Genomic DNA, 72,089 nt, shown 5'->3' with positions numbered 1-72,089 from the left:
AATAGTTACTTGATGTTCATTTGTTGTAGCTTTCCTTCATGCTGAATGAATTATTGTCTATACTAGTTAGATTTGCTAAGAGTGATTCCTTTTACTTGCATTCCAATTCAGTCCTCTGCATAATAGATTAAAGTAGATTTGAAAATGCTTTAAAGATTTCTTTCAGAATTGTTTTGGATTGAACTTCAAGAATTAGATGTTAATCATTGCAACGATTCTAAATCATTTCATTATGAATTAGCCTCTGAATTCACTTGCATAGACAATGTTGAACACTCTTGAAATAAACAAACTTGCCCTGGTTTGATAACTAATGTAGGTATTAAGGTTGCTTTTAATAATCATCTTAATGCACCAACACCTTTTAATCCCATGATGAACACATCTTGTCTTAATACTTGCCAAATATGTTGAGCTTGCCTCAAGATTATTTATATATTACTCATCATGATGGCCTTCTCATCAACGCATTAACATCCTTATGATCAATACCACACGAATCTTCTTTCATGCATTAGAGTGCCTAATGATCGAGCTTGATTATTAAGTTGTAATATCTTCCTTGGATTTGTCAAGGTTAACTTCTTTTCTTCTGAAGACTATACTTGATGTTGATCAACATTGTTATATTCATGCAATCAAGCACAATCATAATCAATTCTTCCTTCGTGATACAATTCACTCCTTCCATTATGCTCATCATTTTCAAGCAATCAACAAGTACGAGTGTGCTTTGAATTGATCTTTCATCCTTCTCATCTTGCTTCCTTTATTATGTACCTGCAATATTCACCAACAAGTACAACCAAGAAAAATATACAAAGACAAGAGCATGATGTTGATTTTATCAATCTAGGGTTATCATTACTTCAAAAAGTGTGCATCTATGGTTTTGGTTGCAAACCCTAGATATCCCATGACCTAACCCTTATTAGGGTTTTTATTTTGAGCGAAAACTTCTACACCTAGGGTTTTGACATTCAAGCCCTAGGTTTCACTTTTACATCAACCCTCGCTAGGGTTTTATTACATATCCTTGATTCTATCTGCAATCCCTAGAAATCAAAAGCTAGGGCTTCATAACAAATAATAAGGATTTAGGGTTTTCACTATTCTAGGGTTTTTCTAATTCAAGTCTCATCTAGGTTTTACGAACCCTAGATACCAAAAACCTTAAAAAATGTAAAGTCTACAAACCCTAGATTCTAATTATGCAAAATATGTCATCTTCAAACCCTAACACTTTCATTTTCTTTTCGACCTACCATAAAGAACTGAAAAACCCTAACATACCTCACATGCAAAGACTATGCATTATTAACTAAATGATTGTACCTTTTTTTATTATTACTTTAAGATTGAACTACTCCCTCTGAATCAAAGCTTCTTTTGAATTTAAAGTTCTTCCGAGATTTAAGTCTCCCTTCGAGGCTCCCTTGAATCTAGCCACGAAATTTTGACTTTTTCTTTCACAAACAATCATTAGAATGTACTTGCAATCCTTTTCAGGGAGATCATAAAAAGAAAAGATAAATTCAAACAATGTATATAAAAACAAAGGACTAAGTTAAATAAAACAATAGTATAACAAGAGAGATAAAGCAATTATCTTTCAATGATTCCCTTTGTAGTCAACAATATTTCAAGAGACTATATCAGATGTTGATCACTATCTTTAGGTTCAACTATCATGCCTTCCATACATAAGAGTTCCAAAATTTATACACACAATGTTCATGTTCAAGTTATCAAGCATATTCTTCTTCTTTCAAATGACCATCTAGTCTACTTCTTTTGAATGAACTGCCTCTTTTTATTTATGCTACAACTGATCCATAAACTACCATGGATATTCCACTGGACAGTTCATCACAACATATTTGATAATATTATATTAAAAATTTGAGATTCTACACTATTACAGTTTTCTTTAATTTCTAGATCTGTAAAATTAACTATAATTAGTGCATGCATGTAAAAGTAAATCAAGTAGAAAAGTAGAGAACGACAAAATAAGCTCACACACACATAAGATAGAAGATATGCTCTCTGGGAAACCCTTTTGAGAGAAAACCTAGCAGGAAGGTGAGGCCACTTCACTCTCTTTCTCTGTCTAGAAATATGGTTGTAGATACAAAGAAGTAATGTCTGTGGCTCGTGGGCTGTTATAGTGCACTTATCTTCTATGTGTGATCTACCTCCTATCTTTATTGGCTATCTTTGCTCAACTATGGAACAAATGATCTCGAAAGAATGGAATGCACCTTCCTCCTAGTGGCCCAGTTATAACACAACCCGGTAGCCTACTAGTGGTTTATTTTGATTACATCAACTATTAACTAGAGTTACAAAATAGACTCTTCTAGAGTATTTTACATCACAATCATGTGGCTAGCCCCCTTTCCATGAATAATGGGGGCTGACGCAGCATAATGATTCTTCCATATATTGAAAAGTATTTTTATGATTTTATTCTTGTAGAGTATCCTTTTGTTCCTTATCATGCCAATACAACTATCTTGTAACACCCTCCTCCCACACTTACCAAAGCTTATTGGCCCATCGGGGTAAATATGTGATGAAGAGTTACTATGATGTGATTCAATTGCCTAGGTTCAGTTAAGGAAGTGGAACCGATGAACAAAACTTTACATACCTCCCTCAAGTGGTACAAGACCCCCCTGAGTTAACTTATATTTTCACTGATCTAGTCTCTCAGTCGCTCCCTTAACAAGGCAAGCCAACGATTAAGACCCTCCAGTCGCTCTCATAACCCTACATCCCAACTATTGTAGCCTTTTTCACTTAGTTTTGTGCTAGTGACCTCAAAATATGATCCACATTGTAATGTCCCCATCTAAATGGGAGGTCTACCTCCATCTGGTGGAATTTGTGTATAATAATGGGTACCAGACATCATTAAAAATGAGCCCATTTGAAGCTATATATGGCAGAAAATGTAATACTCCGATACCAATTTGTAATGTCCCCAACCTTGGCTAGGAAACACAACCCAAAAATATCGTGCAATAATAAATAAATTAAGTGCAAATAATGTAGACATCTAGATTTGTTTGGCCATAAATTAGTTTGTGCCATACAATTACAATTACAACAGAAACATTCTTGTAATGATGCCAAACCCTAGCCATGGCAAATCAATCCAATAATACACAAATTTTAAGGCACAACACAAACATAAAATATGTAATACGATAATTACCAAAATTAGGGTTTATAGTTGAATTGCATAAATGCACATAAAAATACACAAAAAGGCATCAAGAACATATTACTTATATGTATTAATGAGTTGAATAGTTGTGGGATCTCCACGTTCCTCCCAACCATAGACTTGGTGGTTCATAAGCTCAAACACTGAGTCATCCCGAGTTGGGAAGACAACTCCAAAGGAAATGGTAACCGAAAAATATCCATGCCTCTAAGAACAAGGTGCCAACCCAACAGTGACAGTGCTCCAAGGCTCCAGACACCCTCCAGGCTAATTTCCAAGGTGCCAACCCAACAGTCATGTCGCTCTAGGGCTCCAAGAATCCTCCATCCCATAAACTGTCAAAATTTGGGGTTCATGTTATAAAACTAGATGCATCCATAAGGCATAGTTAACTTAATAACTGCACCCTGACCAGTCCAAAGTCGAATCCCAGGACCCATTGGCCATCAATCAATCTCAAATTCCTTTCCCTATGACTCACTAACCAATTCCCCCCCCCCCCCGCCTAAATATCCAACCTATACTTCTTTATATATGCATGACTTAACTTGCCATGTGGCACCCTCTAGAACCCTAACGGGCCCCAAGTGCACTTTTCACCAAAAATATCCAACTATTTCCCTTTTCCTTAGAGTTGCGTCCCCCGTACTCTTTTCGTGGAGTGGGCTCTGCAGCTAACCTTATTTTATTATCTTTATAATATTTTATTACATTAATTATATTTTAGGCTCTAAGGTCTCACAACCTTTATAGGATTATAAGTATCTGGTCACGCTAGCCCCACACTATATTAACTTTGCTACATGGGCACTTCGACCTCATAATATAATCTGACTCACTAGCCTAAATTAATAATAATAAATTACATTATGAATGACGGGGGTATTACACACACTTTTTCAGGGCTAAGGCCCAAACCTTTGCCCAAAACTTAATGAAACTCACAGAGATGATAAATAATAAGGAGACAATGCCTCTAAAGCGGAACTTGAACAAGGACCTCGCCTAACTCATTCTAACCATGACAAGGATTTCGTCAAACACATCATGCACATGTCATCTACAGGTCATAAATACACATCTGAACATAGGGACCTCATACTTATCTGATATTCGTCAAGAAGGTTTGATGCCCTCTCACAATAGCTGCATTATCATTTATTAGGTCATACATTCATTAACCATTCATTTACTAATCAAAACATGATGAGAGCCATAACTCAAGTTTGTCATTAACCATGCTTATAACCACCATATAACCAAAATAATAACAATGATAGAACAACCATCAAAGCCACATAATAACAAGTATATTTACTCATGAAATACAAGAAGAAATGAGCTCTTATTAACATAATAAAATCCAACCAAATCAGGGACTTCCACGTAACACCCAACCATAGATTGGGTTGAACCAAATCTTTCTTTCAGCCAATCACCCTCGTGCCATATTCCAAGCATGAATGTGGGACTCACTATTGGGTGTGGATCCTGATTATCTTCTGTATTCAAAGGTATCGCCACATTAGACCCCAGTTCGAAATGGGGCAACAATGCTGCCCGTAAAATATTCGCTGTAGGGGGGTCCAGGGGGGGTGGCGATGACCTTTGGGGAGCCCCCCCCTAGCGGGGGGTTTCGGGGGCAGTGCCCCCGAAGCTAAAAACAGATGTAAAATTGCCTTGTAAAATTATAGTAATTTCTAGTCAATCTGGGCCGTTCATTAGGCAAATGATTTGACGGTAGAACTTATGTTTAGTTTAGGGTTTTTTTCCCTAGAAGGCAACCCCTCTCTTTGTATGAGAGCATTGTATTGAGTCTGTGTAATATATGTGTATTCTCCGAGCGAGAAGCAGTGAGGTGAGACTGTGAGAGAAAGTAGAGGATATTACAGCGGATCTGCTGTAGGTTGTGTCTCTTCATTTTGTTGGATAATAGAAAGGAAGGATTGGCTGTTCGGGTGGACATAGCCCAAACTGGGTGAACCACATATATCTGTGTCTCTCTTGTTTTATTCATTTTCTGTGTTTATATCTCTGCAACATTTTATGTGTTTCATTGCTCCATAATATATAATTTTCTAACACTCACAACAAAACCAACCAGGGCTTCTCAAGCTTTACCGTGTATCCCACCATTACTGGTCAAGGAATTCCTAGGCCCAAAAACCTCATATATACAACCAGGCTTTACCGTGTATCCTGCCATTACCGGTCAAGGGATTCCTAGACCCAAACAATAAACATACACTACCAAGCTTTACTGCAATCCTGCCATACACCGGTTAAGTGATCACTAGGCCCTAAACAAGCATGGATGCCTTCGAATCTCTCCACCTAAACCATGAGGAGTTTTCCTGCCTCCACCCTTATTCTTTACCGTATATCCTACCATCTACCATTCAAGGGACTCCAATGCCTTTGGGAATTTTCCTGAGACTACCCCACTCAATTTTGAAACCATTCGATAATCCAGCTCAACAAAGTAAAAGAACCCCATCACACCATGACTATTCTGAAATGGAAAGGGAAGGCTGAAACCATTATCACACCTGGTAAAACCCATGCCAATGACAACAAGAGAACCAAATACACACATGCATTTACCATACATTCCAAAACTAGCAATGAAATCATACATGCAACTTGATACCTGCAAGTAATCTCGTTGTAGCCATTTGATCCAACTCTTCCTTGCTTGATATTTACTTCCCTTTTCCTCCTTGTCCTTCCTTTCTCCAATGCTAAAGTGCTCCAATAATGCTCTAAGTGTGCAATAATATGAGAGAGAGAGAATAGAGATTGAGCTCCAACCCGAAACTATCAAAAGGCATGGTTCAACCCTTGGAATGGATGGGCAAAATGTAGTTGTCATGCATGCATGTAGGTTGTATGTGTGCTTGATGTGTATGCATGGTGATGGACATTGTTACAGTCGTGTTTTCATGTAGAAGTTGATGATGTTAATGTTGGGATGTGTTTGTCATGAATGTATATCGGTTGTATTTGCATTTGTTATGCATGTCAGTGTTTATATGTTGTTATGCATGCATTGTGTCCAATCGGTGTTACAGTTGTGACATCATGAATGGTAACTGGGACGATGATTGAGATGATGTATATATATTGTTATGCTTATCATTCTACATGTATTGTTCTAATATAGATTGATCTTTTAGAGGGGATATCCTCCCCTGAACTATACTGAGGTATGTTGGTTATTTTTATATTTTGGTTTAGCTGACATGATATACTTGCAGGAAGAAGAAGATAAAAGATGACTAGAAAAATGGTGGATTATAGTTCACGAGATTCTCCCTATAAATCAAATGAGAAACATGGTGATGAGTACTCCCCTCACATAGCAGATAATTTGAGAAGTTTGAAGGCAAGAATAAGAAGTTTCAAAGTAGATAAAGATATAATCATTTAGTCACGAGAGAGACTTTCTAGGGCAAAGGAGAAACAAGCAGAGGCCAATGCAGTGATTCTTCAGATTTTGTCAGACTTGCAGAGACTAGGACCACTTAGGATCAATCATAGACATGAGGACAAGACTAATGGAGCATATGGTAGCAGATGTCATGATGGGCATAGGTCGAACAGGGATGATACTGCCAGGGATGGAAAATTCTTGGACACACTTGATAGGAGAGGCAGTGGACATGGGATTTATTCTAGTTCTGGTTCAGACAGATATCATGGTCATCATCACTATCATACTTATAAGAGGAGTGACAAGGAATGTTTTCCAGATGAGTTCAAGAAATCCAAGCCACCAACATTTGATGGAGAAATGAAGAAGTCACATGATGCAAAAACTTGGTTGCTTGGGATGAGTAAGTTCTTCAAATTGCATGACTATTCAGAGAACATGAAAGTCAGGATAGTTATCTCTAGTATTAAAGGTAAAGCAGACATTTCGTGGGAAGACGTGAATAATGTCAAAGGCATTCGAGAAGAGGAGTTGACTTGGAGCGAGTTTGAAAGAATTTTCAAGAAGAAGTATCTATCTGAGAGATACTATGATGACAGGGCGAGGGAGTTCTATGAGTTGAAGATGGGATCTATGACTGATGAGGAGTACACTAGTAGATTCTTGGATTTGTTGAGGTATGTGCCTTATCTCAAGGAGGAAAAATCAAAGATTTGAAGATTCATCAGTGGGTTTCCAGTAGCGTTCAAAACAAGATCGAGTTTGATGAGCCTAGATCATTGGAGGAAGCCATCAGAAAGTCGAAACACAGTTATGAGCAATCAAAGCGTAAGACAAAGTCTCAACAAGATTGGTAAGGGAAAGTCAAAGCTAAAGTAAATGACCACCAAAGCGAGCAATACCTCAGGTTTGTAGGTTTGGTTGTTTACAAGTTTGTAGGTTGCAGGTTATAGATACATTGCAGGTTACAAGTTATCAGTTAGTGTAGTTGGCTACAAATATCAGGAAGATAGTTCATCACTGGTTAAGAGCTTATGCATTTAAGTTGAATGGTATGCCTACATCAATGCATCTAAATGTACTTCCATTGGGATCATATAGTATGCTTTTGGGTATGGATTGGTTGTACCTTCACAGGACCAAAGTAGATTGTTATGACAAGGCTACTTAGTGCTTGGATGACAATGGAGAACATAGAATCTTGTAGGGTAAGAAGAAGGATACATCAGTTAGAATGGTGACAATTATGCAGGCAAAGGGTAGTCATAGGAAAGGGTGTGTGTAATTTGCAGTACATATTTCCAGTGATAAATGTAAGGGTGTTGATGATGCAAAAGTCTTGAAGAGGTACTCGATTTTGCAGCAGTTTCGGGATGTATTCCCAACAAATATTTTAGAGTTACCGCCTCACAGGGAAGTCGACTTTTCTATTGAGTTGGTACCAGGGGTAGCACTAACATAAAAGGAACCATACATGATTAGCACCCCAAATTTAGTGGAATTGAAGTTGCAGTTGAAGGAAATGATTGACAATGGATACATTAGGCAAATTGTGTCACCTTGGGGTGCACCGATATTGTTTATGAAGAAGAAGGATGGTACTCATAGGTTGTGCATTAATTACAAGTATTTGAACAAGGTAACCATCGAGAACAAGTATCCGTTGTCAAGGATCGAGGACTTGTTTGGCCAATTGAAGGGAGAAACGGTGTTCTCAAAGATTGACTTGAGATCTGAATATCATCAGGTGTGCATTAAAGAAGAGGACATCTACAAGACTTCTTTCTAAACCATGTATGGGCATTATGAGTTTGTTGTAGTTCCTTTTGATTTGACTAATATTCCAACTACTTCTATGTGCTTGATGAATAATGTATTGCATCCTTATCTGTACAAGTTTGTTATTGTATTCATTGATGATATATTGATATATTATAAGAATGAGGAAGAACATGTTGAACACTTAGAAACAATATTGAGATTTATAAGAGAGCATCATTTGTATGTCAAGCTTAGTACATGTAGTTTCTTTCAAACAGAGGTATGTTTCTTAGGACATGTGGTTTCCAAGGAAGGCATAACAGTGGATCGGGAAAAGATAAGAGCTATCATGGAATGGGCAACTCCTAGGAATGTGGATGAGGTTATATCATTCATGGGATTAGCAGGTTATTATAGGAGGTTCATTAGGAACCTCTCACGGATTGTCTATCCTATCATATAATTGTAGAGTAAAGGAAAGAAATTTAATGGATAGAGGAATGTGCATCAAGTTTTGAGTAGTTGAAGCAGTTCTTGACAAATGCTCCACTTCTCAAGATTGTAGATCTGGATAAAGAGTTTTTGGTGTGAACAGATGCCTGCAAGAGAGGACTTGGTGGAGTCTTGATGCATGAGGGACATGTGGTATGTTATGATTAAGCAAGGAAATTGAATGAGCATGAGCAGAATTATGTTACACATGATCTTGGGTTGGCAACGATCGTTCATGCATTGAAGATGTGGCGACACTATCTTATTGGCAAGAGGTTTGTACTGATGAGCGACCATAGTGGATTGAGATACCTATTTGACCCACCAAATCTGAAAGCCATGCAAGCTATATGGTTGGCCACGATCAGTGAGTTTGACTTCGAGATCAGGTAAATTAAAGGAAAGGAGATCAGGGCTGCAGATGCTCTTAGCATAAGAGTACAGGTAAATCATACAAAAGTTATGAGTTCATGTAGGGCAAATTTACATGATCAAATCTTACACGCAAGATAATAGGATGAAATGTATAGGGAGCTCAGGCACTGGTTACAGTAGTAGGGTACAAGTGATCAGGATGTGGACTATAATCTCATAGTGGATGGTTTGGTTAGATTTAGGGACATGATCTATGTGCCGACAAATAGTGAGCTCAAGAATCTTATCTTGAGGGAATTTCATGCTAAGTCGTATTAAGGTCACCCAGGATACCAAAAGACATTAACAATAATGAAGAAGTTCTACCATTGGCCGAATCTGAAGAAGGAAGTGGCAGAGTTTGTGGCTAGATGTGTGGATTGTCAACAGGTAAAAGCATAGTGTAAGCATTCAGGTGCATTACTACAGTAAATTTTGATTCCAAAGTGGAAATGGGAGGTCATTTCCATGGATTTCATTACAAGTTTACCAAGGACATCTAGACAACATGATTCTATTATGCTTGTGGTTGACAGGTTGACAAAGGTAGCACATTTCATTCCAGTGAAGTCTACTTATTTGGCTAGTGATGTAACACATGTTTTCTTCAAGGAGATAGTGAGGTTGTATCGTGTACCGAAGAATATTGTATCAGACAGAGATGCTAAGTTCACTTCCATGTTTTGGAAGGAGTTATTTGTAGGTTTGGGTACATAGTTGGCCTTCAATACAACTTATCATCCATAGACAGATGGAAAAACAGAGAGGATCAACAAGATACTTGAGGACATGCTGAGGATGTATGTTATGTAAAAAAAATGAAAATGGAATAGTATCTTCCACTAGTTGAGTTTGCTTACAACAATGGGTATCAGGATTCACTGAGGATGAGTCCATTTGAGGCACTCTATGAGCGAAGTTGTAATACTCCCATTAGTTAGAGTGATCTAGTGAAAAAGGTGTTGATTGGACTAGACATCTTGGAAGATATGGAATAGAAAACGTGTGTTATCAAGCATAATCTAATGGCAACACAAGATAGATAGAAGAGTTATGTAGATCAACATAGGGTATTTAAGGAGTTTCAAGTTGGGGAACATGTGTACTTGTGCATCAAGCCCAAGAAGAGCTCCTTGAGGATTGGGTCATGTGAGAAGCTGACACCTCGTATTGCAGGCCTTTTGAGATCCTTGAGAGGATTGGACTAGTGGCCTATAGACTTGCACTACCTCTGACAGTGAAAGTCCATGATGTTTTCATGTTTCATTGCTTAAAAGATATGTAAAGTATGTTGATCATGTTATTGATTGGTCTGTATTGTAGGTGGAGACAAAAGGAGAATTACAGTCGGAACCTCAATGCATTTTGCAACAGAAACAACTCATGCTCCAGAACCAAGAAATCAAGCAAGTTAAAGTGTAGTGGAAGCACTTTGGGCCCGATGAAGCTACATGGGAGATGGTTGATTAGATGTATGTATCATTCATTATTTGTCTGTGAAGGCAAATGAGTTTTGGTATATGTACATATTTATGTATGGTTGTTATTGTAAATACTGCAATGAGTTGTGTTATAAAGCTCCAAAAAGCAATATGGGTGTCATGTTGTTATGTTTGTCATGTTGGTTTGCTTTTCAGCAGGTTGATCATTATTAGATCTAAGACTTCTGTGATCCATAATGTAGATATAAGTCTTTCGAATTAATCACATCGTTAGGATTTGGTTGATGTTTCGAACCAACTAATGGACAATGTGCTTTTCTTTTCAGCGGTCTTGCTAGTTGTAGGTGTCATAAAACACTGAGGACAATATTCCCCTAAGGGGGAGGGGTTTGCAACAACCCTAGGTTAAAAGTTCATGTAATAAAGTTAATAAATGCAAAAATAAAACCAAGGTCACGAGACACGTATTCCAAGCTGAATGTTGAGAAAAACGTCCTAGTGGGTATTCATTTGGTTTATTATGCCTAGGGCAAATTGGCAAAGGCAATGGTAAAGGCTTTGGAAAGGAAAGAGGCATTAATTGGAATTTTATTTATGAAAATAAAGGAAATTAGGAGAAAAGGAAGGTGAAAGGTCACAAGTTGCATGTGAGGAGGAAATTTAAGGAAATTAATGAAAATTGAAGAAAATATAGGCCTCATTAATAAAAAGGCTTCTGAGGATCAGTTCACAATTTTTTATTAGTTTAAGCTTTTGCCAGTTCAGCTTTGGAGCTCTCTCTATTCTCTATGCTCTCTCACACTCTGGCACACTTAGAGAATTCTTGGAGCACTCTAGCATTGGAGAAAGGAAGGAAAAGGAAGGATAATGAGGCAAAGGGAAGCAAAGATCAAGCAAGTAAGAGTTGGATCAAGTGACTACAATGAGATTACTTGCAGGTATCAAGTTTCATGTATGATTTTTTTGCTATTTTTGGCATGCATGGTAAATTCATGTGTGTATTGTGGTTCTCTTGTTGTCATTGACATGGGTTTTTCCAGGTGTGATAGTTGTTTCGGCCTTGCCTTGCCATTTGCGGATAACTATGGTGTGATGGTGTTCTTTTACTTGGTTGAGCTGGATTGTTGGATGGTTTTCGAAACTGAGTGGGGTGGTCTCGGGAAAATTCCAAAAGGCCTAGGAATCCCTTAAGCAGTAAATGACGGGATACACGGTAAAGATTTAGGGTGGAGAGGGGCAAATTCCTCACGTTTAGGTGGAGAGATCATGAGGCATCCATGCTTGTTTAGGACCTATTGATCCCTTGACCAATATATGGCGGGATTGTGATAAATCCTAGTAGTGTATGTTTATTGTTTGGGCCTAGGAATCCCTTAACCGGTAATGGTGGGATACACGGTAAAGCATGGTTGTATAGATGAGAGTTTCAGGCCTAGGAATCCCTTAACCGGTAATGGTGGGATACACGGTAAAGCCTAAGAAGCACTAGTTGGTTTTGTTGTGAGTCCCACATTCATGCTTGGAATATGGCACGAGAGTGATTAGCTGAAAGAAAGATTGGTTCAGCCCAATCTATGGTTGGGTGGTACGTGGAAGTCCCTTACTTGGTTAGATTTTGCTTATGTTAATAAGAGATATTTTTTCCTTGTACTTTATGAGTAAATGTACTTGCTATTATGTGGCTTTGATGGTTGTTCTATCATTGTTATTGCTATGGTTATATGTCGGTTATAAGCATGGTTATGACAAACTTGAGTTATGGCTCTCATCGTGTTTTGATTAGTAAATGCATGCTTAATTAATGTATGACCTAACAAATGATAATGCAACTATTGCAAGAGGGCATCAAACCTTATTGACGAATCTAAGATAAGTATGAGTCCCCTATGATCATATGTATATTTATGACCTGTATATTACATGTTTATGATGTGTTTGACGAAATGCCTATCATGATTAGGATGAGTCAGGTCAGGTTCTTGTTCAAGTTTTGCATTACAGGCCTTGTCTTCTTGTTATTTATCATTTCTGAGAGTTTCATCAAGTTCTGGGTAGAGGCTTGAGTCCTAGCCCTAAAAAAGTGGCTCAGATTTCGGGGTCACTAGCACAAAACTGAGTGAAAAAGGCTATAGTCACGAGGATGCAAGCTTATGATAGCGATTGGAGGGTCTTAGCTGCTAGCTTGCTTTTCAAGGGAGTGAATGAGAGCCCGTATTAGTGAAAATCTAAGTTAACTTAGGGGTTGGGCACTTGGGATGGATGGTTAGCTCCTGGGGGTCCTGTAGCACCTAAGGGAGGTTTGTAAAGTTTTTTTCATCGATTCTACTTCCTTAACTGCACTTAGGGAGTTGAATCATATCATAGTAACTCTTCATCACATATTTACCCCGATGGACGGTATGCTTGAGTAAATGTGGGAGGAGGGTGTTACATATCTATATGCATTCGAACTATTTTAATGCCATATAATTCTATCCATGATGTCATGAGACTTCAATAAAAGAGACCCTTGGGATCTACATTAACCTTTGGCTTTTTTCAGGTTCTTTTCTATCTACAACTGTGTGAGCTCCATCCCTTTCTTGTTTCTTATTATTCATTCTATTTTGAGGATTCTTAGGATGATTACATACCATTTCATTTTTTTTTTTGACATAACTTGTCTTACTTGAAATTGATTCTTTTGTTGAGGTTCAAAATTTCCAAACCTCCTTTTCTTCTACTTCTTTCCTTTAGTAGCAAAGGCTTCAGACTTTTTATATGTGATTTTATACTTCTTCATAACTAGAACTAGATTATTCTTGATGAATTCAATGATAATCCTTTTAATCCTCACTTCACTTTTAAAGTGCTTAGTCCATTCTTCAACCTTATTCTTCCTTAGTTCCGCAACTATGCTTGTTTGTAGATATTTGAAGATAATATTCCTTGATGCCTTCAATAGGTATCCTTCTTGCTTTAATGATAATCCCAAGGTGCTTGTCACTTCTTAATACTTCTTTAATGATGTTCCAAACGTACTTGATATTTCTTCAAACTTACTTCAATGACGGTCCCAAGATTCTTGTTTTCTTCAAAGACTTTCTAGAATATCTTTCAAGAGAGAGAGATCCTTCTTCAAGATAATGAAAATCAAGAGCTTCTAATTAAACATAGAGAAAATTTATTACTTCTACATTACAAATGATGTGTTGGCTTGTATGGGTCTGACCCAGGTTCAGAGGTGATTTAGCCAAGCAAATTCTGGTACTATTGGCCCTTTCTGCAACAATCCATGGAGCGCAGACTGAGGTCTCACCCGAAGTAGTATGGGAAGGTGCTAGAACCAGGTTTCCGCACCCTGGGGATGTCTGATGAGTTGCTAGAGGTTTGCGGTTTGATCCTGCGTGCACGTCGCTATGCGCACTTGTTATTCCTTCGCAACTTGCTATGTTGCTTCCGCACATCCCTACTCGGGGCGCAACCCGTATAATACCCAAGTTCCTTGCTATTCAATATGTTATTACTCGATTACTTAACTTATTTGTGTAAGACTAATGATTATTACAACATATTCAACAATCATATCAGTGCACATGATGAATAAAATAGTATAAATGTAAGAAAGCAATGCACAAGTAGATATACATAAATAGGAATCAACTTCTCTTTATTATTCTTCGATCAAGATTACAAACTCGACACTATCCTACGCACTCAGCTGCAGAGGTCCGTGCACTCAGCTGCGGACTCTACTAGGCCTCTGCATACTCAGCTGCAGAGCCTCTTCCTACTACTATGACCCAATACACTTAGACTCTTACTCTATGGTTGAACCATTCGTATTCTTCTCCCTTGTTCGCTCTCTTTACAACTTAGAGCCTTGCTCTATTTATACAATCCCATGGTCCGCGGACCATGGGTAGGCCGACATGACTTTACATTACATTACAATACTTTAGGGCGGACAACCCTATGACTTAACCTATACTTCGCGCTCCGCACCCGTAATTTGCGAAGTCATACAGTACATTTGACCAAAACTTGGGCTTTGAGCCCCAAAACATGCTGTGAGGGGATTCCATGCCCAACAGGCCCCCAACACAATCATCGTGACTCATCCTGAGTCACTCTGTTGGTGTGGCGATCTTGGCGCAGAGCCCCTCCAACTGGTCCCGTACTGCTTGGAGGTCCGTGGCGCACTGTTCTGCGGTTTGTTGGACCTACTGCATTCTTTCTTTTGAATCATCTGCATCTGAATCGTGTCCTTACATTGGTACTGGTATCTGGTGCATGTGTTTATAGTCTCGCGCCCTCGTCCGGCTCCTCGGGTCGCGAAGACTGTGCTTCGGCCAATTAGTCAAAGAGTTGGCCCACTCGTGTAGGGTTTCAAGTGACTATCGTTTACTTTGCCTGGGAAGGGTTCTCCATTTAGTTTTACTAGCGAGACCGCGCCTCCGTCTGTGACCTCCTTTACCACATATGGTCCCAACCAGTGCATTCTGAATTTTCCTGGAAATTTTTCGAACTTACTGTCATACAACAGTACTAAGTCGTTTACCTTGAAGGTGCGCAACTTGATATGGTAGTCATGCCAGGCATTTTCACGCTACTTTTGTACATGCTGATGGAATCCAGCCAGAAACCATTCTTCCTCAATTTCTTCTAATTACGCGAGCCTTTATTCCAGAGCTTCGCGGTTCGTCATGCCTGTGAGCGCTGCTATTTGCAGACTAGGTATGATGTATTCCATCGGCATGATAGCTTTCGTGCCATAGACTAACTGGAAAGGTGTTTATCCCATCAATTTCTTGCACGTTGTCCTGTATGCCCATAATACGGCAGGTACACGCAGGTCCCAATCGTTTCGTTGTGCGTTACATACTTTGGTTAGCGTAGTCTCTAGTATTTTGTTGAATGCCTCTACTGTCCCATTGGCTTGTGGGTGGTACGGTGTACTTTTCTGATGATACAACTGAAACTCTTCTGTGAGTGCGTTGATGGTTTCATTTAGGAAATGTGTTCTGCGATCACTCATTAAGATTTTCGGACAACCAAATCGCGTCAACACGTGTTCGAACAAAAACTTTGCAGCTGTAGCAGTCGTGCAGTCCTTGACCGGCTATGTTTCCACCCATCGTATCAGGTACTCCGTCATGGTGATGATGTAGCACGCACCCGTCTTTCCCTGAGGTTTGATCAGGCCCACAAAGTCGATTGCCCATTTTTCAAACGACTACAGTGTCATTTGGGGATTTAGTGGCAGCTTGTCCCTTCGTGATGGTTTTCCCATCCTTTAACATATATCGCCAGGCCTTACAGTGCGCTTTCGAATCCTGGTGCAGGGTCGGCCACCATAACCCTGTACGAAGAATCTTGTTATGAAAACAGATCAAGAAAAGATAGAAAAGATAGATCAACGCCTTAGAATTCAGCCTCTTCGAGGGGGCAACCTCCTTTACATTACATAAATGAACAATTATTCGATGATACAAATGAAAAGACCTCCTTTCTATATATAGGAGTCTAAGGGGTCATAACATAATCAGAGCCGACATAACAATAATAATGTAAGGGCACAATAATACAATAGTGGGCTTCTATGGGGCACATTAGTAACAATATGGGCACTACATGGGTACATCAATATAATAAGTGGGTTGTACTAATAACAATAAGGGGTTACACTAGTAGTATAGGGGCCTAACATGCACCTCTCCTTCAAAAAGCGTTGTCCTCAACGCTTGAGTAGTTCTTGATTCCTCTGTATAAAATTCTTGTCCTCCCATGTGGAATCTTTAGCGGGTAAGTTCTTCCACTTGATGAGATACTCTGAAATTGATTGATTTCGTAGCTGTCGGGTTCTTGTTTCTGTGACTGCTCCAGGTTCCAATATGATTTTTCCTTCCTTTCAATATCTGGCAATATTGTTTGAATTGGGATCTTTTGAAACTTTTGAATAAGTGGCCATACTTCTTTGTCCTTCTTCCATTCATCCCTTGCTTCGTTTATCCAATCTGGTTGGATAATAGAAATATCACAAAACAATGCTTCCACATCCTCATCCTTGAAGAGTCTTTCCATTCGGTAAGGTCGCCATTTTTTAAGTGCATGTAGTATTGCCAACATTTCTTTCTCATAAATAGCTTGCTTTAGATGTAGCAGTAAAAATACCCAATCACCTACATCAAAACATTTTTCACTGTGATGTTGATTTACCTGTTGTTTCATTTGATTTTGCACCGAAGTGGCGTTATCCTTTAAAAGTTGGAGAACTTGTTGTTGATGCTCAATGTGATCTTTCACTGCTTAAACCTTTTTCTTCTTGATATGTCTTTCTATCTTTAGAGTTTGAGGAGTGGTAATTTCTTCCAATCCTTTAAAATATATGGTCGGATTCATTTCTTGATGCTCGATGTGATCTTTCACTTCTTGAACATTTTTCTTCTTGATATGTCCTTCTATCTTGATAGTTTGAGGAGTGGTAATTCCGACCAGTGAATTACAAGATATGGTTGGATTCATTTCTTCTTTCTTGATGTGATCTTTCACTTCTTGCACCTTTTTCTTCTTGATATGTCCTTCTATCTTGAGAGTTTGAGGAGTGGTCATTCTTGCCAGTAGTTTACAAGATATGTTCTGATTCATTTCTTCTTTCTCTGGGGTCGGGTCCTGGCATATATCCTCTTCTTTTGATGATTCTTGATCCTTTTCTTCCTCCTCTTCATACTCTATGTAAAATAATTTCTTCTCAGCACACTTATGACCTTTAGTGCATTTGCTATCACAATTGTAACAAAGCCCTTTTTTCTTTTTTCTTCCAATTGTTGTGGTGTAACCCTTGTAGGTTGTGGAAGGCTAGGAGAAACAACACGTCCATCTTTAAAGTTGTGAGGGGTAGACTTCCTTGTTTCCATAATTTTACTTTCAAATATGTCACAAAGCCCTTTTACTCTTTCCAATTGTTGTGGTGTTGCTCTAAAGAAGGTGTTGCTCTTTGTATCCTCATAATGTGCTATCATTTCCTCTGTGAGAATTGACCACGTAACAAGTTGTTTACGAGAACAAAGCCCTTTATACCATAAAAATTGATCCGGTTCTAAATATGAAGATGCAATACATACCTTTTGTAATAGTGGTACACCATGTAGATCAAAATATTGCTCCATCTGAAGTATCCAATTTACCGAATCCTTGCCATCAAACTTCCTCATCTTTCTTTTTCTTGATTTTAGGACCTCGATATTGAAACAAATGTAACTCTGTACTTGAGGATATTTAAGTTCTGAAATTGCTACCTGTAGTAGCCCTCTGTGTCCTCTTTCCAATGCCACCAGTCTGATCCAAATTGGATTCTCCAAAAAAGAGTTATGCACAATATCCCAAGATGACCTGATTATAGACCTTTCCCGAAGAATGAACTTGTATGAAGTGCCACGTGTCAAGTTTTCGACCTTTGGCTCTGAAAAAGATATACAAGAAACTACAGTCCGTCCTTTTTTTGTACCTTCTTACAAAATTTCAGTCCAATCCCCAGAGAGAAAGTTATGACGATTTTCCCCAGGTCACCTGTTTTGAATGTAATTCAGGAGTCTGCAAAAAGACCAACTTCCTCAGATCATATCTCCGCAAATATCGTGTGAAAAGCACTAAAATTCGGACCCAAGGTTCAGCGCGATTTCTTCTCAAATGGGTTTTTTTTTGCGACTTCTGAAACACCACAGAAAAAAGTTATAGCGAAAATGCCACGATGACCTGTTTGGAGCAGTGAAACCCTAGAATCCAAAGCTCTGATACCAAATGTTATGAAACCAGCTCAAGAAAAGATAGAAAAGATAGATCAACGCCTTAGAATTCAGCCTCTTCGAGGGGGCAACCTCCTTTACATTACATAAATGAACAATTATTTGATGATACAAATGAAAAGACCTCCTTTCTATATATAGGAGTCTAAGGGGTCATAACATAATCAGAGCCGACATAACAATAATAATGTAAGGGCACAATAATACAATAGTGGGCTTCTATGGGGCACATTAGTAACAATATGGGCACTACATGGGTACATCAATATAATAAGTGGGTTGTACTAATAACAATAAGGGGTTACACTAGTAGTATAGGGGCCTAACAAATCTTCTGTGCGGTCACGCATCCTGCATAGTGTCCTCCTGTAGTGTCCCCATGTGCTTCCGTGAGGATATGACAGCGTTCAAATTCAGGTATGTATCTTCGCAATATCTCATCATTGCCCATCTTGTAGAGGTGCCCCGCGATGACAAAAAATTCCACCGCACGCACCACCAATTCCTTCTTCTGTTAGACTGAGTATTCCTTCAATGCAGTCCCTGTTGTTAGAAAATGAATTATATCTTCGAAGTGTACATCTGTGACGCACACTGCAAAGAGTTGTGCATCAGGTAGTCCCTCCTCCAAATTCGTGGGTTCCTCGCCCATCTCAATTCATGACAAGTGATTCGACCCTGCGTTTAGGCATCTCGGCTTGACTATGACCTCAAAATCATACCCTTGAAATAGTAAGAGCCATCTGCATATGCGCCCCCCCAAAACAGGCTTATTTATCAGGTATTTCACTGCGGAATGGTCGGTATACATCTTGAAATGTCCCCCGAGTAAATAGTGTTGGTATTTTTAGAGCACATACACCATTGCCAACCCCTTGCGCTCGGTGGTAGAGTAGTTATTTTATGCTTTGGACAATCTTCGACTCGCAAACGCGATCGGGTGATCCACACCCTCCGTGCCCTCCTGTGTGAGTACAACTCCCAATGCGATACACGACACATCAACATGTACATGAAATTCCACATCCCATTTTGGGAAGACCAGGATTGGAGCGGAGGCCAGTTTCCCCTTCAGGACATCCAAACTCTTCATGCAATCATCATTCCAGCAATATGTAACATCTTTTTTCAATAGTTTTTCCATCGGCGCGGTTATTTGGGCATAACTTTTGATGAACTTCCTATAGTATCCAATGTGTCCCAAGGTAGCACGCAGTTGTTTAACACTTCATGGTGCTTCCAAATTTAGGATAACGACAATCTTCGCAAGGTCCACCATCAGTCCTTATTTGCAGACCACATGTCCCAGCAGGTTTCCAAAGGGAATGAGGAATGTGCACTTCTTAAGGTTCAGCGCAATCTGGTGTCGGCGGCAAGTATCCAACATCAAGTGTAAGCTCACTACATGGTGCTTAACTAATCCAAAGACAGTCCAATCATCCAGATAGACCTCTAAAAACTTGTGGATGTATTCTTTGAACGCGGCTACCACGATGCGTGAAAATATAGCTGGCGCGTTCTTCAGTCCAAACAGCATAACGGTGTATTGAAAGCAGCCCCATTCTGTTGCGAAGGTCATTTTGCTCCTATCTTCTGGCGTGATCTTGATCTGATGGTACCCTGAGAACCCATCCGTGAATGAGTATGCTTCCTGACCGCCAACATTCTCCAGTACTTCATCTGTGAATGGTTTTGGGAATGGATCGTGTACACAGGCGTCGTTCGGTTTTCTGAGGTCTACGCATATTCTTATTTCACCCTTCTGTTTTTTCTCCTGTACTACCATAGGACTCACCCAATCGGATTCTTCCACTGGTTCAATAATTCCGGCTATGAGCATTTTGTCTAATTCGTCGCGAACCTTTTCTTTATACTTTGGATTCAAGCAATAAGGTCGCTGCTTAACTAGCTTCGTGTCAGGTTTCAGGGTGATCTTCATCATCCCTAAATCACCAACGATCCCTTTTAAGTCCGTAATTTTGGTTGGGAACAAGTCTTGGTATTCGCGGAGTAACTCAGCGACCTTATCCACCATGGCATCATCCCAATAGTCCCCAAGCGTTGCGTACTTCGACTCTGCCTTCGTTCCAATGTTGACCTGCTTCGTCTTTAGCAGCGCGGTGATGTCGGGGTCTTCAAGTGATGGTCTGTGAATCTCGCGACAGCCTTCCGTTTCTGAAATGTTAATGTTTCGTGGGTCCTCATCATCCTCCTTAACATTTACGTTATAACACTCTAGTGTGCAGCTCAACTATGTCGCCCATTCTGGTTGAAGTACTTCAATTGGCTCCTCGGGTATTTTGAAGATAGATGTTTTTACTGCTTGTAGCACATCGTCAACACTATCTAACCAATGATCTTCAAACGTGAAGTTTAACAGAAATCCCTCGCGTAAAACATCCCATTCGCTTGTTCCATGGCAGAGCTCGGTCTTAGTATACCAATTCATGGGTATGACATCCAGGGTATGAAAGAATAAATGTACCCATTCAGGCTGGGGCTCTTCCTCGTAGACCTTGGTACATTTCGCGAGGTGTGTGCGTGGATCATCACATCCGTCATATTTGTCTACTAGCTATATCTGCGGTTTCCCGAATCGTAGGTGCATCATTCTTTTGCATCTGCGCCAGTCCTCAAAATTTTCTTGATGCGTACCCCACCATCGTGCGGGCGTTGCACGCAATGCCCACTTCAACGCATCAAACCGCTGTTGTTCTGGTACTGCGCTTTCAAATTTGCTCAGGAATTCATCCACCTCTAACAACCCATCATATGTCAGCAGATCCCTTGCTTCTGTTGTCATGCAACGCAATGATCTAACCATCATGTTGCAATTAAGCATTGTTACTTCGTGCAGCTGATACTACCATTGTTCTACTTCTTCGTCTGAATCTGAAGTGCAGGAGCTTTCGTGCTCCCACGAAATTCTTCCATCTGTAGTCGGATTCGCCCAATCCTATTCTCACGCAGTTATATTGTAAATACAACCGATATCGTCATCACTATCATTGTCGCGCACCAGTTCAGTGCATCGCGCTCCTTCGACTAGATCTAGCGGTATTACTACGCGTAGTGACTTTTTCTCAAAGATCATTTTGCGCTTCTTCATATTTATGACTTCGTTCATATCGGTGGCCTAATCTATTCCTAGTAGTGCGGGATAGGGATTACTATCATCGACAATCTCTATCACTTCAAAATCCGCCTGCGCGCTCGCACCTTCAATGTCTACTGTTACCCCCTACAATCTTCCCATGGGCAAAATCTTCTGTTGGTTCGCCATTCCTAACTAGATAGGTGATCCAGGTGGATGTTGGTGGCCACCCACCTATCCCATTTGGACCCCCACAACTGTCTCTTTCAGCTTTTTCAATTTCCTAAATTGTAGCATAGTTTACTATTTTTAGCAATTTTTCGGGTCCTGAACTTCCGGAGTCGTTTTAAGGCCCTAAACGACGTTTTTTTGGGAATCTGGGGCAACATGGGTCTGTTGTCTCCCAAAGTGGTAATACTCGGATAGATCTTTCTAATGAGCTATCGTACGCGTCAAACGGAGATCGTATGCCAAAGTTACGACCCCCGGAAATTGATGTACCAATTTACCCAAACTGGGCCCACAATTTGGCGTTTCATCTTCTAGGGTTAAGTTTCGGGATGTGAAGGGTTTTCCACTGTTTCTCAACAATAAATAGGCCTTCGAGCCTCATTGTAACACAGTGGAGAACAATTCAGAGGCATGTAGCCACCACATCTCTTCTCAGAGATAGCTACCATCACCCTAGCTAGTTTATTTCCATTACTGTTGTAAGCATATTTCAGTATTTTACATTAATGAAATGAAGTATTATTTCCGCTGCATATCTGTGTTTATGGTTATCTCTGTAATTTGTTGCGTTCCTGTTTAAATCTGGATCAGTGGTATCAGAGTGGTCTGCTTTTTCTCTGTTTTTCTTTGCATGTCCCCAACGAGATCGGGATATAAGGAGTTAGGGCTTGAACTGGTCGAACCTTTGCAAGACCAGCCTCGCAAATCCCGAAGGCCTCCCATGGCGGATGAGAAGAAAGACGAGGGGGCAGGAGATCCTATCAAAATCTTGCTCGAAGAAGCGCTCGAGCGGCAAAGGAACGCGATGATGGATAGCTTTGCGCAGATCCTTCAGCGGCTACCCAGAGGTGACGCATCGACTTCCAACAGCGACTCTGGAAATGCCACACCGTTTAAGGTACAAGTTAATTTTGAAATCCTAATCTTCGAGGGTCAAATAGACACAGATGCCATAGATAAATGGTTAAATCTGCTAGATGGGTATTTTTCTATTCACGAATTTTCAAGTCGGGAAAATATTGTTTTTGCTCTTCTCAAAGCAGCCCCCCACGTCAAGGACTGGTGGGAAACCTACTGCGAGCAGAAGGATGAAAGTACAGGCTCATTATTTTCAGCCGCACCCACTTGGAATGACTTCCGGGATGCCATCAAGGAGCAGTACTACCCTGTCGGAAGCTATGAGGACAAATACATCAAATGGACCACACTGCGGCAGGGACGAGACCAAGATGTGCCGAAGTTCACAAACATTTTTCATGCCCTTCGCACACAGTTGGGTATCAAATATCCTGAGCTGCATCTGGTACTCAAATACCGCGGCTGCCTACACAAATACATCCAGGAAGAGATGGGGTTCTTGAACATCTCCTCAATCGGCACAGCATACCGATAAGCTGTCAAAATCGAGCAAAAGTTCAAACAAAAGAAGCGAGACTTTGGATCTGCAAATCCGAAGCCCAAAGGACAAAGCCAAGGTGGGGTGACCCAAGACAACCCGTCGAAGCCGCAAGAAAAGAACAACACCACGAAGCCAAAGAAGGACACAGGAAAGTGGTGTGAGTTCCACAAGAGTCCCACTCATAACACAAGTGAGTGTCGGACCAAGCAGTCGCTGGTGGCCGAGTTGAAGGCTTTTGAATCAGATGCATGTTCTGACCCTGAGCCAGAACTTGACAAGGGGAATGGCAAAGGGAAGCAGATCATTGATGCGGATCCCAGAACCATTGTTGCCACTGCCAAGATCCAGAAGAATGACCCTGTAGATCCAGAAGAGGGGGAGCGTCTTTTCCACTCACAGATGTGGGTGAAGGGTTCGCCGCTGCAATTCATTGTCGACAGTGGCAGCCAAAAGAACCTCATTTCAGCAAAGGTTGTGAAGCGGTTGGGCCTACCGACTACACCGCACCCGCAGCCGTACAGTAACGGGTGGCTTCACGAAGGACGAGATCTGAAAGTTCGCCAGCAGTGTCGCCTTCCCTACAGCATCAAACCCTTCACAGACGAGGTATTGTGTGATGTTGCACCTTTAGATGTTTGTGATGTATTATTAGGCCAACCATACTTGTGGAGACGACATGTTGTGTATGAGTCTAGGCCTCGTGCTGTCATTATTTTTTTGAATAATTCATTATACAGGATACCGGAGGTAGCCCCACCTACCGCCACATCTTTGATCACTACTAAGAAAGGCAGCAAGCTCATCTCCCAGACTAGGAAATTCATATGTCTGGTTCACTCCCAAAGTAAGGGGAAGATCGTTGCTACATCCATGACCCCTGCAAAGGGTTCCTCCACGCAGCAGCAACAGCAAAGGGATACGGTCATGACAGAACACAGGAACAACTTCTCCTCACCCACAAGGGTACCACATAAGTTTCAGGTGGGCAACAAAGTTTGGTTACATCTGCAGAAAGAACGCCTTACAAGAGCCCATCAGAAGCTCCGACCACTCCGACATGGTCCTTACACCAGTACCAAGGCTACGGGAAACAATGCTTTGAAGCACAGCATTCCTCCATTCCTTCGCTTGCACCAAGTGTTCAATGTGGACCATTGCCGACCATGCTTCCCACCATTTCTGGTCACAGCAGAGATTGCAGAACAGCTCACCAGAGACCCAGCTCAGCAGAAGCTTCCTCATCTCAGGGAGGAACTCAACGCAATGGGGACCATTACTTCCTAAGGGGGGAGGAATGATCCAGGTGGATGTTGGTGGCCACCCACCTATCCCATTTGGACCCCCACAACTGTCTCTTTCAGCTTTTTCAATTTCCTAAATTGTAGCACATTTTACTATTTTTAGCAGTTTTTCGGGTCCTGAACTTCTGGAGCCATTTTGAGGCCCTAAACGACATTTTTTTGGGAATCTGGGGCAACATGGGTTGCCTCCCAAAGTGGTAGTACTCGGATAGATCTTTCTAACAAGCTATCGTACGCGTCAAATGGAGATCGTATGCCAAAGTTACGACCCCGGCAAATTGATGTACCAATTTACCCAAACGGGGCCCACAATTTGGCGTTTCATCTTCTAGGGTTAGGTTTCGCGATGTGAAGGGTTTTTCATTGTTTATCAACAATAAATAGGCCTTCGAGCCTCATTGTAACACAGTGGAGAACAGTTCAGAGGCATGTAGCCACCACATCTCTTCTCAGAGATAGCTACCATCGCCCTAGCTAGTTTATTTCCATTACTGTTGTAAGCATATTTCAGTATTTTACATTAATGAAATGAAGTATTATTTCCACTGCATATCTATGTTTATGGTTATCTTTGTAATTTGTTGCGTTCCTGTTTAAATCCGGATCAATAGGAGACCACTATAGCGCGGGTCTGCCCATGCATTCCCATGTTTGTTTTGGCAGGACATTCACATCTGAACCCAGATCCAGGATTACCTGATCCATTTCATACTCACTGATTTGTGCAGTCAACCTCATTTCCCTTCCTGTGCGTAATGCATGTTTTCCAAGTTTTCGGATCATGTGCAGTTCTCTTGACCCCGCGCACCTAGTGATAAGTTCCTGTAGTCCTTTGACTGCCTTGTTGTCATGCAGCAGTTTCATGCATGTCTCCAAAAAGGTAGTGAGTATTGAAGGATTCATCCCTGGTTCTAGTTGATCCTTACTACCTGAAGTGGAGGCCTTCGTGAAGCTCTTCTTAGCTTCCATGAATGTCTCCTTCGCGTGTTCTAAATCAAATTCAGGTTCCTTTGTAGGAGCCTTGCGAACCCACACACTTTCTTCTGGCTACTTCCCTTTATCATCGCTCGTGGTCATACCTCTCCTGAGCATCATGTTTACATTTGGGTCTTCTTCGTGCAGCTCAAACCTCATCATCTGCAAATTCTGAGTCGGAGGGGGTTGGAGTACCCTTCTTTCGTGCATCCTCGCTATCAGTGAAGGGTATGTTTCTGCATCATGATCAAACTGAGTACAGTACCAACATGATGTTCTTGTCAGCTTTTTGCAATCGTGAGCATAGTGCCCTGGCCCTCCGCAACTGTAACAAATTAGTTGTCTGCGACCCCTTCCTGGTCCCATTCCGCCTTGACCTCGACCGCACCCCTGAAATCCAGCGTGCGCCATCCCTGCATTTGGGTCGAGGGCTCGTGTTTCAATTTTCACCCTGTAGGCAGGAGTCTGATCCATCATTATTTCGTAGCTTCAGTAGGTGCGTTCATCATGGCCTACTGACCTGCAGAAATTACAAAACAATTGCTGGTACGTCTACGTATACTTCTGCAACATATGACAATTATCTATAGTGTGTTTTCCTCCTATCTGACAGATCGTGTACCATAATGCAGGCGTCGTGCTTGGCCCTGCCTGTGCCTCAGGTATTAACGGCATCGGCCTCATGAACACTGGATAGTGGTCCTTGTCGCGCCCTTGGCCTTTGCATTTTATGCACCATACCTCCTCGCGCGCCTCCAACCGAGGTGTCCTATCCTGTTTCAAACTTTGCATTTCCAGACACAGATTTTGCAGTTGGCCATGGATTTGTTGGACTCCCAAACCAGGGTCTCGTATAGGGGACTCATGCAATCTCATCGCCATTACTAAAGCTTCAGCTTGGGTGGAAAGTTTTTGTTGTGACAGCGTCGTCCTTAAGTGCGGTGTTAGAGATGCTACAAACCATGCGCGATGCTGTCCATTTGTCAACATCATATTGGCTTCGCGAATCATACTCTTCAACCTTTGGTCCAAATCCCAGGGGGTCTCACCCGGGAGCATCGCGATCTCCTTAAACCCAATGATTGATTATGTCTCTGACTTTGGCCTGCAAAATTCTCTATTCAATGCGACCTGGATTTCTGCAATTCCTGCGTTTGGGTGGTCATTAGAATGATTGATATACCATGTTAATTCGCGATCCTGTAGCGCGCTCACCAGTGTAGCCTTCTTAATATTGTCATCCATGACACCTTGTGCTTCCCATACTACTTTTACCATGAACCAGAATTTGTCCAGATCCATTCCCCACTCTTCTGAATACCGGTAGTTTGATCGCACTTGCCATACTGAACTGTGGTGGTGGCAGAGGTGGGCTGGGTGGAGATGGAGGTGAGGAGGGTAAGATGGGTGTCGATGTGGGTGGAGGTGGTAAATGCAGAATTCGCTGCCTTATCAAACTAATTGTGCTTCTCGGAGAAACCTTCGCGAGCTCTTCCTCGCTCTCCCGCGAGGGAGAAATTAAGGGACTGGTTTCTAATTCTTCGCTACCTCTGCTTCTGTAGATCTTCCCGCTTCACGTAGCTCCAAACATTAATTTATTCGCATAACCCGCTTTTCACACATTAGCATCTTAATCCAAGTGTTCAAAGATTTAATATACTTACCTCGCGGTCCCTTGAGGAAACGTCGCTCCACCTCACTGTAGCTGGCGGTCGTGTCTACTACAAACTCAGTGATAAATCCTCTTATTATTTGGTCGAGCCAAAGGTCCACATCTCGTTCAATCTTATCTCCTGACACTTCTAGTTTGTGCATTAATTCTAGTGTCCACACTATCGGTTTGTCGAGCCTACACCTTACCTAGCTATCTGCTAACTTTGTGATCCACTCATATAGCTTAGAAGGAAAGGATGCAAAGAAAATTTCGTGGATTTCCGTATACAAGTAGTGCTCCAACCACTGTTCCTTAGATACTCGCGGATTTCTGTTTTCCTACACTGCGAACTCGTGAATATTCTTGTCCAACCACTCTTCAATTTCTTTCTTTATTGGATTCTAGTGGCACGACATCAGACATCCCTTATGCAAATCCCGATCCCGGCAACGGAACCATTTGCTGGCTTGTATGGGCCTGACCCAGGTTCAGAGGTGATTTAGCCAAGCAAATCCGGTACTACTGACCCTTTCGGCAATAGTCCGCGGAGTGCGGACTGAGATCTCACCTGGAGTAGTATGGGAGGGTACTAGAACCAGGTTTTCGTACCGTGGGGATGTCTGATGAGCTTTTGGAGGTCCGCGGTTTGATCCTGCACTCACGTCACTACGCGCACTTGTTATTCCTTTGCAACCGGCGATGCTACTTCTGCGCAGCCCTACTCGGGGCGCAACGCATATAATGCCCAAGTTCCTTGCTATTCAATCTGTTATTACCTGATTACTTAACTTATTTCTCTAAGACTAATGATTATTACAGGATATTCAACAATCATATCAATGCGCGTGCTAAATAAAACAGTATAAACGTAAAGAAGGCAATGCACAAGCAGATACACAGAAATAGGAATCAACTTCTCTTTATTATTCTTCGATCAAGATTACAGACTCAACATCGCCCTGCACACTCAGCTGCAGGGGTCCGCACACTCAGTTGCGGACTCTACTAGGCCTCTGCGCACTCAGCTGCAGAGCCTCTTCCTACTACTACGACCCAATACACTTAGACTCTTACTCTATGCTCGAACCATTCGTATTCTTCTCCCTTGTTCGCTCTCTTTACAACTTAGAGCCTTGCTCTATTTATACAATCCCATGGTCCGCGGACCATGGGTAGGCTGACATGACTTTACATTACATTACAATACTTTAGGGTAGACAACCCTATGACTTAACCTATACTTCGTGCTCTGCGCTCGTAATTCGCGGAGTCATACAATACATTTGACCAAAACTTGGGCTTTGAGCCCCAGAACATGTTGTGGGGGGATTCCATGCCCAAAATGATGTCTTCCAAAGACCTCAAAATATCTTCCAAGATGCTTCTTTCAAGATGTTCCAAAATGTCTTCAAAAGTATTTTCTCAATATGTTCTCTTGTAAACAATAATCTCTTAGTCTAGTAGCCTTCCTTCAAGATGAATGATGAGCCTTCCTTCCTTAGAGATTTTCCTTGCATCCTTCCTTATGTTCTTCCTTGTGACTCACTTGTGTTATTTCTTATGTCCTTCAGATATGATTAGAACATGTCCTCTTCATATATCCTCAAGAGTGATCTCTAAGCTGCCTCTTCCTTCTTCACCTTAGCCCTGATACCATGTTGATAAATCTATATGGCAACATTTAAGGTGATTTGTCTTACTTGATAATTGCTTGTGGTATTATATTAAATTCTTATTGTTGTTCTTATTATGCTCTCTTTCATCAAAGAATTACCAAAACCATAAAACAATGAAGATCAAAAAAACAATGAACACATGATGTAGGCTCTTAGTTAGGGAAAAACATATCTTAGGTGAAAACCCAGTCAAATTTCTTCTTTTCTTATAGAAAAAACTTCAAATGAGAAATCCAAGACCTCCTCCAAGTACCAAGTCAATCCTCCAACAAAATCCCTTCCAACTGTTAGGGTCCTATAATAATATGATTCATAAGTTTGAATTGGCTATGGTTAGTCTTATAATATTGTACATACTTTTTCTTTCTGCAAAATGTTTTCTCATATTAAAATTAAAAAATGTAAACAACGTAAGTCCTCAAAGAATAATCAAAAGGCTAAAAGAAAGAAAAAGATCAAAGATTTAATATACTTACCTCGCGGTCCCTTGAGGAAACGTCGCTCCACCTCACTGTAGCTGGCGGTCGTGTCTACTACAAACTCAGTGATAAATCCTCTTATTATTTGGTCGAGCCAAAGGTCCACAGCTCGTTCAATCTTATCTCCTGACACTTCTAGTTTGTGCATTAATTCTAGTGTCCACACTATCGGTTTGTCGAGCCTACACCTTACCTAGCTATCTGCTAACTTTGTGATCCACTCATATAGCTTAGAAGGAAAGGATGCAAAGAAAATTTCGTGGATTTCCGTATACAAGTAGTGCTCCAACCACTGTTCCTTAGATACTCGCGGATTTCTGTTTTCCTACACTGCGAACTCGTGAATATTCTTGTCCAACCACTCTTCAATTTCTTTCTTTATTGGATTCCAGTGGCACGACATCAGACATCCCTTATGCAAATCCCGATCCCAGCAACGGAACCATTTGTTGGCTTGTATGGGCCTGACCCAGGTTCAGAGGTGATTTAGCCAAGCAAATCCCGGTACTACTGACCCTTTCGGCAATAGTTCGCGGAGCGCGGACTGAGGTCTCACCTGGAGTAGTATGGGAGGGTACTAGAACCAGGTTTTTGTACCGTGGGGATGTCTGATGAGCTTCTGGAGGTCCGCGGTTTGATCCTGCACTCACGTCACTACGCGCACTTGTTATTCCTTCGCAACCAGCGATGCTACTTCTGCGCAGCCCTACTCGGGGCGCAACGCATATAATGCCCAAGTTCCTTGCTATTCAATCTGTTATTACCTGATTACTTAACTTATTTCTGTAAGACTAATGATTATTACAGCATATTCAACAATCATATCAATGCGCGTGCTAAATAAAACAATATAAACGTAAAGAAGGCAATGCACAAGCAGATACATAGAAATAGGAATCAACTTCTCTTTATTATTCTTCGATCAAGATTACAGACTCAACATCACCATGCACACTCAGCTGTAGGGGTCCACACACTCAGCTGCGGACTCTACTAGGCCTATGCGCACTCAGCTGCAGAGCCTCTTCCTACTACTACGACCCAATACACTTAGACTCTTACTCTATGCTCGAACCATTCGTATTCTTCTCCCTTGTTCGCTCTCTTTACAACTTAGAGCCTTGCTCTATTTATACAATCCCATGGTCCGCGGACCATGGGTAGGCTGACATGACTTTACATTACATTGCAATACTTTAGGGTAGACAGCCCTATGACTTAACCTATACTTCGTGCTCTGTGCTCGTAATTCGCGGAGTCATACAATACATTTGACCAAAACTTGGGCTTTGAGCCCCAGCACATGTTGTGGGGGGATTCCATGCCCAACATGATGTCTTCCAAAGACCTCAAAATATCTTCCAAGATGCTTCTTTCAAGATGTTCCAAAATGTCTTCAAAAGTATTTTCTCAAGATGTTCTCTTGTAAACAATAATCTCTTAGTCTAGTAGCCTTCCTTCAAGATGAATGATGAGCCTTCCTTCCTTAGAGATTTTCCTTGCATCCTTCCTTATGTTCTTCCTTGTGACTCACTTGTGTTATTTCTTATGTCCTTCAAATATGATTAGAACATGTCCTCTTCATATATCCTCAAGAGTGATCTCCAAGCTGCCTCTTCCTTCTTCACCTTAGCTCTGATACCATGTTGATAAATCTATATGGCAACATTTAAGGTGATTTGTCTTACTTGATAATTGCTTGTGGTATTATATTAAATTCTTATTGTTGTTCTTATTATGCTCTCTTTCATCAAAGAATTACCAAAACCATAAAACAATGAAGATCAAAAAAACAATGAACACATGATGTAGGCTCTTAGTTAGGGAAAAACCATATCTTAGGTGAAAACCCAGTCAAATTTCTTCTTTTCTTATAGAAAAAAATTCAAATGAGAAATCCAAGACCTCCTCCAAGTACCAAGTCAATCCTCCAACAAAATCCCTTCCAACTGTTAGGGTCCTATAATAATAGGATTCATAAGTTTGAATTGGCTATGGTTAGTCTTATAATATTGTACATACTTTTTCTTTCTGCAAAATGTTTTCTCATATTAAAAATAAAAAATGTAAACAACGTAAGTCCTCAAAGAATAATCAAAAGGCTAAAAGAAAGAAAAAGATCAAAAAAGTAAAAAATATGAACCCCCCCCCAAAAAAAAAGATAAGAATAGATCATGAAAGTGTGCAAATTCAAATGCCACTACTTTTTACTTTGCTTAGTAAAATAAGATTGTGTGCAGCTTGTCAAAAATGCCACAATCCATGATGATCAAAGTAGTTTAAACTTGATTCATTCATTATTTAAATTTCATGTTAATAGATAGAAAATAAAGATCTAGCCAAACTATTTAATCTTAGCAGATCAGTAGTTAGGTAAAGAATAATAATGAGCTCATCAGTTTAATCTGAGCCATTGGAAGTTATAAGGTTAGAATTAGATAGTTTGTTTATCAAATAAAAAGAAATAAAGGGTCAGCAAGCTCAAATGCACATAATGAATGAAGAAAAAATGCTAGGGTAAATAAAGGGTAGGTAGAAGAAGTTTTGGAAGTGCATAAGGTGGCTAAGTCAAAAGCACATCCATCATGCTTAATACTATGTTTCAGCTGCAGGAGGAATTGCCAAAGAGAAAGGACATTCACTAAAGCTTATTTACTAATTTCCCCTCATTTCACTAGACCCCCACATACTTAATTTAGTAATGTTACCTCATTATCCCTTCATTCCTTTTCATCCCCTAATATTGGCCCCTTTTGCTTCCAAAGCACCCCTTCCCTCTTCATTTCCCCTTATAAAAAACCCTTTCCCTTCATTTTGACCTTTTCCCCTTTAAAAATCATTCCCCCTTCCCAAAACCCCTTTCCCTAGTGTGAAACCCATTCCGACCATCATAAATAATACATTCCCCCCTTATTAATTCCCCTTAAAAACCCACTAAACCCTTTTATCCTAAGTTAGTCCCTAAACTATACCCCCACTTTATGTAATTAAAGTGCCCCACGTTATAATTCCCCGACACCCTTTTAACTCACCAAACCTTGGTGTATAGTTAAAACCTCCGCCATATAACCCATGGTCCCTGTTATCACCCCAAGAAACTTTCCTAGGTTGTAACTTAGAGATGCTCGGGAACATTACAAACTCAACAAAAATGTTGGAAAATGGTGGATGAATGGAAGGAATGATGCATATTCAAGCCAGATAACCACTTCTACTATGCTTAACCCCAGACATGGGTGAACACCCCCAGACTACAAGGCTTTAGACCACCAATTACTCACAGTTTAAAGAAAATGTGATGATGGAGAATACTGATCACACCAGCAAATGCACAGGGCCCTGTGATGGCCAGCTGCAACCAGTTAAAAAGGTCTATAAATCTATTTCCTAATGCACAGACAGGATGATAGCTCTCTGGCATTAAAACAAAAGAAACCTGCATACACATTCAATAATATTAACTAGATTCTAACACAGAGGTGGGAAGACAGCCCCTCTATTGCTAAGCATTAATAGCACATGAAAAATGCATAACAGGCACAACCTGGAACAAAGAAGAAGTGGAAAGTGAGCAATTAACAGCAAAAGAAGCTTGCATTAGCTGAAAATGAAGACCAGACGCTGCAGGTATCACAGTGGTTACAGTCTCCAGAAGTTGAACTTTACATCAAAATAACATTCATCAACATCCTTACATCTTGTTTTTGGGTATATATAGAGTTTGTTTACAAAATTGCTCTGATGTTCTATGCGTGGAGGGGTCATAATGGACCACCAACCACATTAATTCTTTGGAATGGGCCTTTGCTATGATCTACTGCTTTAAATGGACAGATCTGATCTTTTCTGATATTCTGTTGTCCTTCCTGCGCAGGTAGAGTGTAATACAGAGCACGCCCCATAACTAATAAATGCTTGATTTGCTCGAGGCACGTCCTCTTCTTCTTCGGCCATCTTTTTTGTTAAATGCAATCACTGAGGAATAACTGCGCCAGGTATAGGTAGGTGATCGCCTTGATTCTTTGGTAGCAGAGAGCAGTCGGGAGTGTTACAGACAGTATGGTGAGGCAGACTTGAACGGAGGAATGAAGCTCCGCCATCGGATCACGCAGATCGACGGTGGAGATCAATTGTTAAGGAGTATCGGGAGGTTATAGAATTAGGATAGATGAAGGGAACGATAGGAACAGATAACAGTTGTTAGATCCAGCAGATGAACGGCGGGGAATGGTTCACGGACGATATCGGGAAAGAACAGAAGCAGATAAACGAGAGCCATCAGATCAGGGCGCGGTGGATCCGATGGTCATCGCACGAGAAAGATGCGCGGACGATAACGTGCGGGGCACGGCGGTTTCGCGGGCGGGCAGTATTCCTCGCACTGCCTTTAGAGCCGCAACGGTTTCCCCATAAACCCGCGCGATCCAATAAAACAACAACACGTGGTAGATTCGACCGGTGGGAAACCACCATGATCACGCGTTAACAGGCGGGCAGGTCGCGCGAGCGGGGCTTGCGACTACCATTCGATCATGCGACGGACAACCAAATGGCGCGGAATATGCACGATGTTTAACGTGCGAGGAAAAGGGCTGCGACCATTGAATCACGACGATCAACGGTTGCGGCTGCGAATGCGGCAGAGGCTAATATGGGTGTGGTTTCATGTGTTAAGTGCCCAGTCTTTAGGAAATGTAGGCTTATGGGATAAAAATGAATTCGCGCTGAGTTTTGAAAGAAAACAGGGCTAGCGGGGAAAGAAGAAGTTTTAGGAGACAAAACAGAGAAAGCGGGGCTCAGAGAAAACACGAGATTAGGCAGAGTTTCAAAGGAGAACAGGGAAAGCAGGGGCTATGGAGTTATAAGGAGAACGAGGGAGAAAAGGAAACCAACTTCTATGAGCATTCTTAAGGCACGGAACAACATTGTCACACCTGTTTTAAATCCATCGAATGTCACAAAATGTAGCAGAGCTAACACTGGCTCCTTCTGGGGATGAGATCCTCCCTGTGAAGTCTCAAGAACTTGCAGACCAATGCCTTCATACAAAACCAACTTCCAAAAGATTTCCTAGTATTCTTTGGGCATGGAGTCAAACTAAGCCTATACTAAAACCTGAAAAAGAAACTGCTTACAATCATTAAGGCCTGAAAACTTAAATCTTTAAAAACTGCCCATCTGCTGGGCTAGCAAAATTATTCCTCCTACTCTTGGCCCCTTCATCATAGAGCTGCAAAACAGGATTGATCTGATCATCTACCTCAAAAAGTTTGGGGCATTTGACCTTAATAGGCAGATATGGATCAATTCTCATCTCCCTTCTGTGTGCTCTCTTCTTTGGATGTTCTTTATGTGAGCTTTTGTACACCTGCTGAATAATCATGGCTGTTGTGTACTCTTCTGTGTCATTTGTGGTATGCACAACTAATATGAATGATGAACGATCGATTTCTTGTGCAGGGGACACATAAACATCATCTGCTCCTTTGTTTTTCTTAGAACAATCCTCATCCAAGGAGGAGTTCCAAGACTGTGCATCCTCTTCCTCTGTCATTTGAAAAGCTGCCTTTTCAATCTGTGTGGAGGCCACCTGAGCAGGTTTCTGAATATCAAGATAGATTTTATCCATATCAGCCTTTAGCATTGAATTTTTTCCTGCCTCAGTGTTCAGGAAGCAACTTGGAGGGCTTTTCTTTTGAGCAGACAGAGAAACATAAGGTGATGGGGAGCGTACATCTCCCTTATTGATCACTGGGCAGGGAACAAAAGCAGGCTAGAAAATTTGTAGATCTGCATAGCCATGCGAAGATGAGCTGGCTTCGGGCACAAATTCTTCGAGGATGAAGGGATCTGCTGCTACTTGTTTCTGTTGATCAGCTTGTTGTTCTGCAGCTACAACAAGCTCACAAGCAGTGCCTTTGGCTATTGCTTTCTCATAAGCAGCCCTTGTCAAGAAAGGGGCACTACCCTTATCTTCCAAACCATGGGCCTCCTCCTCTTCATCAAGGTGCTCTTCTTCCATGACTATATTCTGACAAAGGGTCTTCACCCTTTGATCATCGTTTGCATCTCTGTTTCTTTGTAAAATCTGCAGTTGCTCCTGTGTTTCTCTATATGGATTTGGCTTTGGAAGAGAAAAGTCACAAGTAGCTCCTGCCCCCTCAGAATACTGCTTAGCTTTTAGTTTGGAAACTTCAGAGGCTAATGCATCTATCATCCTGGCTAATTCTTCGATCTCAGGATCTAAGGATGATGAGGACTCTTCTCCCTGACTTCTCCTTTCAGCATCTCCTTCAAGTCTTTCTGCAGCAATGATGTTTGCTTCTATTTCAAAGGCTGCATTTTGCATGTCATCCAAAGAAGCACATCTTCTTTCTCTTAACAACAGGTAGAACTGAGAATCGAAGGCATTAGCATAAGTGAGCATGGCAGAAGCAGGGATGGGTCTTATTTTAGTTGGCATTCTGCTGTACATATGATTGAATCTGATGTTGAAATCAAACAACAGCTCACCATCTTTTCTCTGCAAGTTCCCAAATTCAGTATGATAAAAGAGCAGATATTCATTCCCCCAGTGCTTTAGGAACATATCATCTAAGGCCTCAACGTCTACAATAGACCTAGGGGGTAATTCTCTAAACCATTTTCTAGCCTCCCCATCTAGGCTTTGGACAAAAACCCTCATCCAGACATCCTCTTCATTGATATCCAAGTTATTAGCATAGCTATAAAATGCCTCTAAATGCTCTTCAACTGTTACTCCTTCTGCACCAGTAAACTTGGGCATATATTCTTGATAATCTCCTGCAGGCATGGCATTCAACAGGGTAGGCTAGACTAAGGGTCCATACCTAGCAACAACTATTCTTTCTATCTTTGTGAGGGCTTGCTGGCCTACCATGACTGAGGTAAGTGGAAGGATACTGGAAGACTGAGTGGAATGGATCAATGAAAAGAATGACAGAAACAGAGGAATATGATGGACAACATGGAAAGCTTCTTTCTTTGAACTAAAATCCGAAAGGGAGACTAATTGCACAAGGGGCTAAATTAATCTCTGAAGGAATTTCCTTATTAACAGTGTTGGGCTCTAAATCTTCAAACTGAATACCTTCAACTATAACTTTATCTTTCAGAGATGAATGAGATTTCTTAGGCTTACCTGATCTTGATGCCCTTTTCTGTGATGCTTTCTTCGATTTGATAGTCCTCTCAGGGTCAGGCACTGATTCAGCTGGTGATTTTTGAGGATTTCTTCAAGTGTGTCTCACAAATTGAGCCAGAACTTCAATGTGGAGTCGCCAAAGGTTGGTCTTCCTCCAGTGGAGTCACCAGATAGATGATTACAACCAGAAATGTGCCCAGACCTTGTCTATCATCAAAACCTGGAACTGTGTCGTTCTCCCAGAGAAGCTGAGCTTCAATTCTCCTCTCCCCGGCAACGACACCGATTAATGTTATCACCCCAAGAAACTCTCCTAGGTTGTAACTCAGAGATGCTCGGAAGCATTACAAACTCAACAAAAATGTTGGAAAATGGTGGATGAATGGAAGGAATGATGCATATTCAAGCCAGATAACCACTTCTTCTATGCTTAACCCCATACATGGGTGAACAACCCCAGACTACAAGACTTTAGACGACTAATTACTCATAGTTTAAGGAAAATGTGATGATGGAGAATACTAATCACACCAGCAGATGCACAGGACCCTGTGATGGCCAGCTGCAACTAGTTAAAAAGGTCTGTAAATCTATTTCCTAATGCACAGATAGGATGACAGATCTCTGGCATTAAAACAACAGAAACCTGCATACACATTCAATAATACTAACTAGATTCTAACACAGAGGTGGGATGATAACCCCTTTAATGCTAAGCATCAAGAGCACACGAAAAATGCATAACAGGCACAGCTTGGAACAAAGAAGAAGTGGAAAGTGAGCAACTAACAGCAAAATAAGCTTGCATTAGTTGAAAATGAACACCAGACGCTACAGGTATCACAGTGGTTACAGTCTCCAAAAGTTAAACTTTACATCAAAATAACATTCATCAACCTCCTTACATCTTGTTTTTGGGTATATATAGAGTTTGTTTACAAAATTACTCTGTTGTTCTATGCATGGAGGGGTCATAATGGACCACCAACCACATTAATTCTTTGGAATGGGCCTCTGCTATGATTTGCCGCTTTAAATGGACAGATCTGATCTTTTCTGATATTCTGTTGTCCTTCCTGAGCAGGTGGAGTGTAATACGGAGCACACCTCATAACTGATAAATGCTTGATCTACTCGAGGCACGTCCTCTCCTTCTTCGGCCATCTTTTCTGTTAAATGCAATTGCTGAGGAATAACGTGCCAGGTACAGGTAGGTGATCGCCTTGATTCTTTGGCAGCAGAGAGCAGTCGGGAGTGTTACAGACAGTATGGCGAGGCATGAAGCTCCGTCATCGGATCACGCAGATCGACGGTGGAGATCAGTTGTTAAGGAGTATCGGGAGGTTATAGAATCAAGATAGATGAAGGGAATGATAGGAACAGATAACAACTGTTAGATCCAACAGATGAACGACAGGGAATGGTTCGTGGACGATATCAGAAAGAACGGAAGCGGACAGACGAGAGTTGTCAGATCAGGGCGCAGTGGATCCGATAGTCATCATGCGAGAAAGATGTGCAGACGATAACGCGCGGGGCACGTTGGTTTCGCGGGCAGGCGGTATTCCCCGCACCGCCTTTGGAGCCGTGGCGGTTTCCACATAAACCCGCGCGATCCAATAAAACAACAACACGTGGCAGATCCGACCGGTGGGAAGCCACCGCGATCGCGCGTTAACAGGCGGGCAGGTCGCGCGAGCGGGGTTTGCGACTGTCGTCTGATTGTGCGACAGACGGTTAGATGGCGCGAAATATGCATGATGTTTAACGTGTGGGGAAAATGGCTGCGATCATTGGATCGCGACGATCAACGGCTGCAGCTGCGAATGCGGTAGAGGCTAATATGGGTGCGATTTTGTGGGTTAAGTGCCCGGTCTTTAGGAAATGTAGGCTTATGGGATAAAAATGAATTCGCGTTGAGTTTTGAAAGAAAACAGGGCTAGCGGGGAAAGAAGAAGATTTAGGAGAGAAAACAGAGAAAGCGGGGCTCAAAGAAAACACGAGATTAGGTAGAGTTTCAAAGGAGAATAGGGAAAGCATGGGCTATGGAGTTATAAGGAGAACGAGGGAGAAAAGGAAACCAACTGCTGTGAGCATTCTTAAGTCATGGAATAACATTGTCACACCTGTTTTCAATCCATCGAATGTCACAAAATGTAGCAGAGCTAACAGTCCCACCCTTTATTAACCCCTTTCTTATATTAAAATCCCCTGTTTACTTTTCAACTACTCATATTTCATTGTAATTAAACCCCGGACCCCCCCAACCACATCCCAACTCCTTCTATACAACTTCACCACGCGATATCCCTCTGATCTCCCACCTCCAGATCCAATGGTGCATATCCATATCTTGCAGTTTCATCATCCGACAGTTAAAGGTCCAAAAGCAAGCGAGATTTGTGGTTTTGGCCGAGCATTGTTGGGCTACGTGGCAACACCAAGTTATATCGCGTGCTCGCGAAAAATACCGCCCTCCACCCAAAAGTGGTGCGATATGGCAAAAAACGCCTCCCTGCTTAAGAGAAAACTACCCACTGTTCATTTACGAAATCTCGCGCCAAAATGTAATCGTTGTTGGTTAAAAGGCTGAAAAAGCCCCCTTTTGCTCTTTTCACTCATTTTCGTTGCACGAACCTCTGTTAACCAATTCTGAAACCTTGAAACTCTGCGCAACCATTTTAACCACCTTTTGCAACTAGAAGACGCTCCAGACTCCAAATTGAAGCAACAAATATAAAATTGAAGCCTCAAAAACCTCTGCTGCTACCACATAACCTTGTCTGTGCACCAAATCATCAATTTCCAGGTATTCTTGAAAGAACCAGAACGACCCTATAAATTTAACCTATGCACAATGATTATTAAAAGGTTAAATAATTAAATTAATTAAAAAACCTTGCTAAACTAAAGAAAACCTTACTATGCATCCAAAAGCCCTATTCTACAGATTATAATTACCCTCCCCACTGTTCCAGAGTTTCTGACCTTACTCCTAAAGCCACACAAAAAGTAATTCAGTTGAATAAACCAAATTATGGCTTCCCAATGCACTCTAGATGTAAGACCCCTGCAAACCCCTCACCTGGATATTGACCACCTCCCATTGGCCGACAAAGATTTTCAAATTAAGGACACTGTTTCCCCTAGCCACCTACTGAAACTCCACTGCTGGAGTAAAGATAAATTCCTGAACCAAAATGATGACATTCACCTATGGGAATCAAATTTGCCCAAATACTTGTTCCCACAGGTACACCTATTCCTAGAAATCATCCACTTCTGCCAAGCTTGCTATGTCCCAAGTCAAAGAGCCATAGTCTCCCCTTACCATCACCATTACTACAGAGTCAACAAATCAAATGTTGCAGATCCAGCCAAGCCCAAATGAGACCCCACTTTCCATTAAAGCCTTACTTGAACTCTACACAAAGCTGGACCTTCCCAAGAAAGCTCAAATCTTTCAGACTTTCATCATAGAAGAGTCTCATACTCCTACAGATAGTCCTCCATATGCTGCCACCATTTTCTCTGAGAGAGCCAGACAAATTATAACCATGCTCTCTTGTATTCTAGGATACACCATTGATGAGCATGTGGATGAAGTTCTACTTGCTTTCCTTTCTATTTTTTTCCCAGGCAAGCCTCAAGCTACAGTTTACAACTTTGCTCGGTTCTTGGCAGACAGGATCCATGAACAGTTTATCAGATTGCCAAATGAGAGAGTATTGAAATACTCATCAGTATTGTTTCACATGTTCTTATATTTTTTGTTGGGTCCCTATAATACTAGTGATTACCCCATTACTATTGTAGTTATACCCCTTATTTATATTGTTGTGCCCCTATTACCCCCATATTGTTATTTCTGTGCCCCTTAGAATCCCTCTATTGTTATTTTTGTGGCTTTATATTATTATTGTTAGGTCGGCTGGATTATATTGTGACTCCTTAGACTCCTATATATAGAAAGGAGGTTTTGGTCATTTGTATCATCCAAGAATTGTTCATTTATGTAATGTAAAGGAGGTTTCCCCCTCGAAGAGGCTGAATTCTAAGGCGTTGATCTTTCTTTTCTATCTTTTCTTGAGCTGGTTTCATAACATTTGGTATCAGAGCTTTGGATTCTAGGGTTTCGCTGCTCCAAACAGGTCATCGTGGAATTTTCACTATAACTTTTTTTCTGTGACGTTTCAGAAGTCGCACAAAAAACCCATTTGAGAAGAAATCGCGCTGAACCTTGGGTCCGAATTTCAGAGCATTTCGCATGATATTTTCGGAGATATGATCTGAGGAAGTTGGTCTTTTTGCAGACTCCTGAATTACATTCAAAACAGGTGACCTGGGGAAAATCGTCATAACTTTCTTTCTGAGCATCGGATTGAAATTTTGTAAGAAGGTACAGAAAGAGGACGGACTGTAGTTTTATTTTATATATTTTTCAGAGTCAAAGGTTGGAACAGTGACACGTGGCACTTCATACAAGTTCGCTCTACTGAACTAGTCTATAATCAGGTCACTGTGGGAGATTGTTCATAACTCTTTCTTGGAGAATCCAATTTGGATCAGACTAGTGGCATTGGAAAGAGGACATAGAAGGCTACTACAGGTCACAATTTCAGAACTGGATGATTCAAAATTACAGAGATACATCAGATTCAATATCAGGCTTCTACAAAGTAAAAAAAAGGTGTGTAGTTTTTTTTTTAATTTTTGCATAAGCTTGGTTTGAAGGAATTCAAAGGGCATAGTAAAGCATTATTATCGGTAACTGATGCCCCGAGGAAAGAAAATGCAAACACCTAGTAAGGAACCTGAAAGCTCTAGCATGACTCATGAAGAAGAGGAAGAAATGCTACATGATATATCAAAATTACAAGAACAAGTGCAACAAATGTCACGCTCACAAAAGCTAACAGATGCTAAGATAAATGGCGTGGAATCTAAGATAAATGGCGTGGAATCTAAGATAAAGGGCATGGAAGCTAAGATGGATGATCTGAAGACAGATTTGAGGACAGATTTGAAGACAGACATGGCAGATTTGAAGACAGATTTGACAAATTTTCTACAAGAAATACTTACTAATGGTGAAAAGGTAGTAAAGGAAACTCATGATGAGAACAAAAGAAATGTTAATCATGATTCCATAGACTCTAATGTTGGATCGAAGACCCACCATATTCCAAAAATCGATATGAGGAAGTTTGATGGCAAGGATCCCGCCACATGGATATTACAGATGGAGCAATTCTTCGATCTCAATAATGTGCAAAACACACAAAAGGTACGTATGGCAACTTTATATTTGGAACCAAATCAGTTTGTATGGTATCAATGGCTTTGCTCTCGTAAACAATTTATCACTTGGGCAATTTTTACGGAAGAATTGATAGCACATTATGAGGATACAAAAAGCAACACTTTTTTTAGCCAATTGATAAGTCTCAAACAAAAGGGTTCAATAATGGAGCACATTGAGGAGTTCCAAAAATTGAACATAAGGGTAAAAGATATTCCAGAGGAGCATAGGATTGATGTGTTCATAGGGTCTTTAAAGGATAATATCCAACATGATGTGCGCCTTTGGGAACCTGATTCATTAGAGAAGGCATTCAGGTTAGCAAGAAAAATGGAAAGCAAAATTATGGCAACTAGGAAGCATACCATTCACAACTATAAAGACGGAAGTGTTGTTGCCCATAGTCTTCCACAACCTACAAGGTTGACACCACAACAATTGGAAGAAAAAAGAGCAAAAGGGCTTTGTTACAATTGTGATAGCAAATACACAAAAGGTCATAAGTGTGCTGAGAAGAAATTATTCTACATAGATTGTGAAGAGGAAGAAGAAAAGGAGCAAGAAAGGTCAAAAGAAGAGGATATATTCCAGGAACAAAGCCTAGATGAAGAACAAATAAATCCGACCATATCTTGTAATGCATTGGCGGGAATTACCACTCCTCAAACCATCAAGATAGAAGGACAAATCAAGAAGAAAAAGGTAATAGTGTTGATTGATTCAGGAAGCACCCACAATTTTATTCATTGTAGGGTAGCAAAAGAATTGAATTGCTTCCTATATCCAGCACCAGAGTGTCAAGTGATGATTGCAAATGGAGGAACAATAAATTGTTCTGGAAAGTGCCATAATATCAAGCTATCCATGGGAGAATATGTATTGACTAGCCCAATGCTTTCCATTCCAATGGGAGGTGCTGATGTTGTACTAGGAGTCCAATGGCTACAATCCTTGGGTACAATAGCTTTTAATTTTCAAGAACTTTTCATGAAATTTTCTGTGGAAGGAAAGGAAGTTGAATTAAGGGGTATTGCAGGGAAACCAGGAAAGATAATCAGCTCTAATGGCATGACAAAGCTTCTAAAAAAGGAGCAAAGAGGTGTAATTGCACAATTATGTTCGCTAGATGTTTCCACATTGGAATCATCTATTTCTCCAGATCTCCAAAAAGTCCTGGACAATCATTCCAAGGTATTTGAGACTCCCAAAGGTCTCCCACCTATGCGTGATCATGATCATGCTATTCATCTGATTCCAGGAAGTGTTCCTCCAAACATCAGGCCGTACAGATATCCATATGTCCAAAAAAGTGAAATTGAACGTATGGTTGCAGAAATGCTAGAGGCTGGTATAATTCAACCGAGTCAAAGTTCTTTCTCAGCTCCAGTAGTATTGGTGCACAAGAAGGATGGATCATGGCGCATGTGTCCAGATTATAGGGAGCTCAACAAGCTCACTATTAAAGATAAGTTCCCCATTCCTGTCATTGATGAATTACTGGATGAATTGCATGGATCAATTTACTTCACCAAGTTGGATCTTCGTTCGGGATATCATCAAATCAGAATGAAGATTGAAGACATTCCGAAAACGGCATTTAGAACTCATGAGGGTCATTATGAATTTTTGGTCATGCCTTTTGGCCTTACCAATGCACCTTCAACATTTCAAGGTTTGATGAATTCAATTTTCAAACCATTCCTTAGAAAATTTGTGTTAGTATTTTTTGATGATATACTAATCTACAGCAAGTCTTGGAAGGATCATGTTGAACATGTTGACAAGGTGCTACAACTATTGGAGGAGAAACAATTATATGCAAAAAGATCCAAATGTTTCTTTGGAGTCCAGGAGGTGGAATATTTGGGTCATATTGTATCTCATGAAGGAGTTAAGGTAGACCCTAGCAAAATTAAAGCCATTAAGGAATGGAAAATCCCCACATCCATAAAGCATCTGCGAGGATTTCTTGGGTTGACAGGGTATTATCGCAAGTTTGTTAAGAATTATGGGAGAATAGCAGCACCTCTAACAACATTATTGAAGAAAGATTCATTTTCATGGACTTCGGAAGCAACAAAGGCCTTTGAACATCTTAAAGAGGCAATGTGCCAAGCACCGGTCTTAGCTACACCGGACTTCACAAAAACCTTTATTGTGGAATGTGATGCTTCAGGAAATGGAATTGGTGCTGTTCTAATGCAAGATGAAAGACCCATTGCTTTTGAAAGTCGTCCAATCAAGGGAAAGTTTTTAAGCAAAGCTATTTATGAGAAGGAAATGTTGGCAATACTCCATGCACTTAAGAAATGGCGACCCTACCTAATGGGAAGACACTTCAAGGTAAAAACGGATCATGATAGCCTTAAATACTTTTTAGAACAAAGATTATCCTCTGAAGAGCAACAAAAGTGGGTCACAAAGATGTTGGGTTATGACTTTGAAATCATCTACAAAAAAGGGAAGCAAAATGTGGTGGCAGATGCACTCTCAAGAAAGGATGAGGATGTGGAAGCATTGTTGTGTGCCATTTCTATTATCCAACCAGATTGGATAAACGAAGCAAAGGAGGAATGGAAGAATGACGAAGAAGTGTGGGCACTTATTCGAAAGCTACAACAAGATTCCAGTACTTCTGATACATTTAGCTGGCAAAATGATTCGTTATGGTACAAAGATCGCTTATACCTCTGTAAGAATTCCCAGCTAAAACAAAAGATTCTTATGGAATTGCACACTTCTCCCTTAGGAGGGCACTCAGGATTTTTAAAAACTTACCACAGGGTTAAGAAGGAATTTTTTTGGGATGGCCTTAAATCAGATATTCAAAAGTTTGTGGCGGAATGTTTGGTTTGCCAACAAAATAAAGTTGAAACAATTAAGACACCGGGTCTATTACAACCTTTATCCATTCCAAGCCAACGTTGGGAGGAGGTTTCAATGGATTTTATCACAGGTTTACCCAAGTCTGAGGGAAAGAGTGTCATCATGGTGGTAGTTGACAGACTTACCAAGTATGCACACTTTTGTGCATTATCACATCCATTTAAAGCCAGTACAGTTTCTACTGCATTTATGGAAACAGTTCAAAAGCTACATGGAAACCCAAAGATTATTGTAAGTGACAGAGATCCCATTTTCACTGGAAATTTTTGGACAAAATTATTTTCTTGTCTTGGTACTCAGTTAGCTCATAGCTCATCTTATCATCCTCAATCTGATGGGCAAACTGAGATAGTAAACAAATGTTTGGAAGGATATCTTCGTTGCTTTGTATCTGATAAACAGACACAATGGGTCAAATGGTTGCCTCTGGCTGAATGGTGGTATAACACTTCCTTCCATACAGCAACAAAAATGACCCCATTTATGGCACTTTATGGGTATCAACCACCATCCATCACATCATATTTAAGAGAAAATTCTAAGGTTCAGGCAGTGGAACATCACATCGAACATCAACAACAAGTCCTCCAACTCTTAAAGGATAACCTCGTGTTGGCACAAAATAGAATGAAACAACAGGCAGATCAACATCGCAGTGAAAGAAGTTTTGATGTAGGTGATTGGGTATTCCTACGGCTACAACCATATAAGCAAATGTCCCTAAAGCAAGCTAAGAAGGATAATAAATTATCACCAAAGTATTATGGTCCGTACAAGGTGTTGGAAAAGATTGGTACTATGGCATACAAATTGGAGCTTCCTGCAGCTTCTCGATTGCACCCAGTTTTCCATGTTTCATGTTTAAAGAAGGTTATAGGCGACAAGCTCCCAGTTCAAACAATATTGCCAGAACTTGACGAGGAAGGAAAAATTATATTGGAACCAGAAGCAGTCACAGAAACAAGAACTCGACAGCTACGAAATCGATCAATTTCAGAGTATCTTATCAAGTGGAAGAACTTATCCGCTGAAGATTCCACATGGGAGGATGAGAATTTTATGCAGAAGTATCCAGAACTGCTCAAGCGTTGAGGACAACACTTTTTTGAAGGAGAGGGGCATGTTGGGTCCCTATAATACTAGTGATTACCCCATTACTATTGTAGTTATACCCCTTATTTATATTGTTGTGCCCCTATTACCCCCATATTGTTATTTCTGTGCCCCATAGAATCCCTCTATTGTTATTTTTGTGGCTTTATATTATTATTGTTAGGTCGGCTGGATTATATTGTGACTCCTTAGACTCCTATATATAGAAAGGAGGTTTTGGTCATTTGTATCATCCAAGAATTGTTCATTTATGTAATGTAAAGGAGGTTGCCCCCTCGAAGAGGCTGAATTCTAAGGCGTTGATCTTTCTTTTCTATCTTTTCTTGAGCTGGTTTCATAACATTTTTACTCAGAAAAGTTTCGAGTCAGCATCCAAAAGTTAGACACTAAGGGCCATCCAAGATCTGTCATCTTTTGGACACCATTGATCCAAATATATTCCACTGTTTTTAGTTATAAAGAGTTCATTGATTCATTTGTTCATCCAGTTGTAAACATGCTAACTAGTAGCTATCAACCTAGGATCAATGATGAGATTAAGAGAGTTTTACAGTTGGCTAAAAATAGTAGAGTGGGAGACTGGTATCTATACCAGGACCACACAGAAATCAGGATATATGGATGCCAACTCACTCCCTACAAGCTGCCCAAATAGCTCCCCATGAGGATATTTGCATTAGAGTATTTCAAGAAGATCATAAACTCTGATGAGGTTAATTTTCTGTCAGCTAGGAAGAAAACTCAGTTTAAGATCAAAAACCAATTGGGCCCTTTTATTTGTAATAATAGGGAAGCTGGACAAGAGGCAGATAAAATATTACAACAAATGAACTTCAAAAGCAGTTTCATGTGGCAGTATGACCCTAATGGAGTCATAAACAAGCTAAGGCTCAAATTCAAGTTAAGTCCTTTCATACATGAGCCCAGGCTAGATATTGAAAGATATGCCAACCAGTCAGAGTGGTTGGAGAATACTTTAATAGATATGGAGAATACTTTAATAGATGTGGAAAAGCAGATTGATACTAGTTCCTTTCTGCAGGTTCCAACCCTACATGAATAGATGAGTATTACTCCCATCCTACAAACTCCAACAATGCAGGACAGAAAGGTAAAAAGAACCAGGGAAGAAGATTCTAGCTCTGGGATGGATACTACAGATGATAGGTTTGAAATCAATTACAGGAAGAAGCCCAAGCTTAATCCTGTATCTGAGCAAGAAGACACCATTGAGACAATTGAATTCACTGATACTAACATAATGGTTGGAAAGAGTAAAGGTCCAGTTGTTTCAAAGGAAACTCATCAACCTTCTACCTCAACTCAAATTATTGAAAAACAACTTAACATTGAAGTCTCTTCATCCAGTAAACCAGTGGATAAAGAGAAAGATTTAAAAGATAAGTACAAGGAAATCAAGTTGAGGAATGAGGCATTAAAGGTTGAAACATATGCCCAATACTTCAAACAAATACATGCCAATCAAAATATATTAATGTTAGCCTTTGACATTAAGACGGGTAAGATGCAAATGACCTTTATGCAGCCTACAATCCAGTAGCCTAAATTGTCAGCAGACTACAGGAAGACCGAGTTTGAAGTTTTAGCGAGGGATGTTTACCCTATTGACCAAATTGAATTCCATAAACAGGCAGGTGAAATGATTTATTCCACAATGACTAACAAAGCAATGACCGTGCAGAAACTTCAAAACTTTTTGGACAACATCACATCACAGTTTAAGTTGGAGAAGGCATCCTCATAGGCCAAGGATAATAGAATCAAGTCACCGGAAGACTTGGTAATTGAAATTGGATATTATCCAAATGATATCAAGGCTACATAAAAATTAATAAAGAAGAAAAATGAGGATATTGCTACTTTGAAGAAGCAACTGAAGTTGCCTCATTCAGAACATCCACAAACAAAGGAGGTCCTAGAGAACCAAACCCAATATGAGGAAATGATGGATCTCATTCTTTAATTAAATGCTCAATTGAAATAACTGGAGAAGGAATTGGATGAGTTAATACAGCTGAAACAAGCTAGCCTTGAGACAACTACTGCCACTGCTATCCCTGCAGTTACTACAATAGTTCCTTCAACTTTGGCAATTTCATTGGCCCCAACAGCTCCACTAGCTACAACTCTTCCAGCTGCAACAACAACTACATCAGCAACAGGTTCAACAACAACAACAGCTCACCAAGTGATGAGGCAAGTAAACTGGTCAAAGCCAAGGAGGACATGTCCATTCAGACCACTGAAATAAACACACTTAAAGAACAGATAAGAATTCTAGAGGATGAGAAGAAACTGGCTCATATTATGCATAAAAATGAAGTACAAAAGTCAAACAGGTTGGCTGAGAGGATAAAAAACTTGGAAAAAAATTAACATTAAAGAAGTCACTTTCCCAAGCAAAAGAACAACTATGGGCCAATATCATTGACTCTATCAATGATATTTGGCCATCTATACAAATTATCTTTGAACAAAATGATTTAGTCAAAGAGGCTACTGAAGCAATTCAAAGAGTTAAGGCCGAACTTGGAGATATGCCAGAAGAAGCCTAAAAAATAATCCAATTCCTTAAAGAATAAATATGAATTGCAGGAGCTTGACATAGCTGACAAGACTCACACTATACTAAAGGTGAAAAAAGTACTCACCAAGAGGAACTTAATGATGCAGCTTGAGGACAAATGCCAAAGCATGGAGCTAGCTATAGGCAGGTTCATGGTTAAATTTGATGCTGTGAGGCAGAAAGGTCTGCCAAATCCATTGGTAATAAATGACAGGTTAATGCCACATGAAGACTATAACAAGAAAATCAGAGAAGTTGCAAGAGAGCAAGCCAACAGTTCTTCTATGAAAGGGATACCTACAATAAAGGTTCTATACCAGACTTTTGAGAACCTCTTTTACCTCCAGCATGAGGTAAAACACCTTTTTGTAAACAAGCCCACCTTTGCAAAATACATAGAAGCTAATGAAGTCTACAAAAGAATGGTAAATATTAAATTACCAGATACAGAGACTTGGGAAAAATTAAATGACTTACTGTGAAAATGCAAGGTCAAACAGTAGATATAGAGCAGTAAAAGAAAAGCAGCAAGTCAACTAAGTCAAAGAGTATCAGATGAAAGAGTATCAATCAAAAGGCAAAGTAAAAGAACAGACAGCGTGGAAGACAAACAACAAAAGAGAAAAAGCAGCAAAAGATCTGACAACAAAGCCAAATAAAAAGGGACAGCTTGCAACAGTTACATATATGTCTCTATCTTCTTGCATGAAGATATTTCTTTTTCCTTAAATAATTCCCAAAACATTTTGGGATATTTTGTAATAAGTTTTTGTATAAATATTTCATATTTCGAAGTATAGGGTGTGGATTGCTTGACATTTCTATAGATGTATTGATCTGAAACCTAAGGGTTCATTATACCATTTTTTTCAAGTCAGTAGACTGGACTGAGTAATAAAGACATTACATTATAGGATTCATGTGTTGGGCCACTTCAGTGAAGTATTTTCTGTTTGTCAAATTGTTATCTTCTTAAGTGTTTCACATACTTGCATGTTATCTAAATTGAATGAAATAACTGGAATTTTACTTCAGCATTTGTTTAAGTACACTATGTATTGAACAATTATTCATTTTAATGTTTTCTTCTGATATCCAAAGTAGGGAATTCTTAATTGCTCCCTAGTTTCGATTGACCTCTTTCATTTCCTTCATTATCCAGTTTGAGGAATCCTTGGCTGCTCCTTGACCCCGATTGAAAAACCACTTCACCATCTAGCCTAAAAGATCTGAATTTACTCAGCTACCTTGCCCTGTAAACACTATCTTTAGAACTTGATTCAATCCTGTTTTCTTGACACTTGACCCCATAGCCCAATGGTAAAGGACATCCCTCTATCCATCTAAGTCAATAATTCCACCACCAAATCAAAATCAAAACCCAATCAGAGCATAAATAACTAGCCTAAAATCAATTAACTCAACAAAGTTAAATCATAAAGAGAGAGCCCTCTTTGAGCATTAGGAAGGCTAGATCCTGATCTCAAAAGTAGGTTTGTGGTTACCTCTAATATTTCTTTTGACACAAGATAACAACTCTAGGGAAATTTTAGAGTGAAAACACCAACTAGTCAAAGTCAAACCAAGTCAACAAGGATCAAATCCTTTCAGAACTACGACAAACTCAAAATTTTGGCCCCTAACATCTAAATTTCAGACCTATAGTAGATTTGAAACTTTGATCCCTGTAGCATCTCAGAATTTCACATGTGCGAGAGAAAATAGTTCAGAAACTTGGTCAAAACTTCGATTTTCCTTCCTCCTTGCTTCAACTTCTCTCTCCTTTGAATTTCTTCGCTTCTCCCTTGAATTATGCACTCTTCTATTATAGATCAAACTTCTTGTGATGAGGTGAGCTAACGAGGTCGACATCACTTGTATTTATACCCTTTTCAAGGGGTCAAATAACCTCTTTTAGGCCGACTAGGACTAACAGGGCCAACTTGGTCTTGGAGGTCAATATTGACAATTTTAACTAAAAAATAATTCTTCTTTCTTGTTACAAATTTTTTCCAAAAGAAAAACAGCGAACTTTTTATAAAAAAATAAAAGGTTACAAGCAGATGCATAAACAGCATTCAGGTCTGTGAGGTTGTTCTCCCTCAGCAAGCCAGAGAAGGATCTCTGAGCGGCCACAAATTCATATATATAGCCTTCAGTTCCCTGTACATTTACAGGTTGCTTCCCTTTTGGGATCAATGAGCAATTTCAGGCTTTTTGGACAGACCAAATCTCCATCAACGCTACACAATCAGCTCCGGGTGCCTTCTTAAAAGGATAAAAACGCCCAACAGCAATAAAACAACGCTCACATAAAATTGTGCGCAAGGATTCTGGATAGTTAAATCAAGTTCATATCAATCAGCAAGTGCGATTATGAACATGAACTGAAACAAAAAGCTACAGCCTGAACGAGGAGGCAGATCAGCCAAAACGCTACAGCCTGAACGATTATGAACATGAATTGAAACAAACACAGCTATGCATAAGGAGGCAGATCCGAAACTCGTGTCTGTTCCTGCTCTTTTTCAGTCACTTTCCAGATACCCACAGCCTGCAATAAACCATCTTTTGATAACTTCTTTCTTGTTACAAATTGCCTAATAGGGTCTTATACATAGGACAAATACTCTCTTGAATCATGACACATCTCTTATTGACTTGACAAACCCTAGGAGCATCAAATGCATGCTTGACCTAGATGACCACTTAAATGGAGCTTGAAACCTGTGCTTGAAAAATAATATTTTTCTTTCTTTTTTTGATAGATACATAAGATATACATAATGACATAAGTACAATGACAATTATGAAGACTGAACATAATTACATTTTCAACACCAAGGATGACTCTTCTATCCACCAAATCCCCCAAGTGCTTTCATGCTTGAATGCATTGTGTATGTTCCATCCTCCTTACACACTCACATTCACTAGCTTCCTTCATTCTATGCTGCTTCATTTAACCCAAGGTTGATTTAATGATGTTGATCCCAGATTGTGCCGTCTGTCAGGGACGTGTTGCCATGTCCCCGTACCTATTGGTTAGGTGGGTTGGTAGAAAACCACACCACCTCCCCCCTCCCCACTAATCACACCATTCAGGGAAAAATGTTTAAATAATAATATTAATCATAGTAAAATTAACCTAAATATTATTAAAAGTAATATTTTTTACTATTAATCAGTGTCAATTGAGCCCTTGCCAATATTTTAAATATTAATAATAATATTCAATTGTATTTCTATCAATTGTGAAGTTAGGGGCCCATTGGAGATGTCAGAACCAACTTGCAAACTGGGGAGGCGGGGAGGGTAGCCAAGTGAAAAGCTAACAACTGCACAAACATTCCACTGGTGAGAAAACCAAAACAAACTCAGAAGCAACCCAATTGCAGATTGTGATAAGAGAATGCACATTAGAGGCATGATCCCCCTGCAATAATGTGATAAAGCTCATATTTTTCCTTTTTCAGATAGCTCTTGTGACAGGTTATAGATGAAGGAAATAAGCTTGAGGGGGGACATCATATCACCATGATGCCACCCTCATCTGACTGAACAGGGAACCTTTATAAACAATGATGAGAAGCCATAGTGTTTTCGCGGGGCACACTGAATGAGGAGTACGATGACCAAGGTTTAGTTGGCGTGGGAATCTTTTCAAGATGAATGCAAGTGTGCTAGCGAATTGAATGCTCAACCAGATGGATAACATCCCATTTTGGCCTTGATCTCTTGTTGACAGCTGTCAACATTAGGCACCTGCCACGAAAGAAAATAGTATTAATAATTTTATACTTAACCCTAAAACATATTACTTTTTAATAATATTTAAGTTATTTATTATTATTATTTTTTTAACAGAAAGGGTTGAATTTTATTTATAAGAAGAGGTTGGGCATGCCAAACAACCTTGATTACAGTCAATTGAGAGAATTTTTGGTTTTATAGACTCCTCATATTTTGGCTTTTGTATCAGTGATTAGTCGTTGCTTTTACGCATTTGGCATGGCTAAGAGATCCTTGCTATGCTTTTGGCGTCTTAGAGTCCTATCTTACATTTCCTCTTTTTTTTTTGTTACTTTGGTACTTTCCTGGGTTAAGCTAATTCCCGAATAAACTTTAATCCATGGTCCAAATTATAAAAAACTCGCATATATTAAACTGTATTAATATATAACCTATCCCCACCTCCGATATACCAAGGCTCTCAACTGTACTCGACCCCACTTCAAGGTTAAAACCCAGTCATGTTCAGCTCGCGATTACCGTTAGATCTTACTAATAATAATACTCATTTATATTTTTAATAACAATATCAATAAAAGTATTAAAATTATCATTAATAATATTACTATTTAAATAGGAATACTATACAATAATTCGAAATAATATCAATATTTTTTACTATATAACATATAAATAATATAATTAATTTTTTTTGCCAATTTTAATTAATTAATATTATCAATAATATTACTTAATTAATTTAATTAGTCCTAATAATAATACCCTATAATTAAGGGGTGGCAAAATGGGGAGGGGTGTTCTATAGCCTCGAAGAGGTTAAAGGGTTAGAGTATTCATGGGGCTTAGGATGCATGATAAACAACCAATCTGAAGCTTATGCCCTCTACTAGGGGATTTAGTTAGCGAAAGAAAATCAGGTAGCTTCTCTCACTATTTTTGGACTCCCGCCCTCTTATTCAAGTTTTGGTGAAGGGCTTCTCTCCAAGGAACAAAACATTAGAAAGTCTTATGAAAACAATTAGGAAAGCAACATAAGGATTCCCTTCAATAACATATTCCATGTTCTCTGTGATCTCAATAAAGATGCAGACTTATGTGCTAATGGAGGGTGTAATTTAAGATTGAGAAATTTAAAAATCAATGGCCAAATGAGGCCCTCTCCTATTCCTTAGAGCAAAATGGATTGACATTGCAAAGTTATGAAGGCTTGCATTTTCAATCAATTATAGTATGACATGTAAATTTTGTTTTTTGTTGGGTCGGTTTTGTAAGGTATATGCATACAAAACCCCCTTTTTTGTTGTCTAGTTTGGACTCCCTCTTGAAAAAATTCTAATTTTGTTGGATGAGAGGACTTGGGAATTCTTTTTGAAGATATAGCTATGTACTACTTGATGTATTTGTTGCAATCCTAGTGCAAACTTGCATATAAATACAAAATTCTCATTGTGCTTTAAAAAGAAAAAATTCCCTTTGATTCATTGATAGTAAAACTAAAATTTATAATTTATAATAGTGATATTTAGATATTAATTTAAAGAGTAGTCTAAAGACGTCACAAACTCACTCGAAAAATAGTGGAAATTCCGACATGATTTGCCAAAATCCAGTAGAAATTTGGACAAATCTGGGTTAGAGCTGTCAAACTTCAAGATTTTGGCTGCTCATGGTTTTTTTGTAGTGTTGAATCCATTTCCAACATCAAAAAAATGATTCAAACACTCCTATGATCTGATTTTTTGAATTTTTTTTGCCAAATTCTATTGAAAAATAACGTTTCAGACAAATTTGTGGCCTCAATATACAGTGCCTTAATTTAATAAGACTAATAATATTAATACAAATTATTAAGATTAATCATAGTAAATATATATTTATTAATATTAAAATCAACAACATAAATTTGATATTAATATACTATTCATAACAACACTATTATCAAATTATCAAATTCACTAAATATTACAATATTATAATAATATTAACGAAGGTAAATAATTACTTTTATGTTAATTAATCAAAACTCTTTTTAAACATAACCAATTAACTATAAATTCTAATTCTAATTCTAATAATATTTTTAATAATATCAATAATCTAAATCTAACCCTTTTTTTAATAATATTAATAACCTGAATCTAACCGTTGTAGCCTCTTTCTCTATTTAAAAATGTGTCTTTTCCTTTTTATTCTTTTTTAAACATTTATCCTCCATTAACCTTACTTTTTAAAATTTAAATTCCCTATTCTAGTGTTTCATTTTTTTTTAAATCCCGTTACCCTAGGTTTCCATTTAACTATTTAACCTGGTCTTACACTCTTTACTTCACAAATAACTTTATTGTCCCTTATAATGGGTGGAATGTCCACCCGAAACGTTAATAATTTCATACATATTACACATTGATTTTTAGAAGAATGATTGACTAAATATGAATTCAAACTGTGAAATCTGCATACTCAGATCAATATATCTATTTAATAGTTTCAATCTCATATAAAATTTATGCTATGTTAGTATTAATCTTATATGATATTCATACTATGTTATTAAATACTTATTTATATATGTATAGCTATTGATATCTTTTATGTAGATTATAAATTTGTCTTTATGTTGTGACATATTTTTATATGAAAATACTAAAGATTAATAATCAAGGTTTTAATTTTAGGTGGGCCAAATCTTCATATGCATTCATCGAAAAATGAAATGGAGAAAATTTAAGTATTAGGGGTTTACGCAGTGCATTATATTAGATATCGTTTTTGGGATTATATTAGATATTGTTTGTATTTTTTAAATGGAGTTGCCTATTAGTTTTATGGATAGTTAGACTTATTTATTGGTACATTTGGTCAAAGAAATTCATTTATATAAGATGGTGAGTTGTAGATAGATGTTCTCAATAAAGAGATATATGAAAATACTTGAAGTGATTTTAAGACAATGAACACATCCTAAAGAGTGCATGGCTAAGGGGTGCACTATTATTATTACATCAACTAAATTTTTGTGTCTAATTAGCCATGATGGTTGTCTGGTTATGTGAAAATGTGGTTTGTATTTGGGTGGTTGTTGGCTTTACCTTGGAGGGTAAGGAGGTCCTAGAAAAACTTTTAAAGCTCAAGGATATGTCCATTATTCAAATGCCTTTAAGATATGCATTTAAACCCACTAAATACCTAAAAGTGCTACACTAATACCTAATGAAGCATGGCCTCGAATTGGGATCAATTTGGGAAAATGCCCCTAAGCCTAAAAACTAGCACGAGTACCCTTAATTGTTTAACAATAGGTAATAGCCAATGCTACCTTGTGCAAACTTTCATATATCCTATGAACAACACCATCAACAAGGAATAAACCCAAAAATCAATTAAGAAAAACTCATGCGTTCAAGCTCTTGCCTACCTAGCACAAACATAAATTGACACATGGAATGGAACAAACAATAATTTTTGCATATAAGCAGTTTATGCGAATTGGTGGCATTTTGAAAGAAAAATTCCAAAGATTATGGCCATCATAGAAAAATATCTTCGACATAATAAAAGTTATAATGATTTATTCAAGTACCAAGCCATTAAAAATAACAAATTATAATAGATGAGTTAGACAAAACTTATATGCATTAGCATGTATTTCAATCAACAAAGGGTGCATGGGACCATCGATGATCTCTCTTTGAACTGAATTTTTGTTTTTAAAGCCTTACGAGCACTTCATGTTAGTGTGGGGAGCTCAATAATCATGTATATCTTTGTTGCATTCTCGACTAAAGATACTAACATATTCTTAATCAATTCCACATTTGAAGCAAAGAAGGTTAAGAGGATAGAAGATTCTTCTACAAGATCTTGATGCTCTTTACTGACCACAATCATGCCAATTGAGAGACTTATTACCATCCATTAAAAATCTATATATGTTTTAAAAGAACTTTTGCAAGTTCCTTTGACTTGGAGGTCCCTTGGGGAGACATTTTATGGTCCATTGTAAATCAATGGGTCTTTTAAAAACATTAATTCCACCTCTTGTGTCTTAGTGCTCCTCCCCTTAAACTGCCACATCTCCTTTTGTCATAATTTCCTTTCCTTTTTGTTAATGGTTTAGCTTCTCTCTTATTAACAAGTAATGATGGTGCTTAAAGCAAGTTCATGACTATACTCTATCTCATAGGTTCATCTTATGATTGCCCCAAATGGTTCAACATCTCAATTATGTCATAATAGCTTTCCAAGTGGTGCTTTTTCACAATTCCTTAATTAAAGAGTTATAAAGTTTGAAGAATTGTCATTCTTCTCTTAGTTTTCTTTTATTTCAACCTATCTTTTATTTATGAGTTTTGAAGTGGATTTCTCTGAAGTTGAGTGATTGAGGTTCTTGGTTATAATTCACCATTAACATTATTACACATTGGCACTAGTTTCCTTCCCTTTTTCATATGATCCAACATCTCCTTTCACTAGTACCTAGTACCTTGTACATACACAAGGAGACTAATCGATGCAGGGAGGATATATCCTTCATAATGTTATTTGCTGCACTTTCATGAACAATGTTAATGTCGAACCTTAAAATAAATATATTTTTTTAGGTACAACACTTTGATGAGTAGATTCATTAAAGCCAAAGACCCTATATCATTTTAGTATAAAACATTAGTGAGAAGCTAAAACAACATTGTTACATGAAGTGAGCTTCCCATTAATTAAGAGTGAGAGCTCATCATAACGATAATCTTTGACCACATTACATTTGTGCATACAATTATTAAAAATTAAATTAAATAAAAGAAAATGATTACAACAAAGTCTCTAAACTTCTATGTTAACATCAATTAATCACACACACTAATATTTTCACTAAAAGCCCTCCAATCCCATGCCCCAAATTAATCACACGAAAATCTCTTAGGTTAACCTGGTAACCTCCTTAATATGCCAACTCCACCTTTTAATTTCATGATAATTTTACATTAAAATTAAAATTTGGCATCAAATTTTCCTTTTTCTTGCACAACCTAGTATGAGAGATGTTGTCACATAAAATTATGACAGAGATGTTGTCACATAAAATTACATTAAAAGAAATAAAATAATACTCATCTTAGAAAAGTTAAAAAATATTAAAACAAAAAGATATTTCAATATCGAAGAAACATATTAATAATAAAAACTTTAGTGTGCCATAAATAAACTCTTCATTGTCCCTTGTAAATAACATGACATCAACTTTATATATAGAGATAGATTAATTGATAATAAAAAAGTTCTAATTTGCCCTCTACTTTTTCATGAGGGAGGTGTAATTCTTTCACTAGTCAATATAGAGTTTACTTAGGACATCTAAAATAATATTCACCATAAATATAGAGTTTACTTAGGACATCTAAAATAATATTGAGCCTACAACTATGATGAAGGAGATCTTATACTCCATCATTGTTTAAGAGTTAATCTATGACATTTCAAAAAGAAATATTAATTAAAAAAAATATTTCATATCAACGACAAATAAAATATTTCAATTTTCATATTAAGTAATATAATTTTATATCAACTTTATATATATAGAGATAAAGAAATTGAAAGTAAAAAAACATTTTATATTTTTACTTTCTTGTGTGAGCAAGATATGTAGTTTTTTCCTATTGCAATGCATGTCTTAAGTAAATATGACTAAAATATTTTATAGAGATGTTGCTTCGTAACATTACACTTAAAAATATAAAAATATCTATATTAACAAATTAAAAAATATTCATCTTAGATCAACAAAGCTCTAACCAATCAAATCTCTTGAAGTTTTAACCTTTTCTAAAATTTTGCACTAAAAAAGAAGTTTAAATAATATTTTACTTACCTTGTTAATTAATTATTAAAATATTTTATATTTATTTATTCCTAACAAGTAGTTTTAAATAAATATATAATATTTTAATAGATAACTCTTACTTAAAAATTTCTAAATAATATTTTAGTTACGTTATTAAATAATTAATTATTAAAATATTTTATATTTATTTATTCATATCAGGTAGTTTTTAAATAAATATATAATATTTTAATAGATAACTCTTACTTTGGATTTCTAAATAATATTTTACTTACTTTATTAAATAATTAAATATTAAAATATTGACATAAAATATTTTATATGAAGAAAAATCTTTCAGTAGAAATCAGATAATAAGAGAAATTTTTGGCCGACTCGTTCCCTAACAGCTAGTTATTAACTAAATATATTATTTTAATAGATAACTCGTTACCTCTAATTTTTAAATAATATTTTACTTACCTTATTAACTAATTTAACAACAATTAATTTTCAAGAGCTAATTCTGGGCAATGATGCGTCCATGCTATTTATTCCTTAAGATTGATTAATTTTTCATCTTATCCCGAGAATAGACCACATTAATTAGTTCAAAACATCAACCAATGTAATTACTCAGAAAAACATTTATCTAAATTTATCCTAATTTTAATTTTATGATATTTTTATTCACTTCAGCTTTTATTTCTTATTTACATCACTATTTTTAATAATAATTTAAATAACTTCCCTGACCTCTAAATTAGTTTTAGAGGTCATGGAACCATATCATCGTGAATGAGGGTTTGAGTGGGTTGACAATATCCAATATCATAACCATACCGAACTCTCTCATAAATAAATAAGTCTGAAAGAACCCTGCCTTTTTTCTCTCTATTTATCTGGTCAGTGCTCCTATATAACATATGCTACACAAGTTGCACGAAGAGCCCGATCCGGTGAGAAAGGCACGGTATTGATCCCATTCGAGGTCGCGCGATCAGGGTTCTCTATTTGTGACGTTTGAGTTTAACCTAGGTATTGATTTGCAGAGGATTTGTCCTTATTTAACCATTTTACAAACAGATTTGTCAGTCAATCAAGAGGCGCGTTTGATCGAGATCCAGGTACGGGTTTTCTGAACTTCCATTTTATTTAGGTTTTCCTGCAATGTTTTGCGTCGATAGATTCTGTATCAATATCAAGATGCGAAGAGCAAAACTACGAATTTTTTTATTAGGGTTTTGATAAAGGTCTAGAGTCGAGTATTTGCTTTATGAGGAGATAATGAATAACGAATTGTGTCAAGAGTTTGACAAATGTAAGAATAAAGAATACTGATATTGGTTTATGGGATTTTGTTGTAGATTTTGAGCAAAAGAGCATTGATTTCTAGGGTTTGGGTGATTGTTTTTCTGTTCATCTCTTTATATAGTGTCGTTGATTTTTTTTTGATTGATTTAGTTTGTCCTGTGGGTTAATGGAATGCTTTCGGCGAAAATATGCTGATTTTTTTGGGTTCTCTTTTCTTATATGTTTTTTCTGTGTGGGTGCAATATGGTCAAAACAGTTTTTTTTTGGTTTATTTATTGGGTAGGTTGGCTTCTGCTGATAACATTGTGGATAGTGTAGAATTAGGGATGTTTTTATAGGACGCTGACCTGAACTCTGAGCAGGGTGGAAGATGGGAATCCGGAATCTCTGAGTTTATGCTTTTCATCGAGGATCTACAGTCTTCCCAATTAGACCGATACACTGGATAAAGCAGAGGCGAAAGTAAGGGGGAGAGAGAGGCCTTTGGGTCTATATTTTCACATTTTTACTGATTATAATTCATTTGGACATTTTTTTTTGCGTGGGTTCCCTAGCCGGGTTTGTTGAAACTAAATTTCAGTTTTTGCAGGTGCTTTTGTTATTTTTTTAAAATTTAACTATATAAAGTTGTCGAATCTTGATATTGGTGTAACTAAACGCCGTGTTACCAGAAGCCTGACTAGGGGACGTATTTCTCGTCCCGCTGCCCATGTACTTTTAAACTGAATGTTAGTTTAAACAGGTTTATTTCCTGTAATCAGTTGAAAAATTCAATTTAATTACTTCCTATTGTTGATTCTCAATATTGGTGTAGCAAAAGGACTGTTACTAGAAGCCTGTCCAGGAAACCCATTTCTTGTATTGTTTTGGCCCTGTTACCATGTTGACACCACATTTGTACATGGGAGTCCATTTCTTATCACCTAAAATCCTTGAGCCCTGTCTCTTCATCTGTTCCTGATTCTTGTTGTGTTTCTTGTTAATATTTTTGGTAACATTGGCAAAATGTAGTATGAATCAACTTTCTCAGACTAAAATTTGTTTTGACATGTCGGCCGGGGAACCCACTTTCGTGATTACGCTAACCCCTTGTTTTTTGGCTACATTCTTATGAGGTTTCTGTTTTTCTCTTTTCCTTGTAATCTTGTCTGACTTTTACTTTAAGTAATGCAGTCAGTTATTACATGACACATGCTTTGATCAGTTGGGAGGAATTTTTTCTACATGCAAGAGATTTTGTGAGAAAGTAGTTGGACAGCTTGCCCATCTGCATTCAGACAATATTGTGTATTCGGAGGTGATGGAGGGAGAAAGTAATTCAGGTTTGTTTGTAAATGATGGGTCGTTCTTAGAAAGGTTTAAGCAACTCCAGCAGCAACAACAGAAAGAACAAGCTTCCACACAAGGCGTTACAACAGGTGTTTCTTTGGAATCTGCAAATAGCTTCAAGACTAGCTTGACTGTTAAAAAGGCAACTAGTTTCAAACCAACAGTTAAGCCTGCACCCGCTCCTGCAAATGGGAAGTTTGCGTTCAGTTTGAAACAGAAGTCAAAACTTGCAGCTCCCCCTGTGAAGCTGGGCGGTGATGAAGATGATGAAGATGAAAGTGAAGATGGAAGAAGGGGCTTGGACAGACAGTCAAAGAGATTAAAGTTGGAGGCATCAAATACCGCAGAGGATTCGCAAGATGCCCCCCAAAATGGTAACTAATTACCTTTTCATTCCTTTTCTGCCCATTTTTTTAAGAAAACTGTTAATATCCATACCTGAATGCCCTTCTCATTCCTTTTCTGTTCAATTTCTTAAGAATACTGTTAAATGCGTACCATTTTCATACTATGCAAAAATAAATTGTTCTCATAATAAATATCAATTCTAAGGGAATTCTCAAAGGATCAATTTTCTCATGAGGAGATGGCTACCTTAAAGCAATTGACAGAGTAGTATCATTAGACATTAGCGTTTGTTCATGGGAGGGTACATATTTTTGTTTCATGGTTGTCAGTAGGTAGAGATGAAAGAGGGTGTTTTATTTCGTTAGTGATTTGATCTGTTTAGTTGATTCTACAATCTGATACCATGAACTTACCTCTCACCCATATCCAAATCCTGTTCTTTGATGAAAAGAGGCTTAGAGTGTATGTTTTTGTAGCTGACGTCCTGACATTTTTTCTGGTTTCTAATATGCTTTTATCTGATCATCAATGCTTCTGGCAATTGATCAGAGCTGTTAATTGCTTGATTCTGTTTCAATGTACTTAAATAGACAATTAAACTTAAGAAGAAATGAATTTAATTTCAGACCAGTTTAGGGTAACAATTTAAAAAATGTCAGAGGTGAACATGTCCCAAGCCAATTTGAAATCAGTTGGAGAATCCTAGTTATGATTGCACCAAGAGAAATAAGGTGCATTTTACAGCCCAGAGGGAGGGAGATGTGTTCTGTCTATGCATAACACTTATGTGAAGTTTGGCATAGGTTGGCGCATGATAATATAAAAAAGGTAGCAGTGGGGTATGGATGATAAGATGAGATAATATAAGATACTTTTATTAATGTCCAACAAATGACCACAAAAGTATGTCAATGGGACTCCTGTGTACCACTGTATCGATACAGAGTGGGGGAGACCAAGCAAGAAGCAGAAAGTAAGAGACGAAATTACATCCTGCCCTAAATGAAGATCTAAACTGGCTTTGATAGCCAAAAACAGATTGGGGACATATGCCTAGAATCTGGAATACAAAAGTGAGAGCAAATCAGACTCTACTAGTAACCACTCTTCTAACATCCAAGGTCTAATGAAGTTCTGGATAGAAAACTGTCTAGAAGAGGAACTATTATATAATCTGGACTGCAAATGGTGCTGCTGTCAGGATGATTTTTCCCACCCTGGAAGCCAGGGAGGACTCCCCTGGCTGTTAGCTAGGTCACAAGTTTTGTTGAACTTCAACCTTGAGGTTCAAAATTTTGGCAACCTCTAAAATATTTTTCGAGGTTTGGCAAATCTCATTGAACCTCATAGCCATTGACCAAGTTTGTAGATCAAAACTCACAACGTCATGTCACAACCCAAGTTTGTAATCTGTCTTTTCAATTTTCAAGTTCCATGATAGCATTTTTTTTATGTTTATTGATGTTGATTTCTTACTACATAGACGAAACTAATGGCTAACCTCACCCAAACCCATGAAAAATTTTGAACTTGAACCTGAACCATGTAACTTAGGCTGTTAGTGTGTGGTCTGGAATGGGCATGTTGCTGGGGTTGTTAAGAAGTGGTGATAGTCCCCTAAGCTTGCACTGATCTAGGGGCAGGGGACATAATATGAATGGTCTATCTCTGGAACATAGTAAAAAAATGGCTATTTTCAACAAAAATCTTAAAATGAATAGTTGTTGGTAAACCATTGATTTTTAAAAACTGGGAGTGAATTTCTCATGTCAGTGAGCATTCTTACTTTATCTTACAACTGAGTCTGTGCTAGCCCTGCATTTCTAGGTAGTTCAACAATGTTATTAGGCTTGCTGAAATTCACCGGGATCCATTACCTGAGAAGATAGACGTCAATGGGATTCATTACCTGACAAGATAACTGTATGTAACATGAAAATTGAATCTGAACCCTGATCTTGATCAGTGAATCCTGACTTAAATTGCCTTCTGATTCTGGTCTTCATCTTATATAAAAAAATTGAATACGTGTGTAAGGTGTCATAAGGTCTCAAAAATTCATTTCTATATTAACTTCCCTTTACCACTATTTTTTCAAAATATATACTGTTGTCTTACATTTAGGTTTTCAAAACTTGTGAGTATGCTTCAGAATACTCTCTCCTAAAATATTATAGGTATTAGGGTCGACTAAAATTGGAGTGCCTGAAAAGAAGGATTCTAGAATGGTACAGGCTCAAATAAATGTGATGCACTGACAATTATAAGCAATACTTTCATATTGAATAAAGTTTATTACATCAAAGTTATTTGTCTAAAGCAACAAATGGCTTATGCATGCAAATTTTATATTAGCAAAAAATGGCTGATGTATGGAAAACTTTATATTTGCATTTAAACTTAAGTTTCAGTAAAGTAACACTCTCTAGAGAACCCCCCTTTCATGTCAAGCATCGTCCAGATAGAAAAGCAGATGTAATGGTCAATCTAGGTGTGATCCTAGGAGAAGGCATGATTATTTTTGGAAATCTGATGGATAAAAAATGACCATCAAGCACATCCATGATTATTGCATTTTTTGCAATTGATACTTCTTATAATCAACAAAGTAACTTTTTTTCATGTCAACCATGAATCAAACAGGGAAGCAGATATGTAATGGCCAATGTAAGGGTGACCCTAAGAGAACGCATGATCATCCCATGTTTATTAGGCTTCTTGCAAATGACACTTCTAAATTGGCAATGAGTGTTATGAGCTGGGATTGTTATAAGGAGGACCCCTTTCTCCCTCCACGATCCTTAATCTTGCATGGATGTTATGAGGTGGGATTGTTACAAGGAGGGCCCTCTTCACCCTCCACGAACCTTAATGTTGCTTGCATCCTTCTTGTTGCTGAAGGTTGCCACCTCCCTCCCTCCCCATCCTTCTTGTTGCTGAAGGTTGCCACCTTCCTCCCTCCCTTCTTCTTGCCAACCTCCACAACCCTTCCTCATTCTGTCTACAACTTTTATGATCCTCCCTTGTGACTCAACCTTCTTCCTCCTTTGTGTTGCTGTGATGCCCTGGGAGATGTTGTTGTGATGCCCTTCTCTCCCAGATCCTCGTCTATCCCTCCAAATATTGTTGCCTCCCTCTCCCCTCCCTATCCCCTGCCATCCCTCTCCCCTCCTACCCACTCTCCGGTCTAACGAACATGGGTAGGTGTTATTGCTCCAATGACCACAATTTGATGGATATTTAGTGTTCCCTCAATTATGCTGTTCACAATCTGCTAGATGAAAGGCTCAGTTGGAAAATTGATTGGGGTAAATTGAAGCAAAGAGGAGTTGATTGCGGCCTTTTCAGACCTGGTTATGAAAATTGCCTAATTGGGTTACCCTGCCATGGAAAGAATCTCATCCGGCTTACTCTCTATAGCTGAGCCAATGGAAGATCTTGCATTGCAACCCAGCTGGAATCAGTTGCCTTTGTTGTTACGATATTTTAGTTTATTTATATTTATGTGTTGCTGTTTTTCGTTTGTAGTTGATCAATATGTTTGATAGCATTCTCGTTGCTTATGAAGCAGAGGGACATTTCTATTTGAACATCTCGTTGTTGAGTTCATCCACCTTAGAGACAAGTTAGTCTGACCAAGTTAGTCTGAAATGAAGTTTTTATATGTATATATTTTCTGTGAAATATGTATCCTGTGGAAACTCATTGAGCACTTCCCTTCATTCTGAGGATGACACCCATGGTAAGGCAGATCCTTCAGGGTTCAGGCTGATAACAATATACTCATTAAGAGTTTAACATGTCACTTTTTGCATTGATCTTGGGTGGAGAGATAAATTCTGCTCCTGTCAACTGACTCATTTTGAAAGAGTCCACTTTTAATGATTCTTTCATTTCAACCACTTGTTATGGGTCTGGATGTAAATAATGATTTGTCAGCAAACCTGCAAAATCCAAGAATTGCATGAAGAATGTATTTTTGGACGATTGTAAATGCGAGTATGCTATTTTCTAGTAGATCCCTTTCAGATGGCTTCTTCATTTCAATCATTTATTTTTGATGTTTGTATTCAAATAGAAGTTGATAAATTATAAAGGATTTTTAATCAACAATGAACAGAGGAATTTTTAAAATACCTAGGACTAGGATCCTGGTAAATGATATTTTATTCAACTCCATTTTCTTGTTCACATTAACAATTTGTTGCAGACAGTAGTAGTGGTTGACAACTGAACAATTGTATATTGTTGTCCTCTAAGTTAATGCTTTCATCTTCTTGGTTTCATGCACTAGGTATTAATCAATCTTGTAAGTGACCTGCAGCACCATCTCCACCCAATGATCCAGAAGTAAAGAAAGTTGCTGACAAGTTAGCATGTTTTGTGGCAAAGAATGGGAGACAGTTTGAAAATATTACCAGGCAAAAAAATCCTGGCGATACACCTTTCAGGTATGTCCTTTCTGTCTTTTATGACACTTCTATTGGTTAGAAATGTTAGACACTGCTTCACAGATAACTAAGTGATAGCTGTTTATATCAATCTTTTAATAACTTCAGATACTTTTTCTCTCAATTGACTTTGGAATCTTCTGAGAATATACAAGTTGGCTATTTTTAGACTAGGCACGTGCTAGTTGATGAGAGATTAAGTTAATCAGGACGTCCAATGAACTCAATAGGAGCATTAAAATGATAATTTTTATTTATTATGTAGATTGGAGAAAAAATTCAGTTGGTGTCAGTAGTGCACTGTATTTCGATTAGCAGCATATCAGTAAAATATTGGATCCAGAGCACTGAATTCTAATGGCAGTGAAACCAAAGTTCAATCACATAAATTGATTTTTATTACGATTTTTACTATGAGCAAAAGAAGTCCCATCTGTACATTTTAAGGGCTCTTGAACTGTTTCTGTAGAGAAATACAGTTGTTCAGGCATTTTGCACTGGGAGACAAATTTATGTATCTTTGTTTGTGTATTTTTAACTTTATGATTAGATGGGGCTTTTATTTGAGGTTTTTTTATTTGATAGGAAGTGAAAAGTGAACTGTGTTTTTGGGCAATAACTGCCAAATTGAAGGATTGATTTATTTGTTCTACCAGGTTCTTGTTCGATGTACATTGTCCTGACTACAAATATTATGAATATCGTGTTTCTGAAGAAGAAAGAGCACTTGCACAGACGAGGGATTCTCAGAATGCTGGGACTGGTACATGTACAGTTGTCTATGTGTTGTGGCTATTAATATATGATTTAAAGTTGTAGCTTTAGACAATGGTTTGGGTACAGGTTTTTTAAAGAGAGAGCTTTTGCTATGCAAAGTTATCTTAAGAGTCCCATGTATTAATATTTTTGTGTGGATTTTTACAGCCAGTACAAGCACTACAGCGTCACGACAAGGCAGCAATTTGCAAAAAGGTGCTCCTCAACAGCGAACAAATTATCAAACTCCAGCATCTGCACTCTATGATGCTGGTGGTGTAGATTCAAGATGGTCAAATCAATCAGCTTATGTAGCTTGTTCCTCTGGTAGTATAGTATTGTTCTATTTTATATTTGTTTAAGTCTTAAATTCTCTTTTCGATCTGACAATTTTGGTGTTAAATATATATAGGCACTATAAACAGGTCTCCTTTGTTTTATTCACAGATCATTTTACAGTTACCATGTTGTTCTAAAGTGTTTTTAATATATTATCTTTATACACTTGCATTTCTATTATTCATGAGATATATTGTTACTTGCAGGTGACCGCACCACTGAGCCACCACCCACAGCAGCAGATCCAGTAGCCATGATGGAATACTATGTGAAGAAAGCTGCAGCAGAAGAGCTAAGGAAACCACCTAAGCAGACCAAAGATGAAATGCCCCCACCAGCTTCCCTATGTATGTGGGCAGCAACTCTTTCAAGAAATGATTCTTCTGTATTCTTTTACACCTTCCAAATTTTTTTGCTTCATTTTCACTGTCTAGTTTGAGTATTTTGGTACCAATAAGTTTTGGGCTGAGCATTGTTCCTTACTCTGGCTTCTCTGGATTTAACTTACGAGTAGAGAGAAATTTCATATCGCATTGGATATTTCTGTTTCCAGGCTTTGAGTTGCTAGGTGGTATTTTCATTGATTAATGTTTTTTTGTTTTATTTTCCAGCTGGTCCACCAAAGAAAGGTCACCACATGGGTGACTACATTCCTCCTGATGAGCTAGAAAAATTTCTAGCATCCTGCAATGACGCTGCTGCCCAAAAAGCTTACAGGGAAGCAGCAGAGAAAGCAAAAATTCAGTCAGATAATGTTGGGCATAAGCTATTGTCAAAGATGGGTTGGAAAGAAGGTAAGTTATGATTCTGATTATGCTTGTTCTGTTGCTTGTTTTGGTTTTTCTGTATGCTCACTGCAACAGTTGATGTTTTGCAATTCACATTTAGGAGAGGGACTTGGAAGTGGGAAGACAGGTCGTGCAGATCCTATTCAGGCAGGTAATGTGAAATTGAATAATCTTGGAGTTGGAGCAGAACATCCAGGTGAAGTGTCTTCTGAAGATGATATCTATGAACAGTACAAGAAAAGAATGATGCTTGGATATCGTTACAGACCCAATCCTCTTGTGAGTATTTTGTCCCATTTCTATTGCCCTTATATCTTACCAATAAATTTCCAGAGTCCCTGCATGATTTAGTAAATTATACAAAACCTCTTTGATTGATGCTACACTGAGAATTCAGGTGTGATGTTATTTTGGGAACCATTGTCCAGTAGATATATCAGGATTTCATGCTCATAATTATGTGAAAGTGGTTTCTTTATGCTGGTTGCAGAATAATCCAAGAAAAGCGTATTACTAGAGTAAAGAGCCAACTGCAGGGTGATCATTTTGGCATATTGAACATTATCATAGCTTGTGCACGGGACTTGTTCATGAAGGTTGCTATAAAGTCCTCATTTTGGGATTAATCATATTTTAACTTCGACGATTTGCGTATTTGATTTTTTTAGAAACTTGGTAAAATGTCTATCGAAATTTATGATGTATATACCCATGTGTTAGCCAGACATTTCCTTACACCGAGCAGTTACTGTAGTAGATAGAATATCTGAATGCTCACGGAAATTCCATTCTTAACAAGTTAAAGCAATCAACCTTTATTTTTGTCATGGTTTTTTATATGGACTGCAGATTCATGATTGCATTCTTGGATATATATATATATATATATTTTCTCTCTCTATTTATGTATATATATATATATATATATATATTTTTTTTTTTTTTTCTCTATTTCCATGAAGAAAGGTTTTATATTTGATATTTCAGAGTTGAATTCAGAACATACGCTAATGAGAGCATTTGTTGTCATTGACTTTTGATTGAGAGAAAATTAGAAAAAGAGGGAAAAACTTTTCAGAAAGTTTCCTCCCATCAATCCTAGAAAGACTGCATAATTACAGACATCCTAAGGCTTAATGACCTCCAAAAATACTGCCTTTACCGTACACTAAACAGACCCGCCTATTTCAGGATGCTGCTTATTATAGCACACGTAACAAAAACTCTGCTGGACAATAAGAATTATTAAGGACATGGGAATGGGGGCTCCGATTCAAGTGTGCGTGGTTCATGATATGATGTTTTTGGGTGCAACCAAACAGTCAATTATACTTTACAAAAGAGAATATATGATCGAGTTTGTGGAAGAGAAACTGATTGGCTTCATTTTTATTATTATATATAATCATCAAACCCTCTAGAATGTAAAGTAAGGGTGGGATATTTTTCGTGCTCCTCAGTTCTGATGCCCATTCATTTACATACAAAGAGTGAAATATCTTGTAAAATTTAAAATACGGATAGTGAAACATGGATGGAAATTATAAGTTATTAGTGAATTTATTAAAGTATATTTTTATTTCCAATTTAAAAATTGCTTGATATCAAGTAATTATAATTTATTGACGATTCATTTACTTACTCTTGATATAAAGTAATTATAATTTATTGACAAATCATTTACTTACAATGAGTGAAACATATTTTTGAATTCAAAATATCGAGTGAAACATTGATGAAGTAATATTTCTAATTTTTAATTACAAGTTAGATCTAATTAATAAATTAGTAGTGAGATTTAATTAATAAATTATAGGTTATTAGTGAATTTATTGACTTGATATAATATTAATCAAAAATATTTTAAAATTATACAAATTTTGAATTGTAAATAAGTAAATGAGGTTTTCTAATCATTATATTAAATTAGATCTAATTAATAAATTATTAGTTAGATTTAATTAATAAATTATACATAATTAGTAAATTTATTAACTTGATATCAAATAATTATAATTGATTGATATAAGAAAAAATATTTTATGAGTATACGAATTTTGAATTGTAAATAAGTAAATGAGGTTTTTTAATCATTATATGAGTTGGAATTTATTTTTTCAAGAGTTATAGAAATTTGATTATAAGAGTTTTGTTCCTCTTAACTATTCATTATAAATTTGTAAATAAGCAGATGAAGTTCTCTAATCATTATATTAGTTGGAATTTGTTTTTTTCAAGAGTTATAGAAATTTAATCATTATATTAGTTGGAATTTGTTTTTTTCAAGAGTTATAGAAATTTGATTATAAGAGTTTTGTTCATCTTAACTTTTCATTATTGAAATTGTATTTTTGAATTTAAAAACAGATTCAATTTTCAATAAACTGTATTGCACTTTGCAATCACAACAATTGATATTAACTTATTTTGTTTATTAAATTCATGTATAACTCATTCCAAGTATAGGGCCTGTTCTATATTACAAGGGATGAAAATATTTATGACAATAACTTCATGAAAGATAAGTAAGAACACTAAATATGCTATTTAATCACTCAACAAAATAATTAGTTTGAATGCAAAAGTCAATGTCCTTAAAGGTATTTAAAAAAAAATAATAAGTGCACAGGGAAAAGTGGACTCAACGTTGGAGATGGAGTGATGTGATGGAGTGACGTGGGCCTATTTTTGGTGGATGCATTTTTTCCTCTTCCTTTGGCTTCTTTTATGCCAATTATATGCAAGGTTGGGTTGCTACTTCGTCAACAAAGTTTGGATGGTGTGTGATGAGATCCCATAGTTGTTAGAATTCCATGTTGAGGAAGACATCATCATAAAATAGTGAGATATCCTATGACCATGTTATCGTCACCTTCGTCATAGCTTTAAGAACCCAATGAGCACTGTGATCAACATAAATATTTAAAGAAGTCACTATCATTGTCAAATAACAAACCATAGCAAAAAACAAACATGCACAACCTATAATAGAAACAAAGAACAAACTTAATGCTAGGAAAAACCTTTCGTTTATTTAAAGGAAGCCTTTATAGGCCAACGATAATTGGCTATAATGGGGAAAATCCTCTAGAGGCATCATTGTGCAACTTTCACCCACCACAACCTCGGCTTTTTTTTAGAATTAATAAGCATCTTTTTGTATACAATGAAACTCTAAAGAGAGGGAGGTGGAAAACATCTCTCCTCTATGTAATCTCATTGTATTCTTAGGGGGAGAGATGGATGGTGCAAACCACATGGATAGAATAAAATGGAAAAGAAATTAAAGTAGTAATAAATTTATTTTTATGATTTAAATAATTGAAAATGTTCCCATAAAACCTTCTTAATCTTATATCTCAAGTATTAGGAGGTTTGCACATGTTTTTTTCCATTTTACTATAAACAAATTCATGGCTAAAATGGATATTTTGTAATGCTTTATTAATATTGGTATTACTATTTATTTTATTGAAACAGAAGTGTAAGTTATTTGTTGTTTAAGCACTTTAGACTATTGAGATTTCTTGCTTGAATAAGTATAGAAGCCATGGGCGTGTCACCATAACCCTCATTAAATCACAACTTTATCCTATTGGGTACGTAGAGGACTAGTGGATCCAATGGCACTACTTTAGGGAAAAGTTAAACCAAAGCGTGCAATAGTACACTACAAAGTTTAGAAAAATGGCCATAATGTTGGGCATTTCCCTGAAGAACCCAAATGTATTAAAGTATTTGGGGGTCTCCACCACCATCTACTGGAGCAAGTGATGCTGTTCAAATCCAAATCAATGGACAAGGCTTGTGTACAAGCACACTACCTGGAGAACATAGGCTTGAAGAGAGCACAATCAAATGGGTTGAGGTAGAAGGAGCAATAGGAGCTCTAAGGAGGGGAAGACGAAGCAAAAGGGAGGAAAAGATAAAAAGACAACAACCACAACACAGTAGTGCAAATATCCCAACAACCACTACAACCATCGCAACATTGATGACTATACAAAGGAGAAGCGTTGGAAGTCGCATCCAAAGTTGATCTCGAAGAACAAAAAGAAAGATAATAAGAAGAATAATCTCATGGCCATTGATTCAACAACTTGAAAGCAACTCAGATGTGAATGAGAAGATTGTATGATATCAATGCAGGAGGTGAATTTGAGTACCCTTCAACAACATGAGAAAGAAATGACCAAACTCTTTCATATAAATATAAAGGTCAATAAGACAAAGATTGATACTCTGTTTGACTTAGGATTGCAAACAAATCTCATTGCAACAAAGTTGGTCAAGAAGTTGGGGCTGGAAGTTCGTGATCATCCAAACCCATATCCATTGAGATAGGTAAAAAAGGATGCAGAGATGAGGGTGACAAAACAATGTAAAATTAGATTGGCTATCAGTGCTAATTTTATTGATGAAGTAGAAGTAGATGTGGTTCCCCTTAATGTATGTGTAGTCATGTTTGGAAGTCCTTACACATATATGTGAGAAGCAATATTTATGCGGAGAGCCAATCGATACTTGCTCATCAAGGGTGAAAAATTGTTCCTCATCAATGTGTACAAAGACAAGTCGAAAATTTTGTAGAAATTTTTAATAATATAACGCTTATTCATAGAGATTATCTTGATTATACACTATTTGCGGAATGCATGCATAATACATAACCTCCTCTACCATTGATCATCAATTTGCAGAGTTAAGAAACAATTGCATGCGCACATTGAAACATCAATCACACATATCAACACAGTATGTAATGGG

The 72,089-nt window shown here is 38.3% G+C and overlaps 1 protein-coding gene across 7 annotated transcripts; it reads left to right on the top strand.

The window, feature by feature from the left end:
• The first annotated feature begins 58,812 nt into the window (after positions 1–58,812).
• On the top strand, positions 58,813–68,144 carry LOC149156710 (SWAP (Suppressor-of-White-APricot)/surp domain-containing protein / D111/G-patch domain-containing protein). Of its 7 annotated transcripts, none has more exons than XM_089438441.1 (10): positions 58,813–59,124; positions 59,674–59,773; positions 60,516–61,014; positions 65,313–65,439; positions 66,096–66,208; positions 66,364–66,525; positions 66,741–66,881; positions 67,146–67,328; positions 67,423–67,601; positions 67,813–68,144. In XM_089438441.1, exons 3-10 carry the CDS (start codon positions 60,612–60,614, stop codon positions 67,837–67,839), a joined length of 1,335 nt encoding a protein of 444 aa, XP_089294567.1. In that variant the 5' UTR covers positions 58,813–59,124; positions 59,674–59,773; positions 60,516–60,611; the 3' UTR covers positions 67,840–68,144. The 7 variants fall into 7 exon arrangements, with proteins under 7 accessions (XP_089294567.1, XP_089294564.1, XP_089294568.1 ...); XM_089438438.1 differs by having other exon boundaries at positions 60,485–61,014; XM_089438444.1 differs by having other exon boundaries at positions 58,815–59,124; positions 60,485–61,014; positions 66,096–66,202.
• Positions 68,145–72,089: the final 3,945 nt, after the last annotated feature.

Source organism: Pinus tabuliformis, chromosome 9 (assembly GCF_031772625.1).
Source record: "Pinus tabuliformis cultivar Carrire ecotype Pingquan chromosome 9, CPIR1, whole genome shotgun sequence".
In the NCBI taxonomy this organism is placed as follows: domain Eukaryota; kingdom Viridiplantae; phylum Streptophyta; class Pinopsida; order Pinales; family Pinaceae; genus Pinus; species Pinus tabuliformis.
The sequence above is the reverse complement of the archived record's forward strand: the minus strand, read 5'-3'. Positions and strand labels throughout refer to the sequence as shown.

Coding starts and splice junctions, on each gene's coding strand:
- LOC149156710 (XM_089438442.1), top strand. CDS start 60,612: ATGGAGGGAGAAAGTAATTCAGGTTTGTTTGTAAATGATGGGTCGTTC. Junction 61,015..65,312: donor GCAAGATGCCCCCCAAAATG/GTAACTAATTAC, acceptor AGTGACCTGCAG/CACCATCTCCACCCAATGAT. Junction 66,526..66,740: donor TGTAGCTTGTTCCTCTGGTA/GTATAGTATTGT, acceptor TGTTACTTGCAG/GTGACCGCACCACTGAGCCA.